The 72089-nt window shown below is 36.2% G+C and overlaps 1 protein-coding gene across 1 annotated transcript; it reads left to right on the forward strand.

Moving 5' to 3' along the window:
• Nucleotides 1-20177: 20177 nt before the first annotated feature.
• On the forward strand, nt 20178-46629 carry AQP1 (aquaporin 1 (Colton blood group)). Its single transcript, XM_053713745.1, has 4 exons — nt 20178-20606; nt 35088-35252; nt 42706-42786; nt 44169-46629. Exons 1-4 carry the CDS (start codon nt 20214-20216, stop codon nt 44343-44345), a joined length of 816 nt encoding a protein of 271 aa, XP_053569720.1. The 5' UTR covers nt 20178-20213; the 3' UTR covers nt 44346-46629.
• The last annotated feature ends 25460 nt before the right edge of the window (nt 46630-72089 follow it).

The following is a 72089-nucleotide window of genomic DNA, read 5'->3' on the forward strand; positions in this document are numbered from 1 at the left end:
CCATCCATCATACAAGTACCAAAATACAAGCAAACACTAAATTACCAAAAATAATAAAATATTACAATAATTTTAAACTAATTACACCTAATCTAAGCCCCCTACTAGCTATTAATATAGCTACAATATAACTAATAGTTACATTGTAGCTATTTTAGGATTTATATTTATTTTACAGGCAACTTTGTATTTATTTTAACTAGGTACAATAGTTATTAAATAGTTAATAACTATTTAATAACTACCTAGCTAAAATAAATACAAATTTACCTGTAAAATAAATCATAACCTAAGTTACAATTACACCTAACACTACACTATCATTAAATTAACTAAATAAATGAATCCTATATAAAACTAAAGACTTACCTGTAAAATAAACCCTAATATAGCTGCAATATAACTAATAGTTACATTGTAGCTATTTTAGCATTTATATTTATTGTACAGGCAACGTTGTATTTATTTTAACTAGGTTCAATAGCTATTAAATAGATATTGACTATTTAATAGCTACCTAGTTAAAATAATTACAAAATTACCTGTAAAATAAATCCTAATCTAAGTTACAATTAAACCTAACACTACACTATCATTAAATAAATTAACTACAAGTACCTACAATTAAATACAATTAAATAAACTAAACTAAAGTACAAAACCCCCCCCACTAAATTACAAAAAATAAAAAAATATTACTAGAATTTTAAACTAATTACACCTAACCTAAGCCCCCTAATAAAATAACAAAGCCCCCCAAAATAAAAAAAATGCCCTACCCTATACTAAATTACAAAAGTTAACAGCTCTATTACCTTACCAGCCCTTAAAAGGGCCTTTTGCGGGGGCATGCCCCAAAGAAAACAGCTCTTTTGCCTGTAAAAAAAACACAATACCCCCCCCCACATTACAACCCAACACCCACATACCCCTACTCTAACCCAAACCCCCCTTAAATAAACCTAACACTACCCCCCTGAAGATCTCCCTACCTTGAGTCGTGTTCACCAAGCCGGGCCGAAGTCTTCATCCGATGGGGCAGAAGAGGACATCCAGACCGGCAGAAGTCTTCATCCAAGCGGGGCAAGAAGAGGTCTTCCATCCATCAGAAAAGTACAAAAAAACAAACAAACACTAAATTACCAAAAATAATAACATATTACAATAATTTTAAACTAATTACACCTAATCTAAGCCCCCTACTAGCTATTAATATAGCTACAATATAACTAATAGTTACATTGTAGCTATTTTAGGATTTATATTTATTTTACAGGCAACTTTGTATTTACTTTAACTAGGTACAATAGCTATTAAATAGTTAATAACTATTTAATAACTACCTAGCTAAAATAAATACAAATTTACCTGCAAAATAAATCCTAACCTAAGTTACAATTACACCTAACACTACACTGTCATTAAATTAACTAAATAAATGAATCCTATATAAAACTAAAGACTTACCTGTAAAATAAACCCTAATATAGCTACAATATAACTAATGGTTATATTGTAGCTATTTTAGCATTTATATTTATTTTACAGGCAACTTTGTATTTATTTTAACTAGGTACAATAGCTATTAAATAGATATTTACTGTTTAATAGCTACCTAGTTAAAATAATTACAAAATTACCTGTAAAATAAATCCTAACCTTAGTTACAATTAAACCTAAGTACAAAAAAAAAACCAAACACTAAATTACAAAAAATAAAAAAAATTACAAGAATTTTAAACTAATTGCACCTAATCTAAGCCCCCTAATAAAATAACAAAGCCCCCCAAAATAAAAAAAATGCCCTACCCTATACTAAATTACAAAAGTAATCAGCTCTATTACCTTACCAGCCCTTAAAAGGGCCTTTTGCGGGGGCATGCCCCATAGAAAACAGCTCTTTTGCCTGTAAAAAAACACACAATACCCCCCCCCCACATTACAACCCACCACCCACATACCCCTACTCTAACCCAAACCCCCCTTAAATAAACCTAACACTACCCCCCTGAAGATCTCCCTACCGTGTCTTCACCCAGCGGGCCGAAGTCTTCATCCGATCGGGCAGAAGAGGACATCCAGACCGGCAGAAGTCTTCATCCAAGCGGGGCAAGAAGAGGTCTTCCATCCATCATAAGTCTTGATCCAGGTGGCATCTTCTCTGTTCATCCATCCGGAGCGGAGCGGCAGCATCCTGAAGACATCCCACGCAGAGCATCCTCTTCTTTCTTGATCCGACGACTAAGTGACTGTACCTTTAAGTGACGTCATCCAAGATGGCGTCCCTTGAATTCCGATTGGCTGATAGGATTCTATCAGCCAATCGGAATTAAAGTAGGAAAAATCTGATTGGCTGATTCAATCAGCCAATCAGATTCAAGTTCAATCCGATTTGCTGATCCAATCAGCCAATCAGATTGACCTCGCATTCTATTGGCTGATCGGAACAGCCAATAGAATGCGAGGTCAATCTGATTGGCTGATTTTTTTTTATTTTGGGGGGCTTTGTTATTTTATTAGGGGGCTTAGATTAGGTGTAATTAGTTTAAAATTCTTGTAATATTTTTTTATTTTTTGTAATTTAGTGTTTTTTTTTTTTTGTAATTTAGTGGGGGGTTTTTGTACTTTAGTTTATTTAATTGTAGATAATTGTAGGTACTTGTAGTTAATTTATTTAATGATAGTGTAGTGTTAGGTTTAATTGTAACTTAGGTTAGGATTTATTTTACAGGTAATTTTGTAATTATTTTAACTAGGTAGCTATTAATTAGTCAATAACTATTTAATAGCTATTGTACCTAGTTAAAATAAATACAAAGTTGCCTGTAAAATAAATATAAATGCTAAAATAGCTACAATGTAACTATTAGTTATATTGCAGCTATATTAGGGTTTATTTTACAGGTAAGTATTTAGTTTTAAATATGATTCATTTATTTAATTAATTAAATGATAGTGTAGTGTTAGGTGTAATTGTAACTTAGGTTAGGATTTATTTTACAGGTAAATTTGCATTTATTTTAGCTAGGTAGTTATTAAATAGTTATTAACTATTAAATAACTATTGTACCTAGTTAAAATAAATACAAAGTTGCCTGTAAAATAAAAATAAATCCTAAAATAGCTACAATGTAACTATTAGTTATATTGCAGCTATCTTAGGGTTTATTTTACAGGTAAGTCTTTAGTTTTAAATAGGATTCATTTATTTAACTATAGTAAACTTATTTCGTTTTATTTAAATTATATTTAAGTTAGGGGGTGTTAGTGTTAGGGTTAGACTTAGGTTTAGGGGTTAATAACCTTATTATAGTAGCGGCGAAGTTGGGGGCGGGAGATTAGGGGTTAATAATTGTAGGTAGGTGGCGGCGATGTTAGGGAGGGCAGATTAGGGGTTAATAAAATGTATTATAGTGTTTGCGAGGCGGGAGTGCGGCAGTTTAGGGGTTAATACATTTATTATAGTTGCGGCGATTTGCGGTCGGCAGATTAGGGGTTAATACTTGTAGTTAGATTGCGGCGACGTTGGGGGGGGGCAGATTAGGGGTTAATAACTATAATGTAGGGGTCGGCGGTGTTAGGGACACCAGATTAGGGGTTAATAGCTATAATGTAGGCGGCGGCGATATCGGGTCGGCAGATTAGGGGTTAATACTTGTAGTTAGATTGCGGCGACGTTGGGGGGGGCAGATTAGGGGTTAATAACTATAATGTAGGGGTCGGCGGTGTTAGGCACACCAGATTAGGGGTTAATAGCTATAATGTAGGCGGCGATATTGGGTCGGCAGATTAGGGGTTAATACTTGTAGTTAGATTGCGGCGACGTTGGGGGGGGCAGATTAGGGGTTAATAACTATAATGTAGGGGTCGGCGGTGTTAGGGACACCAGATTAGGGGTTAATAGCTATAATGTAGGCGGCGGTGATATCGGGTCGGCAGATTAGGGGTTAATAGAGGTGTTTTTTTCAGCCGAAACTCCCATTTTTTCCTATGGGGAAATGCCGAATTTTACCGAGCTAATTCGGATTTATTCGGAGATACGGCAGCTATTTCGGATTCATTCGGTAGATTCGGAAGTATTTTAATTAGGAAATCCGAATCGATCCGAATCTTCGAATTTACCGAATTTTCCGAATTTCCGAATTAATCCTAAACGAACCGCACATGTCTAGTGACGTGTGTGTGAGTCAGTGGATGCTGCATTATAACACTTATGTATACTTAGGGCTCGATGATTGAAAGCTCTCTGGGCTGGCGAGATTATTAATGAATGCTCGCCAGTCTTTCTATTTCCCTGGTTGAATGATCTAAAGCCACTTTTTACCCTGAAAAAAGGTGTCTCGCTAAGGGGCGTATACAGCATTTTCATATGAAATGTGCACAACAAAATTCGTATTTTAAACATGATACAAATCAAATATTTGAACCATTCACACAAAAATAAGCAGGGAAATATTGTATTGTTAAGGTGCATCAAAAATCGCAACAAAATTATTCACCAAAAATTGTATGTTAACCAAAAAGTAAAGATTATAATCCAATTAAATATGCACAGCGTAAATTGTAATTGTAGTACACTGGATGTGCAAAAATCACACAGAAATTTGAACTTATAAATATAAAATGCAAAGCGTAATTGTTGTTTTTTCGTATAATGGGCTAAACATGGGTGTTCCATGGGCGTATATGAAGATGTCTGTCTAATCCCAGCGTAATTCTATAAAGATTTTCGTACTGCAGATCTCACAGTTTTTTCTTGCCCACTAAAAGGTGGCGAGCTTTTCTCAAAATGATACGAATACTTATAACCCCAATAGAAAAACAAATGCATACTAAAATATAGGCGAATGTAAGATGCTCTATACAGAAAGCAGCATAATGTGGGTTATATTGGCTGCAGGATTTTAATTTTAAGTGTCCCTATCCAGCGAGCTTCATTACTTTTAATAGTAGCCATCTCGCCATTCGCAGGGACTGACCCATTTTTACGATCATTGCACTGGAGCAGCCCTGCAAAAGTCAGCGAGAAAACGTAGGTTTGAGCTGGCAAAGATTATATCATCCAGCCCTAAGTATAGTTAGAGCTATTTATATATGCAGCACTTGATATATTTCCAGTGAGGGCAATTACTGTTATTTTACTTTATAATAATGTGTGTGCTGAGATAAGAAATTATATTTATACAATAAAGAGGGCATATAGTCATTTTAGCAACTAACACCATTTGAAGTCGAAGTTGTGACTAAAGATGGGCGAATGTTTTGCCACATTCGAAAAATGAAACAATTTTTAACACGTTTGTTCGTTTCGATTTTCGAATGTTTGTACAACATTCTAACATTGGTTCAATGTAATAGTATTTCTAGTGCTATCTTTAAAGGGACATTCCGGTCAAAATTTAACTGCACATAGATGAATTACATCTTTGAATATAAACACATTTGCAATATACAGCTATTGGCAAAAATGCTTCCAGTAAAGGTTATCACTGTTTTAGTGTAAACAATTTTCTCTGTATGTGCACATAATGCGTAGTTCGATATTCTCAGTGCACCAGTATTTTTAAAACTGCAGCTGCTCAGACCACAAGTGGGGCTTGTATCATGTTAGCAATTAACAAATTGAGTCATTAACAGATGGTACAAGCACCTTAGGCTCTCTGAGCAACTGCTGTGTTTAAAATGCTGGTGCACGTGCATACTTAAATACACTTTTGAAACAGCTATAGCTTTCATTAGAAGCATTTCTGCTAATACATTTATATTACAAAAATGCTTCTATTCAAAATTGAAATGCATTCATGTGGATTTTAATTTTGGCTGGAATGTCCCTTTAAATCTAATATTCAATCTGAATTTTTCTAATAATTTGATTCAAATTATGCAATATTCGAAATAGAAAAATTTGAATCAATATATCTGTATCATTCGATTGTCCAAAACACATGTCCAAAAGACTATTAGTTCTACCAAACAAATTACCCTTTCAGCACATTGGCCCATCCCTAGTTGTGACACAGTTCTCTAATAGGCATAAACTAAGGGCTCGTTTCCATTGAGCCGTAAAAAATGGAGCCGTAAGTTACCGATGTGGCCGACAGCTAAAAGTAGTTTACGGCTCCACTTTAGTACTAGGTTTCCATTGAAATATTTTGCAGACTGCCTGCAGTCGCTCTTTTTCGTTTCGTTCGGATTTCTTGAAAATCAATTAGTTGCTATGGTAACCCAACCTTACACTAAAAAAAATTACATTTTACATCTGCGCTCCTTATCTGTGATCACCTCTAAAGAGAAACAAAAACAAAGATACACAGATTTATATTACATATGTTTAACTATAAGCAATACTATTTTTTATTATAAATATATTTTCCACTTTATTAATATATGTAATATGTATAGCTGCCCTAGGCATAGGTCTAGTTTTAATTCTTTAGATATGTGCTTGCATCTATGTTTTATAACATAAGTGCAACTATTGCTATACATGGGATAACAATAAATATTATATATTACAAATTTTTTTCTACACTGAAACACTTGCATTATTTACAAGTTTTAAAATTTCAATGGAAAATAAATCTCAAAAAGATAATTTTTCCTCTTTTACACCTAGTTGAGCTGGGTGTATTAACGGTTTGCTCTTTTATTGGAAACCTGGTAAAAGTTATCACTTAAAGGGACATGAAACCCAAATTTTTTCTTTCATGATTCAGATAGAGAATACAATTTTAAACAACTTTCTAATTTACTTCTCTTATCTAATTTGTTTAATTCTCTTGGTATCATTTGTAGAAGGAGCACCAATGCACTACTGGTTTCTAACTGAACTCATGGGTGAGCCAATTACAGTCGATATATATATGCAGCCACCAATCAACAGTTAGAACCTAGGTTCACTGCTGTTCCTGAGCTGTGCTAGATAAAGCTTTCAGCAAAGGATAACAAAAGAATGAAGCAAATTAAATAATAGAAGTAAATTGGAAAATTGTTTAAAATTCTCTATCTGAATCATGAAAGAAAAAATTTGGGTTTCATGTCCCTTTAACTACTTCTTATACTTTCTATGGGATGCGAAAATATTTTCGACAGCTGGACCCGGTATGCCGACATTAAGGTATTACGTGCCATCGGAAGTAGTCTATAAAAAAAAAATTCTTTCAACAGCATATTTAGCGGTTTGAGACCTTTTGAAAACCTAATTACGGCTCAATGGAAGCGAGCCCTCAGGCCTAGTTTCTCGTTGAGGTGGTAAAGTGTGTAAACTGGTGGTAAATTAAAACATTTCCCAAGAGTTTAATGGAGATAAATGTTTTTTATTACCTGTTTCCAAACTTTACCACCTCAATGGAAGCTAGGCCTAAGGCCGTTATTTGAAATTAAGCGAACCAGCTGGCTTGCGTTAAAACTTGCCTCAAAATCAGGAGGCAGTATTAAAAATAAAGCTGTTCGCCTGATGTGTGAAATGGTGTAGAAAAATATACGCGGCTGTAATATTCCACGCTTTAGGCAGCCATATTGGCTTTGAACGCTATTCAAAAAGCAAGCGAGAATACAATCGCCCTTGAATTCTCATTGGAAATCTTCGCCAACTACTTGCTGGTGAGCACCATTGTAAGCAATTGAGAAAATAGAGCCAGACAGGAGGGCAGGAAAAAAATACTATGTGCATAATACATCATTTTATTTTTGGTCCAGTTACATATTTTATTTTTTTATTTCTCTAGGCAGTCACCGGACCCCGTTAAGCTAAGTTACAGAAAAAAATATATAGTAAATTAGAAAACAAAAGCTTAAAATAATAAAACCTGTGAAAGAAAACCCCCAGAAACTACTTGCGTTTTTCAGGATGTGCTATCGTTCTTGTGAATATTGGCAGCGTATTTTCCATATCTGTAATTTCTTATTTAATTTTCTACAAAACCACTCTGCTTTGCTCAAGAGACTTAGGTACCGACGATTTAAAGGTCTCTGGGCTTATTTAAGAATGATCGCCAGTACTTCTATTTCGTGGTGGAATTATCTAAAGTCACTTTTACCCCCAAAACAGGGTGTCTCGCTATGGGGCGTATACTGTATTTTCGTATGGGAAGGAAATACATACATTACTAAAGTGCACAATAAAATCCTATTTTTTTTAAAAAAAATCATACAAAATGAATAATTGAATCATTCACAAAAAAATACTCAGGGAAACACTGTATTGTTAAAGAGCATCAAAAATCATAACAAAATTATTCACCAAAAACTGCATTTTATCAAAAACTTTAAAGTTGTAATTAAAATACACAAGACTAAATCATATTAAATATTCACAGCATAAATCGTAATTTACTCCAATTATCAATTTTTCTTCGCTCGCTTGCTATCTTGATTAAAACGCAGGAATATAAGTTTAGGACCCGGCATATTTTTGGTTCAGAACCTGAGTTACTAACCAGGGTGCTGTACCTAAAATTGCCCGACTCCTAAGCATACATTGGTACTTTTAATGTAAAGATACCAAGAGAATGGAAAAAAAATCATAATAGTAGTAATTTAGAATGTTGCTTAAAATTGCATGCTCTATCTGAATCATGAAAGAAAAAAATTGGGTTTAGTGTCCCTTTAAGTACATAATCGTAAAATGGACGTCCCATGGGTTTATAAGAAATAGTCTCTGAAATCCAAGCGTAATTATATAAACATTTCCGCCCTATAGATCTCAGTTTTTTCTTGCATAATAAAAGGTGTTGAGGTTGTGAAAAAAACACGCAAAATAAATATTACTCTAATAGAAAAACAAATGCATAAGAAAACAGAGGTGATTGAAAGATGTTATACGTAGCAAGCACTGCAATGTGATTTGTTTTTGATGCAGGATTTTATTTTTAAAGTGCGCCGCCTGTTCACTGCTAACTTCGCTCTACCCATCAAAGTTTCCCTTTCTGACTCCATTACTTTCTATAGGAGACTTCTTGCCACTCACAGGAACTGCCCCTTTTTTTAGATAATTCCCAGAGGACATCCCCTGCGAGGGTTGCATGAGAAACCCTATCTGATCCAGTAAAGTTTAGATAATGGGCGCCCTGAGACACCCTGGAAAGGCAAAACCCCAAAAACTTGCAGCTCAAGTAGAAATAAATAACCTCTGTGCTTCATCCAGTCAGATGCCTTACACTCCTAACCAGTGTTCCCTCTAAGGACAGTTTTGTGTGCAGCCCAGCAGTGAAACAGTTAACAAGAGAACCATACCTTGCCATCTGCATTGTACAGTGTTTGCTAATTGCAGGGTGTGGTTACTTAATTAACTGTTTCACTGCTGGGCCGCACACAAAACTGGCCTTAGAGAGAACACTGCTCCTAACATGTGCAGAATGGGCCCACATTTTTTTTTTTAATAAGCGAGGGCAGTGACATTTTAGCTCATACATAAAGTGCACTTCTTAGTCAAATGCAATGTTTTTTTTAAAGAAATGTTTGCAAAAAATGTATTTTTGCTAATGAGAGTGATGATATATGTAAAGAGGTTGGTACTGAATGTAGTTAGAGTAAATAATTATACATGTACTGTAAATGTTACTCATTGTAATGCTAGTTATGCCCATGAAATGACCACGCACTACCCACTTTTACACCCGGACATATGGATCATGTTAAAGAATGTGAGCTTAATTACAAGTCAAGTGATACTACTGGCAAGCTACTTTGTGTTTGAGAGTAAAATACAGCAAGCCGGTCATTGTATGCAAAATACAGGTGATAACTTTTAATTTACTTGTTAAAGCTGGTGCATACTTCTACACTACGGAGCCGATTTACTAATGTGCGGATGTAGCGTATCATGTCCGCCTCACGTCGATAAATGCCGACAGCGCATATATTTATCATTGCACAAACATTTCTAGTGAAATGCTTGTGCAATGCTGCCCCCTGCACATTCGTGGCCGCTAGCAGGGGGTGTCAATCAACCCGATTGTATCCGATCAGGCTGATTGCTGTCCGCCTCCTCTTACGACCGCAGCTTTTTAACTTCCGCTTCAGGCAGACCTGAAGCAGAGTGGGTCGGAAGCATCATTCGCAGATTTATAAATCAACCCCTATATATTATATATAGTATTTTTACACTTTGATAGAGTTGTTCAAGATGATTTAATGCTATTGACTTATTTTTTTAATGTCCAAAGTATCCAGCACCTGGGGGAGTGGAGCAGGTGTGCAATCTCTAAGGGTGAAGCACAATACCCCCAAAAATGCAGCAAGAAGGAGAGAACAGCCGCACCTATCATACATGACTAAAGACATGGGTCCGAAACGTTGTTGTTGCAGTCTGGCTTAATAAAGATCATTTGATGCTCTAAGGTGGTGCGGCTGTTCTCTCCTTTTTGCTGACTAATTTATTTAAAACCATCCAATTGGAATTGTCATTGATCCTATTGGTTGATTTTAAAAGTCAAATCAACGAATAGAAAAAAGTGACACACTCATCCTATTGCTTGATTTGAAGTCTGTAAACAATGATATTAGTGCTCCATACCACTTCAATGATATTAGTACTCCATACCGCTTGCATGCTTGAGCTCAGTTTGTTATCTGAGCATGTGTGTGTTATTTATATTGAATTTAATATGAAATATTACAGAGTAAACAGTGAATGTAAAAAAAAATAAGAGTATGTAAATAATATAACAGAGTTTATTTGTTTAATCCCTTTGCTACCGGGAATTTCAGAGAAAAACTTGCCCAAAGTAAAGGATAATTTTTAGAATTTTTGCTATCACTCCATTGAAACAGAAACAGAGCCTTTGTTTTTTTATTTGCCTATGAAAACTATATATATATATATATATATATATATATATATATATATATATATATATATATTTATATATATTTATAATTATTATTATTCTTTATTTATAAAGCGCCATCAGATTCCATAGCGCTGTCCAGGGTACAAAGATAAAAGTACAGTTACAGTACAATACAATATAAAAGACACCAGACAAAGTTTAACAAACAAATACAGGGGGAATTGAGGGCCCTGTTCCTGTGGGAACAATCTAGATTGGTAGGAGGGTGAGAAACAGGAGGTGGGGACTGCAAAGGTGAGAATGATGTTAGTGTGGAGTTAGATGAGGGCAGCTATTAGGCAAGTGGAATTAATTTGATACTGATTTGGAGATAGGCTTCCCTGAACAAGAAGGTCTTTAGGGAGCGTTTAAAGGAGGAAAGGTTAGGGGAGAGTCTGACATCTCTAGGAAGTGCATTCCAGATGGTTGGTGCCGCACGAGAGAAGTCCTGTAGTCTAGCATGGGAGGAGGTGATGGTAGAAGATGCAAGGAGCAGGTCATTGTTGGATCTTAGGGGGCAGGCTGGAGTATATTTGTTGATGAGTGAGGACAGGTGGGGGGGGCTGCATTGGGGAGGGCTTTGTAGGTCAGGATGAGAATTTTTAATTTAATTCTACTGTGAATGGGGAGCCAGTAAAGGGACTCCCAGAGAGGTGCAGCAGATACAGAGCATCGGGAAAGGTGTATTAGCCTAGCAGAGGCATTTAGGATGGATTTAAGAGGGGAGAGGCGGAAGAGAGGGAGGCCAGTTAGTAGGTTATTACAGTAGTCAAGTCTAGAAATGACCAGGGAGTGGATTAGCTGTTAAGTAGTTTCAGCACTCAGAAACGGACACATTTTGGAGATATTGTGTAGGTGGTTGCGACAGGATGAAGAGAGCAATTGGATGTGGGGTATGAAGGACAGATTGGAGTCAAGTGTAACTCCTAGGCAGCGGACTTGGGGTGATGGGGAGATAGTGGTGTCACCAACAGTGATTGAAAAGTTAGAAACCGCGGTAGAATTAGAGGGGGGGATTACAAGGAGCTCAGTATAGAATATTTAGATTTTTAGGTTGTGAGAGGCCATCCAAGAAGAAATGCCAGATAAGCAAATACTGATGTGAGAAAGGACAGAAGGAGAGATTGAAGGGGTGGAAAGGTAGATCTGAGTATCATCAGCATAGAGGTGATAGTTGAAGCCACTGATAAGTTTACCCAGTGAGGAAGTATAAATAGAGAAGAGTAGAGGACCCAAAACAGATCCTTAAGGTACTCCAACAGAGGCAATGGAGAGGAGAAGTCGCCAGCAAAGGAGACAGAAAATTACCTATTAGAGAGATAAGAGTGGATCCAGGAGAGGCTAGTGTCAGAAAGCCCAAGGGAGCTGAGAGTCCGTAGGAGAAGGGGATGGTCAATGGTGTCAAAGGCAGCAGACAGGTCAAGTAAGATAAGTATTGAGTAGTTGCAGTTGTTTTTAGCAGAAAGAAGATCATTAGTAACCTAGGTGAGGGCAGTCTCAGTTGAGTGTTGGAGATGGAAGCCAGATTGCAAGGGGTCAAGCAATGAGTTGGAGGACAAGAAGTGGGTTAGGCGATCAAAAATGAGTTTTTCCAGGACTTTTGAATGTAGCGGAAGCAGTGATATGGGCATTAGTTTGCAGGAGAATTGGGGTCAAGGGAGGATTTTTTGAGGATGCATGTTTGAAGGAAGATGGGAATAAACCGATAGTAAGGGATAGGTTGAATATGTAGTCTGAAAATGTAGTCTGCCAGGTCTTGAGCACTAAAAGCAGATGAAGGGGGTGGTGCAGGTGGATAAAGGAGATAGTTGAAAATGGAGAAGAGACGTTTATGGTTTGAGGAGTGAGTAGATATGAGAAGATAAGTAGGTTTGCTTGGCTAAGTGAAGGGCAGAGGAGTAAGAATAAAGAATTAACTTATAGTGGAGGAAATTGGGTTCAGAGCGGGATTTACTCCAGGCACGTTCAGCAGCACAGGAGCATTTTTGCAGGAGGTAGCGTGTTTGCTTAGAGTGCCAAGGTGGAGCTGATGATGTGGAGTTTTGCGTATTTGGGGAGGAGAAAAAGTTTCAAGTGCAGAGGAGAGAGTATTGTTATAGTGGCTTGTAGCACTGTCAGGGCAGGATATCGGGGAAGTGTTGGTGAGGTGTTTTTGAATAAGGTTGGAGAGTTGGAGAGGATCCAAGTGTGCAGATTTCTACAGGTGCGGGGGCAAGGGGGAGAAGTAGGTTTAGCCTGTATATTAAGATTAAAGGGGAGCAGATGATGGTCTGAGATCAATAGAGTGTCCGTTGCGGTGAGTAGGGAATAGGGTGGATTGCGAGAGACCAAAGGAGTTTGTGAGTGGGAAAAGCTTAGAGGCAGCAGGAGCAGATGGGTTATCAATGGATTATAAATATATATATTTAAAGAAGAAAACCCAAGGTATTGATCTAGAATAATTTTGGTATATTTGATGCCACTATTTGGCTTCAAAATAAAAAAGAATTGTTAAGTTTACGCAAACATTGGGTTTCTCACTGAAATGATATACACATAACTACTACAGTCATAAGACAAAGGGTTGTAAAAGCTTATCTGGGGTTCCCTTTGCTCAGAAACAGCAGACATGCATGGCTTTGAGATTAGTTTTTGGCAACTAGAAAACTGCTAATTGCAGCTGTACACCACACTTCTGAAATGACCAGCAGTGAAGGGGTTATTCAATTGGCTTTTAAGGTATCATTTTTGTTGTAGTGTAGAGATTACCCTCTAACCTGACACCTACCACCCCCTGATCACTCACAAATGCCTCCCCCCCCCACTGGCCACCTCCATCAAAGGTACTGGCAGATAGTCCGCCAGTATGCACTTTAGAGCTTTTTTTCTTTCTTTCTTTCTTTCTTTCTTTCTTTCTTTCTTTCTTTCTCTCTTTCTTTCTTTCTTTCTTTCTTTCTTTCTTTCTCGTTTTAAAAATGTAAATATGTATTTTATTTAATTATGTAGTATAGCAGCATAGGGTCCCCCCTCCAGACAGTTTTATTCCATAGTGTACACTACAGTCATATTCCTTCCCCTCCGGCCTCACATTATTGCTGTAGTGTAGGGAACCCTTCCCCTCCCCCACCTCCACTGGGCCGATCCACCCACCAACCTCCTTCCCTTCCACCGCTCCCACTAGAGATGCATATATTTTTTATTAGAGAGGCCAGCATTTGTGAACATTAGTGGGATTGGGGAAGTTGTAGACACTTCATTTTTTTGCCCCTTGAGCCAGCGCTGCAATTTCCACAAATAGTTTTCCCGGCTGCTTTTGCTTGTTTGTACTTTGCTCATTCTTAGCCCAGTTTCATTATGAATGTTGTTGGCGTGCTGTGGGGCTTGCCAAGTTGCGCTGCTAGCCTAAACCTGCCTGCCTATCTGTGCTCACTGCTCAATGACATGTGGAGCAGTGGAGTCACTCACTGCTGTGCTGTATCTTTAAACGGGAACCGGGAAATCATAAGGGGGATGCCTGGCACCTGACCGCATAACTGTCTGACACTGTCTCTAAAGTGAAGGAGCCACGTATGATGCCCACCAGACCGGTACGGTTACGGTACACTAAGTGCACACTGAAGAGGTAGGAGTGGAAGGCGGACAGGGGTCTGGGGGTGGGCAGAGAGCAGAGGTGCTTGGCCATAAGAAGCGGTAGGCACGCTGCCCGGGGCTGTGCACTGACAGACTTGGAACAGAGTTAGAGAGCAGAATTTTCATAGTTTGCGCGCCTAAACCTTTTCTTTAGTGATTTATTTTTAAAATGCTCCATTTATCTTTCATTTGATGCTCTGCTGAGTCAGGGAGCAGCTCTAGGCATGAGCTTTATAATTAATGCAGTGCAGTTTACATATTTTGTATATGTGTGTGTGTGTCTGAGTTTTTGTGTGTGTGTGTGTCTGAGTGTTTCTGTGTGTGTGCCTGAGTGTTTTTGTGTGTGTGTGTCTGAGTGTTTTTGTGTGTGTCTGAGTGTTTTTTGTGTGTGTGTTTCCGAGTGTTTGTGTGTGCATCTGAGTGTGTTTTTAAGTGTGTCTGAGTGTTTGTATGTGTGTGTGCCTGTGTTTTTGTGTTTGTGTGTGTCTGCTTTCTGGGGGGGTTGACACCATAACTTACCGCACTGGGTGACACCAACCCTAGTGACGCCACTGAGAGTTCTAGCAGTAGATTGGACAAAATACTGTTACAGAATCTCAGACAATGACTGACTCTTAGAGAATTGGATCCTAAGTGTCAAGCCGTGAATAACATTTGTCCCATTGATTTTCAATATGTTTATTAAGTACATGCAATATTGAATGTTATGAACCTGTCCACCTGTGTTTGCAGCGTGCTGTCTGCATGTACCATTGCACAAGGATTGTCTTGTGCAATGCTGACCCATGCTCTCAAGCAACCAACTGTATAAGAGCAAGCCCTGTCAATCACCCCAAACAAATGTGTTCGGGTGATTTATTTCTGCCACCTCAGAAGTTAGGGAGAGGTTAAAAAGCAGAAGTCACATGACCATTGCTGATTAGCTTTGAGTAAGCAGGCTTGCATGAGTGAGTCTGCCCTGCAAGGGATCCAAAGTGGCATCCATTGTTCAGTACAAGGAGACATATCTTTTCTGATAATACTAACTTCAGCAAGATAAATAAAATCTGAACAAAATGTGCTGAATGTTCTGTAAACGCGTTTTCACAAATAGGCTAGTATGTTGCCAAATAACATACAAAGTTTAGCTAAAATTATGCACTGGATAGTAGAAAACAAAAATCTGCCTACTGAACATTTGTTGTGAAATCAGAGATGGAGAATGTGCAGAATGTAAATTGCCGTTAAGGGTCAGATTACAAGTGGCGCACTATTTAGCGTTTTCGATGCACGCTAACTTGAGGACTTCAGATATTGTGACCGCATTAACTTCTTCATGAAGTACACTTCAATGGAGCACGCAAATTAAAATAATGATAATAACACTTGTCACTTGCATGCTAACCCGACACTGATTAGACCAGCTGTACTAACATTAAGATAGTTATGAATATTTAAATATTTTACATTCCAATGTTCTTCACATAGAAGAAAATGTTCTTTTTATTTTTTTATATATAAAAAACAGTCACAGCTGATAAGGCACTCACTGGAAAATTTGTAAAAGTTATCATTTAAGGCTCGATTACAAGTGGTCCGTAAATGTTTGGGTGCAAGCGATATCGGGTTTACGCGTTCGTTTGCGTGCAAGCTAAATTACATTCATATTACAAGTTGATAGTAAACAAGATTGCTTGAGCGCCGTTGAAGTTAACGCTTGTCAGATTAGCAGGTTCTCAAAGCTCTGGTTAAAAGTGTCACAGAACACATCAAAAATACATTACACAATACAGTTACAATCATAATAACAATATCTAATACACATTATTTAAAAAAATATTGCACAAAAAAGTTATAAAGGCTCAAAGATATGAGATCTCAGGTGACAAAGGGATTTAACACAAACATATACATGTCTAAAGATTGATATGTATGTATGTGTGTATATATATATATATATATATATATATATATATATACATATGTATTTATGCCTTTATATGTGTATATATTGAAGCCCTTTGCAGTTAAGTAGATGAAAACATGCAAATGCATATATATGCAATATTCATATTTAATAAAGTGTTATACTTTGTATTTACTGAAAATATTTCACATTCCAATGTTCTGCATATAACAGAATATGTTCCAAGTGTTTATAAATAGATATTCTTATACATATCTCTATATATCTATACCTATATATAATCATGTAAATATATAGGTATAGATATATATTGTACCACAATACCATTGGATATATGCAGAAATATGTATTTATGAATAAATAGATCATATTCTTGTATGTAAAGAACAATGGAATGGGAAATATTCATTTTTTCATGTTGGTAAGCACATATGAGAATATGGGATCAGATTTGTGCGTGAGTGGGGTTTTTTCTCAATTTTTTGCTCTATTGACTGCTATGGGGGAATAAGTTATGCACAAGATATTATAAGTTTGGCTTTTTGCTTGTCGGGATAGCACGAGAGCGATAACTTTTTACTTTTAACTCATAATACGGGTGCAACCAGACACGCGAAAAAAGTTTACTTCTAGTGCAATTCTATATACGATTAATTTAAAAAAATATATATATATACATCTATACCTATGAATATATATATATATATATATATATATATATATATATATATATATATATATATATATATATATATATATATATATGAAAAATGTATATAATCTGTGTGGGTCACTAATTGAAATTTGACTTACAATAGGGTTTAAAAAAAGATAGCAAAAAAAATATTAAAATTGTCTCATCAGTCCACTGGAGTTCAAAAAGGTGCAGCAGCAAAAGGGTTAAAAAGTAACTTGCAGTGTATCTTTATTAGAGGTTATTATGAAAGTCCCTGTAATATATCTCTTAGATTCTGGACCTGATTTTAAAACATGTAAAGTTTACCCTAACTTTAAAGGGACACTGTACCCAAAAAAATTATTTTGTGATTCAGATTGAGCATGAAATTTTAAGCAACTTTCTTATTGACTCCTATTATCAAATTTTCTTCATTCTCTTGGCATCTTTATTTGAAATGCAAGAATGTAAGTTTAGATGCCAGCCCATTTTTGGTGAACAACCTGGATTATCCTTGCTAATTGGTGGATAAATTCATCCACCAATAAAAAAAGTGCTGTCCAGAGGTCTGAACCCCCAAAAAAGCTTAGATGCCTCCTTTTTCAAATAAAGTTAGCAAGAGAACGAAGAAAAATTGATAATAGGAGTCAATTAGAAAGTTGCTTAAAATTGCACACTCTATCTGAATTACAAAATAAAAATTTTGGGTTCAGTGTCCCTTTAAGGTTGACATACTTTCTACCATTCTATACCCAAAATTGAAAGTTCTATGTTTAAATCATTGATGTTTTTTTTTGTTTTGTTTTTTTTTAAAGAAACTGTTTTCATTGATTCTTCAATTGACAGTGCAAAATAAAAAGCAAATAGTTCATCTCCCATAGCAATACCATACACTCCCTCTAGTTAAATTATAAAACAAAGTAAAGTAATTGCCATATGACTCAGTTGTAGATCTACATCAAAAAACTTTAGTTGGGGAGTGGTAATTTAAAGAGGATGTTAAAACGGTACTTTGTTTTTCTCACTATTGGTAAATTAGAAACAAATTTGAGGTTTTCTGCTGATGTAATCAATAACAAGTACTTATGTGGGGTGAAAACATAAAACATTTTTTTGTTACAGATTTTATTACCAAACTACTGGCTTTGTGGAAACGGAGCTAGTTCCTTGGCATGAATTGGTTTGGAAAAATATCATCTGTCAAGGCTCCACCTAGTGACATCTAAATAGGGGAAGGCCCCAGACATTTGGCATTCAAGTGGTTCCACTGGTTGGAACAAATTGTGGTAAATTAGTAAAAAAAAAGGAGAGGACCTCTATTCCATAACTGTCAGCATCCATAAATATACCCAGCACATTACTTGTGGGCAAAGGAATACTGTAAGATAATGGAAATATGATTTAATACTAGGTATGTAAAAACTATACATAGTTCAGTAAAACCAGAAATAACCAGGTGAAAATAAATAAACACTTAACCTTCTTAGGAAGAATTTGTTTAAATAAAAATATTCTTATAGTAAACGGTAGCTGTAAGGTTATTAAAGGGACATAAGGTTGCAAAAACATAATGTTCTATTACGTTAGAACATTTTATTGTGAAACACATTTCCTTTTTCCCTAAGATAAAGTTGTGCACCCAGGTGCAATGCATTGCTACACCCGAGAAGGGCACTCCTGTTGAGGCAATATGAGCAAGCATATGTACCTAACCCCCAATTACCAGGCTGCTGTGTTCTGCTCAAGAGCACTGCTCCTGTGTAAGTGACTTTCATCCCTTTACATGAGTATAATTCATGCTAAAAAAAGAAGAAATGATTTAAAAAATAAATTGCTCTAATGGAATAGAATGTTTTTTTATTTTTGTATTTAAAGGGACAGTCAAATCTAAAATTGTTATTGTTGAAAAGGAAAGATAATCTATTGACTTGTATTTTAGCCAATTAGTGCAGTGTCAGCTACAACTCCACAGGAGAGAGCACGATGTTATTTATATGGCACACATGAACAAGCAGTCTCCTGTTATAAAAAGCAAATAATAAAGCATGTGATAAGAGGCTGTCTTTAGTGACTTAGAAACAGGCAGAAACTGAGAGGTTTAAATGTTATAAAGTATATTAAAGGGACAGTCTACACCAGAATTGTTATTGTTTTAAAAGATAGATACTCCCTTTATTACCCATTCCCCAGTTTTGCATAATCAACACAGTTATAATAATATACTTTTAACTTCTGTGATTATTTTGTATCTAAGCCTCTGCAAACTGCCCCTTTATTTCAGTTCTTTTGACAGACTTGCAGTCTAGCCAATCAGTGCCTGCTCCCAGATAACTTCACGTGCACGAGCACAGTGTTATCTATATGAAATACGCGAACTAACACCCTCTAGTGGTGAAAAACTGTTAAAATGCATTCTGAAAAGAGGTGGCCTTCAAAGTCTAAGAAATTAGCATATGAACCTCCTAGGTTAAGCTTTCAACTAACAATACCAAGAGATCAAAGCAAAATTGGTGATAAAAGTAAATTGGAAAATTGTTTAAAATTACATGCTCTATCTGAATCATGAACGTTTATTTTGGCCTAGACTGTCCCTTTAATATAACAATGTTGGTTGTGCAAAGCTGGGGATTGGGTAGTAAAGGCGTTATCTATCTTATTAAACAATGACAATTTTGATGATGACTGTCCCTTTAATGTTTTGTTATTTTAAAAAAAGCTCCCTACATATATAAGAACAATATTTACATTGACCACCTGAAAATACCTGTCAAAATATTTCATCTTTAAATTTAAGATAGCAAAGATGCAAAAATCAGTACCTATACTATAATTTTAGTCTCATATATAAAAAACAATAATGACATTTAGCAATCAATGTAATAATTGTCACAAAATCATGGAGTACAGATAGTATAGGTATTGTGTAATGTTTGAATGCACATTTTGCTTGTTTTAACTTATAAATGAAATCTCTGCTCTGTAGGCAGAGTGTAAGGCTGGATACAGTTGGCAGGCTTGCAAGTGCCTTACAACAACAGCATCTATGTAAATGCTCTTCCCTGCTTTTGTGTAACTCCCCTTTCCTCTTCAAGACCACCCAAACCCTATAAATAACCCAACAGTTCAACTTTTTCACTCAGATTTTTTTCCCAGACCTTCAAGGAGAGAATTTCAATAAATAAAATTAAAAATGGCAAGTGAATTCCGGAAAAGTACTTTCTGGAGAGCAGTTATTGCTGAATTTATAGCTATGATTATTTTTGTTTTTATCAGTATTGGTGCTGCACTAGGTATCAGTTTCCCTATTAGCCAAAATGAAACTGTGACACCAGCGGCGCAAGATATTGTAAAGGTGTCGTTAGCTTTTGGGCTAGCGATTGCCACTATGGCTCAGAGTGTGGGTCACATCAGCGGTGCTCACCTGAATCCTGCGGTCACCCTTGGCTGTTTCCTGACTTGTCAGATCAGCATTTTTAAAGCATTGATGTACATCCTTGCTCAGTGCCTGGGTGCTGTAGTAGCCACGGCTATCCTCTCCGGTGTCACATCCAATATCGAAAAAAACTCACTTGGCCTTAATGGGGTAAGTTATTTTATATCATTTATTAATATTTCTACAGTAAGTTTATTCTTTGCACCAGTTAAATGCAACCATTTATATATTAATACAGGTACAAATTCTCAATTCTGGAATTCCATAATCCAAACTTATTCTGAAATCCAAACTTGTAAAATTGTCAGTTATAGTAAACTACCTTAGGTTACATGTATAAGCTGTATTATAGAATGTAAAATATTACCTAAATGACATAAGATATTGTTGTTTACACTTGGTCCCATCCCCTCTCCAAACTGTCCCATTTTACAGATGCAAATATTCTAATATCCAAACTATTCCAAAATCCAAGCAGTTTGGATAAAGGGTTTTCCATCTGTAATATTAATGTATCATATGCAGAATACACACCTTGAGGTATAATGACCACTATGTATACCTAGGTAAAGTAATGTGCATAACAGATTTGCAGAACTATTCCATATTCTATATGTCATTCTCTTCTCAATATAAGGAGAGATGTAAATTAGTTAACAGGGTTGAACTGAGAAAATTAGTATTATAAATATATTATGTAGCAATAACTTTTGTTATCATCCATAGTTTTTAAGTCTGCATCCTGACTGTAGAAATACAAAAGAAAATATTTGTGATTTCAATTATCATTTTTAACAATGTTTCAGTAAAATCACAAATCCACACTTTTTACTGTTAGTATTGCTACACATGATTTCAAACTTTTTAACACCTGGAATTTTCTAACTTAACTTGGCATCTCTCATATCAGTCACTGAATAACAAATATTAGGGTGTAGATTTGAAATGATTAATGTTCCTAAACTGATGTAATAAATACTTTGGTGAGAAAAATAATTTCAATTTCAATGGAATTCTTGGCTGTTGATTCACTAAACTTTGGAGAGGTATGTCAAACTTTTGTTTTTGTATTGTTAAAATGGCAAAGTGCTGTGTATATGGATGGCTCTATACAAAACAGGTATACAAACTGCTAAGTGAATTAGCTCTATAGGTAATTCTGATATTGTTCTTCATGGATGGTTTATTGAAATACTTGTAAATCTGGGATAAAGTAATAGAAATGTTTTGACTATTTGTTTAAAACTTATTTTCCAAACAATTTTAGGTAGCATATATGTATAAATATAAAACAAGTTTTATAGATATTTATATATGTTGTTGACTTCTTTCAATAAACAATTTGCTTACACACATCAGCAAGAATTCAATACACATCATATGGGGTTTGTTATGATTTAAATTTTGGACATGACACGAAAATAAATAGCACTTTAGTTGTTAAGCAGCTGAAAACTCAGTACATAAAATGCATCAATCATATGCCACCTGTTAGTGCGTAGTGACAGTTTTTGGGAAATGATTTATAGTTCAATTCTTTAGAAAGGCCAGATCTACTGAATCTACTTAAATCGTGTCCTGATTATTAAGAACATAAAATTAGAATCATATGACCATGATAGGTTACACAATGTGATATGCAGAGATGAGTCACGAGGGTTCGCATCATGAATAGGCAGATTCTATTCTAGTTGAAAAGCGTATCATGTCATTTTAAGATTTTAATGAAACATTTCGTATAAAAGGATATTGTAGTTAAATATTTGCTATGATACTTGTAGGCAGCAGCAATTTTATATGTTGAAATATTTTTGCATGAAAAAAGCAAAGAAAAATCTGTTTAAATCTAGAAATAAATGCAAATTTACTCCAAACATCACTGGCGTAGTTATATATTATTAGTGCAGGAGTCTAGAAGTTTATTTGTGCGTATAATAAAGGTAAGCGCACAGCTGAGACAAGTTTATTTTTAAATTAAAAATACAAATTCAAATACATATGAATATTATTAAGGGACATTCAGACAGAGCATGCTATTTAAATCAAGTCTCTAATTTATTTTAGATCAGATGTTCTTCGTTCTCTTGGTATCTTTTGTTAAAAAGCAGATATATAAGCTCAGAAGAGTGCACGTGTCTCTAGCACTATTTGGCAGCAGTTTTGCAAGAACACTAGATGGTAGCACTATTTCCTGCCAAGTAGTGCTCCGGACATCTACCTTGGTATCTCTTCAACAAAGAATAACATGGGAACAAAGCAAATTTAATAATAAAACTAAATTTTTTTTGGAAACTTTTTTTAAAATTATATTCTTTGTTTGAATCACAAAATAATTTTTTGGGGGTTTCATATCCCTTTAATATTGATATTAAAGTACATTTTTAAACATCAAAAAGCAATTTGTGTGTGCATCAAAAATGAATCCCTGCATTGCAAATAATCTGCATTGAAATAAAATGTATTAAAAGCATTTTAAAAAAATTGTTAGCAAGTTTTGCATTCCAGGTACACACATCTTGAAAACCCTCTTGAGTATTGTTCGTACCTCCATTACTGTGACCAATTAGGGAGCAGATTTAGATTTAGATGTGTAGCATGTAGAAGGGTCAGGATATTGAAACTACAGAATAAATTCCAGCCTTTCTGAGGTAGTAGAAAAAAACTACAATTTTCAGACTTAAATGAAGGTCAAAATAAATAATGAAAGTTCTTTGCAACGTTCTTTGCTATTAATAATTAAACCTTTTAAGGGGAATTACATGACATGAAACAGCCAAATATTATTCAGACAGAACATACAATTTAAAAGAACTTTTCATTTTACTTCTATTACATAATGTGCTTCATTCTCCTGGTATTCTTTGTTGAAGGAGCAGCAGTGCGCTACTGGGAGCTAGCTGCACACATCAGGTGAGCCAATGACAAGAGGCATGTATGTGCAGCCACCTATCAGCAGCTAGATGCCAGTAAAACATTGCTGCTCCTGAGCCTACCTAGGTAAACCTTTTAACAAAGGATACAAAGAGAATTAAGCAAATCACATCATAGAAGTAAATTGAAAAGTTTAAAAATTGCAAACTCTGAAAATCTGAATCATAAAAGTTTAATTTTGATTTTACTGCCCCTTTAAAGGGACAATTTGCTGTAAATCTGGCTTCCCCTTAATGTGTTATACATAACTTGTTATATCAGCAGCAGAGTATAAAGTGTGTGATAAACTGCTCCTTTGGGTTAATTTTTCTATACGCAATAGCTGGTGTTGTCCTTTGACACCACAATCCATTAAAATGGATTGATTTTACAGGGAAATCAAATCTCCTTATTGTATCACTCTCTATACATGCACATGCTTAGAGACAGCAATAAAACATTTTATTACTTATCTCTCCTCCTACCACTGGGAGTGTAATGTCTTCAGCTGACTATGTTTACACAGTTTTTTTTTATATCCAATGCAGGTAAAAGCAGCTATTTCAAATTTCAGAATAAACATAAATTAGCTATTTGTAAACACTTTAACACATGCCAGTATGTAAAATGGATCACTGGGAACAAATTAAAGTGTAGAATATTTTACAGCTGTCCCTTTAAGGGGTCGATTTATCAAACCCTTTCCCAAGAGAACCTGCAGTTCATATTTAACAAACAGTGGTCATCAGACCACTGCTTCTCTATCCTTTTGCCACCTCTTAGGTGGCGAATTTTAATCTCCCTAGTCTTGCCTGACCGGGGAGATTGATAGCTCCTGCCTGCGCATGATTGGCTGTGCGCGGGCAGGGGGCCGTCATGGGAATTCAACCCGCCAGAGACGAGTTGCAACGGACAGGGGCGCGTATGTGCACCCCTGTCCGCCGCAGCTTGATAAATCGACCCCTAAGTATATCCAGTGTGAGAGCAGTTTAGTCATTTAATGGCCCAGGTAATTAGAATTTCTTACACAGGGGATACCCACAAAATCTAATGTACTCTCAGCCCTTGAGCATTAAATAGTCTAGTTAAGTCTCATCAATAAGATAAAATAATTCACTCAGTAAGAACAAAAAGAAAACCTTATCTTTCAATATGTGTTTTTATAATAAAAGTTAACTACTGACAATAAAACTGTCAGGGAAAGGATGTGCTTTCCTATAGAGTGGTGTTAGCAATGAAAAGGGTGCAATGCACATCCTTTATACAGCAACATAAACAGTCTCAAGGTTACTTACGCTCAGCAAGAATGAACTACTGATGTCAGATAGCAGCACCATAATGATCATTAACTTATATAGACTAAACTGTGCAATAAGAATATGCTGTCATGTGTTAGGGAATGCTCTTATTACACTATTACTTGCATATTACTCTACTGCTGTTAAACACAGAGGTCACTGTTCATTAATATGTGCAGAGAAGGTTCCCAGATAGGGAACCTGTACGCCCAAGCTTGCAGGAAGTGAGGCAGCATCTGCATTTATATTCGCTTGTGCAGCCCCTCCCTTGCTCTTGCACAACCCATTGTGAACACAGAAATGTTTTTTATGCACCACATCTGTAATGTTACAGGGCTATTGAAGTCAAAAGTAAAGTTTCATAATTCAGACAGAGCATACAATTTTAAACAATGTTTCATTTTACTTCTATTATCAGATTTGGTTTGTTCAATTTGTATCCTTTGTTGATGAGTACAGGTGGGTTGGCTGATAGGAGTTTCGGGTGTGCATATGTCTGTAGGAGTCTAAAGCAACAGTGTTTGCAACTATTTATACCATTGCTAAAAACACTGTTGCAAACACTGCTTACAAATGGTTTATAACACATGCACTCTCCTGAGTTCAAATAGGATTTACTCTTTAACAAAGGACATCAAGAGAAAAAAGCAAATCTGGTAATAAAAGTTATTTGTAACGTTTCTTAAAATTCTATCTAATTCGTGAAGGTTTAATTTTGACTTTACTGCCTATTTAAGTAAAAAACAGCTATTTTGCAATGCAGTTTAGCACACGAATATAAAGCATTCAGTGTGCAATATGTACAAGTGCCTTAACCAGAACGTGTATAAGTAGATCACACCTATAATTAGACTGACCATATTGCCGCTTTAAGAAGGGACACATATGAAAAATACATATGTCAGGGTTCTTATAAAAAACATTTCTTTAAACAGCCCTGAAAAAAGCCCTGCCATATGTATTTTTCATATGTGTCCCTTTTTAAAGCGGCAATATGGTCACCCTACCTATAATCCACAAAAAAAATCATAAATCCCATTTAAATAAATTCTATATCAGGGCATGCCCTGGCTGATAGATACTACACAAATCAAGCAGGAAAAAAGCTTCTATGAGATTTTGAAGAGATTTTACTTTAGGGACAGGATACTGTAACATTAAATGTGTCCCATTTTACGTGCTGGAGTGTATTTAAAAATGTTCATTTTCTATTTCTCTAAGTATTGGCATTTGTGTATACAGAGAAAGAGATAAGATAAGAAGACCTTTGTGTATAGATAGAGATAAGATAAGAGGTCCTGAAAACTCAGTCCATTTAAATGGGTAGTGGTTTCAATGAGCAAAAAAAAAAAATCATATACAAATATACGCATAAAGGAGCAATTTCTCATACATTTTATACTCTGCAGCTGGTACAAAAAGTCATTGGAAACTTTAAGGGAAAACCAATTTTAGAGTATACCGTCCCTTTAACTTTTCTAACTTACCAAATTAAAGAACTCCGTCATTATGTAACTGTACACACACTTATGTTGTCCTAAGTTTCTCTTTACATAGCCCTTGCATTATTACCCAGGGGACAGTCATAATGAATAGTCTAATTATAGTAATGTCTGTAACATTACTTTATTTTTAAGAAACACTAATGTTCTTGCATTAAAACAGGGCGTAGTTCAAAGCCAATGGCTATCAATAGTGTGCCGCAGTAACACACTGATCTTTTAATCACTTACAAAACCTCTTTGGTAACTGTAACACGCATTCGCCTCATCTGTACATACTCATAGTGACACATACTATGAAAACATTGTGAGAAAGAGCAGCAATTTGTCTGAATATTTTTCTGTTGCATTTATAAGCTATTTTTAAAAATTATACTGAAAATATCAAATGAATAGGAAATGATATAAAGAAATTAATGTGCAGGTAATACTCATACTGCTGTATACATAACCGCTGGCTAATAGGGGCAGGGCCCACACATTTATTGCTCATTAACAAATGCAAACAAGCAAATTTGTTCACATTAACATTATTTAACATATCAAATCTTTATAAAAAATATAAATATGTGTCTAGTGTTCTTTTCATATCTATTTAACATCTCCTGTATTTGTACATACAGCTATAGCACGCTTTGGGCACATAATAGTCATCAAGCAAAATTTCTTTATTTGCTGTGAGATGTTGCTGGCATAATATTACTACTTCAGTATATGGAAACAATTATTTTAATTAAAGGGACAGTAAACACTTTGAGATTGTGTTATGTCCTGGCACTGGGGACACGGAACTAGGTCTCACTATAGTATGGAAATCTGGAAACTGACGCACAACAATGCAGTAGCATAATAATTGTTTATTATGCTTAAGTGCAATAACATACACTAAACAATAATTACAGTAGAATAAAAAAGCAGTGATTAAACTTATAAACGCATTACTTATCTTTAGGTTTCAAATAAGTTATAAATATCATGCAACAGCCCTGAGAATCATCATTCAGTGAAACATAGAAATCTAATTCCACATGTGCTGTATCAGACTTCTCTCCAAGATGTTATCCAGCAGACACTCCCGTCCACCTTAGCAATTCTTAAACTTTTAGTGTAGAAGGAGTGTCAAGCGTTTAAGCAAAATAAGGCCTAGTTTCCATTGAAGTGTTAAAGTTTGGAAACTGGTGGTGCCATAAAAAGTCTCTATAGAATTTAATGGAGATAAATGTTTTTTTACCAAAAGTTTCCAAACTTTACCACCTCAAAGGAAACTAGACCATAGAGTTTTCTTATAACAAGCAAATATTCTTACACTAGCCTTTCACTATCTGTCTCTTGGAATGTCACATCCCACTCTTTCTAGATAAGAGCAACTGCTATGAGAACAGAAGAGAAAGGCATATATGTGTAAAAGGCATATGATATCTATCTATCTATCTATCTATCTATCTATATACAGTATATATATATATATATATATATATATATATATATATACAGTATATATATATATATATATATATATATATATATATATATATATATATATATATATATTCATACGGTATATGTGGGTTCTAAAAGCAAAGTTTTAATATAAACTGCTAATACATTAACTATATGATTAATTATTTGTGTATGGAATCATGAAAAGTTTTGAATACCTTACAGATTGTAATATAAAATGCTTAATTATGCACAGTAAAATTACTTTGCAATATACTTTCATTTATTTTTCCCCTTTTCCTTCTAATTTAAATCTGAAAATTGTGAATATTTTCTGGCCCTGAAAACAGAAAGAATACATGACAGCTTCACAATTATGCACAGTAAAATTACTTTGCAATATACTTTCATTTATTTTTCCCCTTTTCCTTCTAATTTAAATCTGAAAATTGTGAATATTTTCTGGCCCTGAAAACAGAAAGAATACATGACAGCTTCACAAGCCTAACCCTGCCACACATCTGTCCTTAATTTGCAATTTGTTATGTTATCTTTTCTGCTGGTACCAAACAATTCATATTTTGGTAACATGGCAAGAGTGGTAAGTCCTGTCTGTGGTGTCATAAAACCAGAGAATTTATCCCTTATATGACTTTTAACAATGTCATACACTTTTGAGCAATAGATGTCAGTAGTGCATGCACAATGCACAACTGCTGCCATATAGTGATGCAGACACGTGCACGCTCCTGAGTCTAGTTACTTACATTTAAACAAATTACATTTGGAAATAGAGATACTGTAAAGTTTTTTTTATTTTTTATTGTACAGTCTATATGAATCATAAAAAATGTAGGGTTTAATATTACTATAACGAAATAAAAAAAACATTTTTTGTTTTTTATTTTAAATCAATTTGGTTATACCTACTAAATAATAATATTGTATACTGTGTCAGTTATTTATGACCACACTATCTTGCAGGGCTATATTGTTTTATATCTTCATAAACCATAATAGAGAAAGAAGTGGTACTTGCTTTAATTAAGTTAATTAAAGGTATATGTCAACACAATAATGTAACAATAGAATGCTCTAATTAAGCACACAGTTAATTTACTGCTGCTGAGACAGTCCTGAATAAGACACAGCCAGAGAATGGCAGTTACATGTGTATGTAGTTCTTGATTGGCTTGTTGGCTTTGTCCTGCTCAAGAATGGCAGTGCATTGCAGTTCTCAAGTCAGACTTTAGCTATGTATGGTTGACAAAAATAATATGCTTTAAAGCATAGGATCATTTTATTATTGTGTTACTACATCCCTTTAAAAGTATTTAATGGATCATTAATCTCCTGCAACTGAAAAGTTTTTTTCACTGTAAGAGCAATAAAATTGTGGAACTCATTACCAAAGGAGGTAGTAAATGCCAATACCTTAGATACATTTAAAAATGGTTTGGATACTTTTCTGGCTAGAAACATAATTCAGGGATAGGATTCCTTGTGTTAAATGGGTCACCTTTTTAATGGGATTAATTTAAGCTCAACTGGAGCTTTTTTTGTAAGAATATTAGATTTGTATAGGTTGAACTCCATGGACTTTTTTTCAACCTCATCTACTGTGTTACTATGTTACTAGTGTATTGATTACATCAGGTCGACTAAATAGAATATTAGTTTTAATTTCAATGGGAATTTATTGCTTTCTTTATGAAAAAGTATTATTGCTACTCATTCAGTTTAGCAAACAAAACTATAATTAGGATGAGGAGATTATGACTAAACTTTGTGAATGACCAGCTTTGTAGCCCATAATTACATGATGGAATAATATGGTATGAATAAAAGTGCTATCTAAAAATATAGACTGATTTACTCAAAGGTATTGGATTAATTTGAAAGCCAAAATGTTGAATTTTTCAGGCATTGGATCAACAAACAAATACTTGAATCTTTTATGCAGAATTTAACTAAAATGAATCAGCAAAGGATCTACATTTGCAAATCTAGATTTATGCAACTCCACATTAATGCAAAATTTATTTTATTTCTTTAAACCCAAACTGCTTTAAATTGTAGGAATGTCACACCATTAATTGGTTTATTACAGGATATTTATGGGATAAATTGCGAGTAACCGTACCTATAGCTATGGATACGTTTTAAAGGTTAGCAGAAGAATGCAGGCTGCGATTTCAGTCAGTGAATAGCAGCCTTGGTATTAGCTTTTCCCTAGCTGCCCGCTGTGCCAAGGCATTTATTTCTTAGTGATTTCGGGGAATACGCCTTCCACAGGGGATGAAAGACTGGCTTATCCTGATTCTGTCCTCGTGCGTGTAATAAACAAGAGGACTGAGTGGTTAGAACTTTAAGTGCACTGTTCCCTGAGAAATCATGAGATACTAATTTTATATACAAAGCTGTAATGACAAAACAAGCACTGTTACCATATCTACAGTGGAATAGCTGATCACATTATATATAAAAAAAGCCATTCATGAATCAAAAAAAGCGCCCCAAAAAAATGTGATAATATTTCATGGATTTTTTTTTTTTTTTTAGTCATTTGTAGCTAAACTCTGGGAAACTTTTCTAGTGTATACACGGATTTAAATGGATAATGTAATAACGTGAAGAGACAATAAGAATACTAAATTATAAATAATAGCCTCTACCAACACAAAGCCTTAATGGATAAAAAAGGCTTGATTATTAATGAGTTTAGAATATACAGCCAGTTAGCATAATGGGAACCATGGTGATGAAATTCTTTAAACGCTATCTGACAGCCACATAAATGTGCTTATGGAGTGTGAAGTCGCTGAAACAATAAATTAGCTGCATAATTATGGCACAGCAAGGGAAATCTGTATTGGTACAACTTGTGTATTCCATGCCTTTAGTAGTGACCTAAACGCTTTACGTTTTGTTTTTCTTTTTTAACACAAAAGATGTTTTTTTTTTGTTTGTGTTCATTTATAACAGATATTGAAATTTGCTTTACAGTCAAATAGTGCATCAGTTAACTAGACGTGCTTGTTTTCATGCAATTCCTGTTTACATGAAACAATATTTAAATAATTTTATTGGAAAACCTCTTCACATCTATCTATATCTATCTATCTATCTATCTATCTATCTATCTATCTATCTATCTATCTATCTATCTATCTATCTATCTATCTATCTATCTATCTATCTATCTATCTATCTATCTCATCTATCTATCTATCTATCTATCTATCTATCTATCTATCTATCATCTATCTATCTATCTATCTATCTATCATATATCTATCATCTGTCTATCTATCTATCTATCTATCTATCTATCTATCTATCTATTTATTGGGAAACCTCTTCATATCTATCTATCTATCTATCTATCTATCTATCTATCATCTATCTATCTATCTATCTATCTATCTATCTATCATCTATCTATCTATATCTATCCATCTATCTATCTGTCTACATGTCTCTATCTATCTATCTATCTATCTAACTATCTCTATCTATCTGTCTATCTATCATCTATCTATATGTCTGTCTGACTGTCTCTATCTATCTATCTATCTATCTATCTGTCTGTCTGTCTATCTCTGTCTATTTATATATTTCTATCTGTTTATCTGTCTGTCTGTCTTTCATGTATTTCTTCCTTTCTCTCTCTTTCATGTATTTCTTCCTTTCTCTCTCTTTGACACTAAAATGTTGTTGGATCAGAATTCTGTCTTAGCCCCTTGCCAGCAATAGTATCAACCAAACCCACTAACTCTTAAAGGGATACTAAACCCAAATTAGAAAGTTGCTTAAAATACTCTGATCTGTATCATGAAAGAAAAAAATGGGTTTAGTATCCGTTTAAGCAGACTCATGACCCCATAACACTGCTATACTTAAAGGGACTTGGAATTCAAAATTAAACTTTCATAATTCAGACAGAGCATATAATTACATTTCTTTTGCTTCACTTATAATTGAATTTGCTTAATTCTCTTCATATAATTTGTAAAAATGCAGATCCTTTCCATAAGAGCATACTGAGGTAGGGTCAAGAGCGTGCATGTGTCTTGTGCAGTATAAGATTATTAGAAAGACGACTGTGATGTAGTGCTAAAGATATCGGCATACACCTGGGTTTATAACAATAATAGAGTTGAACTCTTTTTCTTGGCATCATTTGTCAAAACATAGCTGCTTTGTTTGAACACTTACCTAGGTAGGTTTAGTTTTTTTAAACAATTTTTGTAACGTTATGCATAGAGAAAAACAGGCACATTTAAAAGGACAGTAAACATGTTTAGTTATGTGTAATAAAACAACTTTGCAATATACTTTCATTATTTTATGTTATTTAGCTCAGAATATTATGGATTTTTTTAATTCTCAGAGCTGGGACTGCACCCTGCTGACTTATCAGGGCTAACCCTGCTACATATTTTATCCTGCAGAACAATTCAATTTATACTAATATTATGTTGCCTGTATTCTCAAGACTGGATGGGCTCCAAATATGGCAACAGGTGGGAGGAGTTTGTCTATTGAAAAATAAGTACAGTAAAAAAAAGGATGTTAATTTGTTAACAGAAATGCCTTGTAATTACAAGGTGTTTACTGTCCCTTTCATAATAAAAGTAAATTGGGAAGTTCTTGTTAAATTGTAGAATCATTTTAAATCATGAAGTTTAATTCTGAAAATGTTAAAGACAAATCTCAGTTTATAGTCACAGTTACATGGAAATAAACTGACTATAATTTATGCTGAAAGTGAAAACTACAGATAGAAATAGATCATTAACAAACAATTATTTAATGAATGAAACCTGTATTATAATAAATATAATAAAGTGCGTGAGTCTATCACCAGGCAAATAGTATTTAAAAACTCCTTATAACATTGTACATTTTTGGGGTGTATTCTCTTTTTTCTTTTCTATCTGATCTCCAGATATTTTCAATGGAAACTTAAAGGGACATTTTTCTTTCATGATTTAGATAGAACATACAATTTTAAACAACTTTCCAACTTACTTCTATTATCAAATTTCCTTAATTGTCTTGTTATCCTTTGTTGAAAAGCAGGACGTTAACTTCAGGAGTGTCTGCAACACTCTATGGCAGCAATTTTGCAACAATGTTATACATTAGCAAGAGCACTGGCAGAACTATTTCCTGTCATGTAGTGCTCCAAAAATGTGTACGTTACCTATCTAGATATCTCTTCAACAAAGAATAACAATAGAACAAAGCAAATTTTATACTAGAAGTTAATTGGAAACTTTTTTTTAAATGATCTTTTTTTGGTTTCATGTCCCTTTAAATAAATTCTTGACAAATGTATTTTAAATACAGGAGCCAGTTTCATATACAACACAGTGTCTAGGAGCCAGACAAGGTTGTTTGCATATGTGTTTATGTACAATAAAGGAGCCAGGGAAAAATCAAATAAGCTGTTGCTGCCTGAGATTTGTCCAGCCCGACCTAAACCATATTGGCATTTCTCTGTTTTACTGCACAAACCTCTTGATTTCTGTCACCAGTCTGAGAGACGTCTGCTCTAATTCTCATGACATATCTCACAGTTTCTAATATCTCACAGTTTCTAATATCTCACAGTTTCTATTCTCTGTTCTCATTTTCCTTCACTCTCTCTTTTTTCCCTTTTGAAGAATACGTTGGATAGAGTGTAATGTGCTGCCTACCCATAGAATATAACAGATTTTCCTGTCCTCTAATCAGATAGAGCTTCTACTATAAACCATATGAATAGAAAGAGGAAGCTGAAGTATATACAGTATTTCCTTGTCGTTATGAGTAGTAGAGTTTAACACCATAAAAACTGTATGCTAATCCAATAATAATATACTGATGCCAAATTCTGATAGGTCATATCTTTCAATATCTGAACTAGCTGCATTATGGTTAACTAGGACTACTGACATTAATGTAGCAGTCTTTGGAAAAAAAAGTCATAGCTTCTTCATCACTAATCTCATTCTACATTTTATAGATATAGTAAAGTCATAATTAAACAATTTTCCAATGTATTTTTATTATTATGTTTGTTCATTCTCTTGGTATCCTTTTATTTGAGTATACTGTCCCATTAAGCTCTTCAGAGCAAGGTTCACCTTATTTTTGATCAATATATATTGCTATGGGGAGTTCTCTCTTCAAGTAAACTATTTTAACAGATTAAATATATTTTAAATCAGAACTGGTTACGTTAAAGCTGTATATTTTGAGTTTAAAAGGATTCCTATAATACATTAGATATATGTTAAATGGCTCTCTCTTCCAACAAGAAATAATATTTCAATTTGACTTTAATATTGCATATATATTGTATTTATATGAATAAGTGTCATGTAATGCTTTACCATTCAGTTGCATAGTCAGCGCCATGGTATATGGTTGTGCTACACAAATAAACAGTTCTAACAATAAAACGAATGCCTGTATACAGACTGAAGTCAAATTAATGGGTCAATAAATAGCTTATTGTCCACATACTGTATGCTGCAAGCAACACTATGGGGCTGATTTATGAAAGTGCGAGCAGACATGATACGATGCAGTGTTTCATGTCCGCCGCACATCGATAAATGCTGACAGCATACGCTGTCGGCATTTATCATTGCACAAGCAGTTCTTGTGAACACCCCTGGGTGTCAATCAGCCCGATCATATAGGATCGGGCAGATTGATGTCCGCAGCCTCAGAGCAGGCGGAGCAGTTAAGGAGCAGCGATCTTTAGACCGCTGCTTCATAACTGCTGTTTCTGGCGAGCCTGAAGGCTTGCGCGGAAACAGGGGCTTGATAATTCGGCCCCTATGAGTTCTTCAGGGCTATCTGAGGTAGTAGACACTTCATAGTGAATTTCAGTAATTCAAGTTTAAATTACATGAAGTTACATGTCATTTTAAGAGACTTTTAGATTCACTATCAAATTTACTATGTTCTTTTGGCATCCTTTGTTGAAAATCATACCTAGGTAAGCTCAAGAGCAGCAATGCAGTACAGGGAGTTCGGCTGGGGATTGGCGGCTTCTCATACACCTCTTGTAACCCAGATGGGCCCAGCTAGTTCCCAGTATGCACCGCTGCCGGGAGCTTACTTTTACTATGTGTTTATACCCTCTGCTGGTTCCGGACTCACCAGCCTCTCCATCTTCACCAGTGTTCCTTTGTCATTCTGTGCAGTTGAGTAACAAGTTAATGGAAAGAGGCGGCAGATTTAGCGAATCAGCTGCTTATATTAAGATAGGACTGATGAATATGGAGTTACTGCAGGCAATAGGCACAACAGGAACTTCCAGCCTCTCTGGGTTAGTGGATACAGCGTGGAAAATAAAACCAGCAAATATAAATAATTTACATTTTCTTAATTTTATTTAACAATGTTATGGGGTCATTTCCTTTTAAATTCCTGTGGTGGCTTTATTATTGTCTCAGATTGATTATATCTATTTCTTTCAGCTATCTGATGGCTTGACATCGGGGCAAGGGCTCGGAGTTGAAATTATTGTCACGTTCCAGCTGGTGCTTTGTGTTGTTGCTGTGACAGACAGGAGGAGGACAGATGTCTCAGGATCAGTACCTCTTGCAATTGGTCTCTCAGTTGCCCTGGGACATCTTATCGCGGTAAGTTGAATCAGTCTAATTTCCCCATGTGTGTGCCCTGGTATTTAACTGTCAAGCAGCCCACAGTACAGGTTGTGAAAATTCACACAAATGTCTGGCAGGGAGAGGTCACTATGACTGCTGGTTGTACTCTGTAAAAATTATGAATGACCAGCGGATGACCTTGGGGCAGTAAGTCAGGTCATGATTATATGCAGATTAGAGGCCCTAAACTCCTCTGTCTGCCATATGCACATCAGAGCACAGAAGGCCCATATCTACATCAACTGTAGATCAGACCCAAACAACAGCGTCTAATCTGTCTAAACTATGTGCATATCAAACCTCAGAACATATCCAAATGGTCCAGAAGCATCTCTATATGCCCCTTATCAGACATCAACCCAAATGGCTCTGCAGCCCCTCGTTATGCCCCTTACACCTATCAGACCTCAGATAAGAACCCTGCTTCCCGTCTGTCAAAACTATACACATGTTAGGCATTGGCACTGCAGCTGCTTTATATGCCCCACCCCTTATCAGATCTAAGAACAGACCCATATTGCCCTGTGGCCTTTGTTTATGCCCCTTAACCTTATCACACCTCAGATAAGACTCCTGCTGTCTGTCAAAACTATACACAGTGCAGACAATGGTCCGACAGTCCTTATATTTTCCTATATATACCTCAGATCAGGCCCATATGGCCCTGCAACTCCTCTAGAAGGCTCATAACCACATCCAACCTCAACTTAGACACATATGGCCCTGCAACTCCTCCAGAAGGCTCATAACTACATCCAATCTTAGACTCATATGGCCCTGCAACTCCTCTAGAAGGCTTATAACTACATCCAACCTAAACTTAGACTCATATGGCCCTGCAACTCCTCTAGAAGGCTTATAACCACATCCAACCTCAACTTAGACTCATATGGCCCTGCAACTCCTCTAGAAGGCTCATAACTACATCCAACTTCAACTTAGACTCATATGGCCCTGCAACTCCTCTAGAAGGCTTTTAACTACATCCAATCTCAACTTAGACTCATATAGCCCTGCAACTCCTCTAGAAGGCTAATAACCACATCTAACCTCAACTTAGACTCATATGGCCCTGCAACTCCTCTAGAAGGCTCATAACCACATCCAACCTCAACTTAGACTCATAAGGCCCTGCAACTCCTCTAGAAGGCTCATAACTACATCCAACCTCAACTTAGACCCCTATGGCCCTGCAACTCCTCTAGAAGGCTCATAGCTACATCCAACCTCAATTTAGACTCATATGACCCTGCAACTCATCTATTATTATTATTATCGGTTATTTATAGAGCGGCAACAGATTCCGCAGCGCTAAAAAGGCTTATAACTACATCCAACCTCAACTTAGACTCATATGGCCCTGCAACTCCTCTACAAGGTTCATAACTACATCCAACCTCATCTTAGACTCATATGGCCCTGCAACTCCTCTAGAAGGCTTATAACTACCTCCAATCTCAGATCAGACCCCTAAAACCCCAGATCAGAACTAAACATGTCAGACTTCAGATCAGACTCAAAGACCCTGCAGCCTCTCTGTCAGTTGCACATGCACTGTAGGTAAGAGCTATAGCTACAGTCTTATATACAACTCAGAACCCTGGCTCTACAGCCTGAGAGCTACCTGCCAATGTCAGATACCAAATCAGATACTCTGACCCTGTCAACCACATAATCCCTTGGCCCTGCTGCAGTCTTTCTGTGAGCCTCAGATCAGAGGTCTAGCTCTGTAGTCCATTATTAACCCTTTCCTTTGTCTCTGTGGTTGCCATTTCCCCTGCTTGCACTGTGTTGTCTCCAGCTTACTGTACTAGGCTTGTGAGGGGAAGAAGTGAGACAAGGAGAAGTGCAGCTTCCGCATTGCCTGAGCACCCTATAGCAGACAGCCTACTGTAGCTGACTCATCGCCATCCATATTAAATTGTTTGTGACTAGAGGTCACAATTTAAGGCTGGAGAAAAAGAGATTAATTACCCAGCAATGTAAATTTTTTTTACTGTAAGAGCAATCAAATTGTGGAACTTATTACCTAAGGAGGTAGTAAATGCCAATACCTTAGATACATTTAAAAATGATTTAGATACCTTTTTTGCTAGAAACAGAATTCAGGTATATGATTGCTTATGTTAAATGGGTCACCCTTTTTAATGGGATTAATTTAAAGGGACACTAAACCCAAATTTTCTTCTTTCATGATTCCGATAGAGCATGCAATTTTAGGCAACTTTATAATTTACTCCTATTATCATTTTCTTTGTTCTCTTGCTATCTTTATTTAAAAAACAGGAATGTGATGCATAGGAGCTGGCCCATTTTTGGTTGAGAACCTGGGTTATGCTTGCTTATTGGTGGGTAAATGTAAGCCTCCAATAAGCAAGAGCTATCCATGGTGCTGAACCTAAAATGGGCTGGCTGCTAAGATTTACATTCCTGCTTTTACAATAAAGATAGCAAGAGAATTAAGAAAAATTGACAATAGGAGTAAATTAAAAAGTTGCTTAAAATGTCATGCTCTATCTGAATCATGAAAGAAAAAATTTGGGTTCAGTGTCCCTTTAAGCTCAACTGGAGCTTTTATTGTAAGTTTATTAAGATTTGTATAGGTTGAACTCGATGGACTTCTATCTTTTTTCAACCTCATCTACTATGTTACTATGCTACATTAGAAAAAGTGCTTTAATATACTGCAAATTTACCTTGTTTGCCTAATAGTTAGCTTACGCGTTTGTCTGTATGCATTTGAGTCTAATTTGATTTCAAACAAAATTTGTGACTGCGTTCAATAAGACACACTACACAGGCACACACTTGTACATACATACAAATACTCTCATGCGCACATATATACACATTCGCACACATACACAAGCACACTCACGTGCACTAACACATACATACATACAAACATACAAACACAGATGGCGCACGCAGACACATATACATACTCGCACACACATACACACTCGCACACACACACACTCGCACACACACACACTCACACACACACATACACACTCGCACACACACACACACTCACACACACATACACACTCGCACACACATACACACTCACACACATACACACTCGCACACACACACACTCGCACACACATACACACTCGCTTACACACATACACACTCGCTCACACACATACACACTCTCACACACACACATACACACTCTCACACACACACATACACACTCGCACACACATACACACTCGCACACACATAAACACTTGCACACACACACACATACTCGCACACATACATACACACTCGCACACACACATACACACTTGCACACACACATACACACTCGCACACACATAAACACTTGCACACACACACACATACTCGCACACATACATACACACTCGCACACACACATACACACTTGCACACACACACACATACTCGCACACATACATACACACTCGCACACACACATACACACTTGCACACACACATACACAGTCGCGCACACACACACACACACTCACGCACACACACATACATATTTGTACACACAATTAATTTGTTACATTTTGTATTGCTGAGAATCAAAGGGGTTAAAAAAAATTAATTCACTAAGGGACTTACAGAGTGTAACATACTCACTTCAATATAATTGACTTTCCTGTCCAGTAATCAGATGGGAGTGTTACAATAAACCATATGAATAGAAACAGGAAGCTGAAGTGTAAATAGTATTTCCCTGAAATTATTATTTATTCACTATGGGAGTTGTGCTGATGACTGCTGAGAATTATAGTAATATCTCATGATAACCATTATTTCTGGTCACAAAGTGCAAGTGGTTAAAGGGACATTGTAGGGAAGCATTTAGATGCTCTGATTCATGCAATTTTAGCCCTACTGACCCTGCAAGTCTATGGGCTAGATTACAAGTGGAACGCTAAATTTGCGGGAGCATGATAGTTAACCAGCCATTAGAAGCTCACGGTAGCAATTAGCACTTATGTGAACGTGAGTTCGCGTTTGCATTTTGATACCAGTGCACATTATTGTGCACTGGTATTACAAAGTGGAGCACTAATATCGCTTTCATGCAAGCGATAATTAGCGCTCCACTTGTAACCTGGCACTATGTGTTTAACTTCACAAAGGGATTAAACACAGTTAAAGCACTGTTTGGGAGCCACAAAGTACAACTATAGACAGTTGAAGGATTAGACAAGTTGTTGCATTCTTGGTGAATCCAGCAGACTAATCCAAATACTGAGAGAACTTCTCAGTGCTATAAATCTTTCAAACTCCAATCATTTTCTCTGTGGCATATTCACTAAGATCTGCTCATTAGAATCCTTATGAAGCTTAAAGGGACACTGTACCCACATTTTTTCTTTTGTGATTCAGATAGAGCATGCAATTTTAAGCAACTTTCTAATTTACTTCTATTATCAATTTTTCTTCGTTCTCTTGATATCTTTATTTGAAAAAGAAGGTATCTAAGTTGAGGAGTCAGCAAATTTGTGGTTCAGAACCATGGACAGCAATTGTTTATTGGTGCTGCCCAATCAGCAAGAACAACCCAGGTTGTTCACCAAAAATGGGCCGGCATCTAAACTTAAATTCTTGCTTTTCAAATAAACATACCAAGAGAATGAAGAAAATTTGATAATAGGAGTACATTAGAAAGTTGCTTCAAATTGCATGCTCTATCTGAATCACAAAAGAAAAAATATGGGTACAGTGTCCCTTTAAGTCACTTTTTTGTTATACGAATGTGCAATTCAGCATTTGTTTACTGCGATATTCGGCTCTTTTAGGCACCAAAATACACAAATATCTGGTTTTGCACTGATGTGTGTAGCACTTTTGTACAATTATATCCGCTGCGAAAAAGAGACGAATGCTGCAGACCACAGTCATTTTCGGCATTTGTTTAGTAAACTAATGCCAAATTACACCTACATTATTTTTTAGTCCAAGATTATTAACCAAAATGCAGCCCCACGCTTTTGTAAATAAAGTTTCTGGATTAATAAAAAAATATATATTTTTACTCATGTAGGTGCGCCATCCATAGGGCCCAGTGATATAAACCTCACAATTTCAGATGTGTTTTTTCACACCGACCCTCGCAGCTGCTGCCCTGGTAGAATTATCGTAAAAAAAGGAAGTCCCTTGCGAATGGAGAGATGACTCCTATTGAAAGTAATAGATCTTGCAGGAAATGACACTTTGATCCGTGGAGCGAAGTTAGCAGTGAACAGGGGGCGCACGTTTAAAATGAAATCCTGCAGCCAATAAAAAAATGCTGTTTTCTGCATGTAGCATCTTACAATCGCCTATATTTTCGTATGCATACGTTTTTATAATAGGGTGATAAGTATTTTAGTATTAAGTTTGCGGAAAAAAACCCTCTGAGATCTGTAGTGCAAAAATCTTTACACAATTACGCTGGGATTAGAGAGACAATTTCAAATACACCCATGGAATGCAAGTAAGCTTTGTATTTTGTACAAATTACTGATTTTTTGCACATCCTATGTACTTAAATTATGATTTGTGCTGTGCATATTTAATACGATTTATTACTGTGCAATTTTCATACAAATGTTGTGTTTTTTATAAAATACGATTTTTTGTGAAGACTTTTGTTACGATTTTTGATGCACCTTAACAAAACAATTTTTTTCTGCATATTTTTGTTTAAATGTTTCAGCTATTCATTTTTACAATTTTATAAAATGCAAATTTTGTTGTGCACTTGTGTAATGTATGCCACTCCCTCCCATACAGAAAAGTGCGTTATACGCCCCTTAGCAAGACAAAAAGTGGCTTTAGATAATTCCACCAGGGAAGTAGAAGGACTGACGAGCATCTTTAATAATCTCGCCAGCCCAGAGACCTTCAGATAATCGGGCCCTTAATGAATAAATGCTACTGTGTGTGTGTTTTTTTCAGTGAACTTGTCTGGAGAAGTTCTTGACACCATCTAATATGGGAACAAACAGGCGTTAGGCTGATGAGTGATGTTAGCAGCTCTGTTAAACAGAGAGCTTTGTCTATGTAACCAGCAGGAGCAGTTAGCGTTCACTGTGGCTAATACAGTTGCTTCTTGTGGGTTTCAACAATGCTGTGTTAGTCTCTGTTTATCTACAAAGTGGTTATGTTGTCTGAAGAAATCACTGCCAGACATTTAACAGGAAATTACATTTAAAAACAGAGTTAATTTGTTCTTTATTCAAAAAGCATTTTGTGTACAAATAACTACCATTTTCCAGTGTAACTTTGCATAATATGGTAAATACAACATGAGTTATTGAAAATATATTGCACAGACCCTCTGCGCTATAATTTAATTTGACATATCCTTCTACATGCAAAATACAATGTTGTATAAATTAAAATGAGGAAAAAAACACAAACAGCATTCAGGGATGAGAAACAGCTGCAGCAAATTATGTATTAGATACAGCCCAAATGCCAGCTTGCAAATTGCTAAAATAATCTGGGGTTGTATGACTGTGGCATTCTGACTTCTTTACTTTAAAGGTACACAGTTAAGTTATCCTGGACTGATACATCTGGGGTGGGGTGATGCTCTTGCAGAATTGATTTTTATTCCAATAGTCTTAAAGAGACTTTCTAATAGATAAATGACATTGTAGCATGCCAAATGTGCATTAGTGAGTCTAAATAACTGTGTTAAACCTCTGTAAAAGTTTTAAAACACAAAAATAAAGCCCCACTCAACATATACAGTTACTATTCTGACTTAATATTATTAAAGTTTAAAAAGAGCAAGTGGTATTACATGTTTAAATTCAGTTTAACACTATCATCATGGGTATGAAACTATGGTCAAAACACCAAGACCATATATCACATGTACACCTAGCTTTGAGAGGCCCTAAGATATTGTTATGACACTCTTGCTACAATATAGTGATTGATTTCACATGTAAGGTTATTATTATCATTATTATTATCGATTATGTGTAGAGCGCCAGCAGATTCTGCAGCTCTATAAACATAGGCGGTGTACAAGTTAGCAATTATAGGGACCAAATGGGTAGAGGACCCTACCTAGAGTTGCACTATTTAGCTCTTGAGAAGGGGATCTGCGAGCAGTTGGGCTCGTAGGCTTACATTCTAAGGGGGTTCCACAAGATGGGGGCCAGTCTGGAAAAGTCCTGTAAACGGGAATGTGAGGAGGTAACAAGAGAGGAGGAGAATAGGAGGTTGTGAGCAGAGCGAAGGGGACAGGAAGGAGAGTATCTGGAGACAAGGTCTGAGATATAGGGGGGGGGGGGAGCAGGTCAGTTGAGGGCTCTGTATGTCAGAGTCAGAATTTTTTTGTGTTTAATTTATGTACTCAATGGTGCTTATTATAGTATCATTTTGCAAGTCATATTGTGATATTTGTTCTGACAGCTGTTTCTATATATCTGTTTAGATTGACTATACTGGTTGTGGAATGAACCCAGCTAGGTCGTTTGGTTCTGCTGTACTAACAAGAAATTTTACAAATCACTGGGTAAGTATGAAATTAATCTGTCTCTCTCTGGCTGTTGGCCTATGACTGTTATGGATGCTGCTTAAAGGGACACAAAACCCTTTTTTTTCCTTTCATGATTCAGATAGAGAATACAATTTTAAACAATTAATTCTCCAATCTACTTCTAATATCTAATTTGCTTAATTCTCTTGGTATTCTTTGTTGAAGAAACAGCAATTTACATGGGTTAACTGTTATCATGAGGCATATATGTATTGTTCTGCCAGCTGCTGAGCCTACCTCAGTATGTTTTTCAACAAAGGATAGCAAGAGAAAAACAAACACAAATTAGAAGTAATAGAAGTAAATGGTGAAGTTATTTAAAATTGCATGCTATTTCTAATTCATGAAAGAAAAAAAAATGGTTTTCATGTCCCTTTAAGAGGGTATGGAAACTAATCTTTCTTGATCCAGATAGAGTGTTATGCTTTTAAAAACCTTCCAACTTCCTACTGTTATCAAATGTAATTATTTCTCTTGGCATTCGGAAACATTCCATTTGCATTTGTCTTGAGCACTATATTACTGTAGTGGTTGCAACTATGTTTGTAATAATGGTATATGCATAGAACTCAAGACATGCGCATGCTTATGAGCCTACACAGATATGCCTTCATAGAAATGCACTAAGTTTGTGAATGATACTAAGAGAGTAAATGGCCAATTAGATGGAATACTGAAAAGTGTAAGGTTAGACAATTTGGAAGTATAAATATGGAGGCTACCTATTATTTAAATGGGTCACGTCTTAGCAAAACAGAGGAGAAAAAGGATTTAGGCATACTTATAAATATCAAGCTAAGAATGAGTGTGCAAGGCAGTGTTTTCTGAGGCTTATAAGATGTATTAAAAGAAGCATAGATCCAAAGGAAGAAGGCATAATTCTGTCGTATAAATCCCAGGTAAGACCTCAACTTGAGTATGGAGTGCAGTTATGGGAACCAATTTTAAAAAAGACATTGCAGAATTGGAAAAAGTTCCAAGAAGGGCCACAAAACTAATATAGGAAATTGAGAAATTTTACTATAAATAGACATTACCCAAACTGGGTTGGTTCAGTCAAGAAAAAAGGTGATTGAGAGGTGATATGATTACTTTAAATAAATATATTTAAGGCCCATATACAGAGTTGGTAGAAGCTCTGTTTAATCCAATGCAGTTCTTTGTGACTAGAGGTCATGATTTAAGGGTTGAGGAAAGGAGATTTAATCTGCAAGCACAATCTATCTAAGCCAGTATCAAGTAAGGGCACAAAACAGGTAAATTCCTGGGTATATATTTTTGATCACATTATATTATCGCCTTGCTTGTCAGATAATTAATGGACTCATTGATTAGCTTTGTATTTTATTTCCTTTTAGATCTTTTGGGTAGGTCCCATGATTGGAGGAGCCGCTGCCGCCCTTATTTATGACTTTATCTTGGCTCCAAGGAGCAGTAGCATAAAAGATCGCATGAAAGTTTGGACCAATGGTCAAGTAGACGAATATGACCTGGATGGAGATGAACACCCTAGGGTGGAGATGAAACCAAAATGAAGACAACAAAATTCTTAAAAGCACATTAAGAGATGTCAGTATTATGGACTTCAGAAAAAAATATTTCCAAAATTAAATTGTTTTTACAGTATTTTTTATTTTTTCCCTATATGTTACTCTTTTGCCTCTGCATTGTTAGGTTTAAAAGTCATCTCTATATCACCATAATGTTTTATTACCATATTTAGAAACCAGTTGAAGAACCAAAAGACCCATCAAGCTGTTTTACCAAGATATCATCTAATGGAAGGATTCCCCCCCCCCCTTGATTTAATCACCTTTTCTGTTATGATTAATTTCTCCCCAAATATGTTTTATTAACAAAATGTAATCATATTTTTTTTTTAAAAAACTAGGCTTAAACAGTCCAACATGTAAATACATTACATCAATAATTTTGCCTGAGAATACATTTATATAGAAAAACATATAATATATGTGTTGTCAGGGACATTCTTATGTGGAAACAAATATTTTAATCTTGTCTGGACTGGTTAAAATGGATTGTCACTTTGGAGGAAGTAATTAAAAAGAAGCCAAAAATAAACTTAAATAGAACAGAAATTCTTATACTAACAGGAAAAATGCATCCTGTATTTTCTTTGTTTGGGTGATCCACTTACATTTTACAAAACAAAAAGGTTATTTCAGGGCAAACAAAGAGGATTTATATAATGTTCTGTTTGAAAAGATCTCTGAGCTAAATCAAATAGATATATTTTTTATTCATCTTATTTCACATATATGGGAGTTAAAGGGTCATTTTACTTGATAATTGTCCTTTTTCTTTAAAAAGATAATATTTGAAACCATCAAAGTGTTTTGAAAATTGATTGTTTCAACTTTTTTTTTTTCTGGGATTTCTCTCTATCAGCCAGAAAGTAATACATACCTAAGTATTTATTAAATAATTCTAAAATGTTCCAATGCAGTTTACTTATACATATATATACTGTATATATATATATATATATATATATATATATATATATATACATACATCCCTTTAGTTTAATTGACCAGTTGGACAGAAAAGTTATTTACCAGATTCCAAGAAAGACTTTGAGCATAATATACAGCTAATTGACTAATTAACCTTGGCCGCCCTTTGATCTCAATATACAGCACATATTGCAAGTGGATCCCATATAATGCCACCTAATCATTGATCAGTAACTGTCTAAAAAGAAAAGTACCTGCTTGGGGAAATAAAATATGTTGAAAACAAGTTTAACACTAAATACAGCAGAATTGAATAACTGACAAATACATAAAATAAAAGACAATGGGGCCTATTTATGAAAGGCCTGTCGGACATGATACGACATTGCGGATCATGTCCGACAGACCTCGCTGAATGCAGAGAGCAATACGCTCTCTGCATTCAGCATTGCCCCAACAGCTCTTGTGAACTGCTTGGGCAACGCCGCCCCCTGCAGATTCGTGGCCAATCTGCCGCTAGCAGAGGGGTGTCAATCAACTTGAATTGCGGCAATGCCTGTCCGCCTCCTCAGAGCAGGCGGACAGGTTATGGAGCAGCGGTCTTTAGAAACTTAACTTGTGTTTCTGGCGTGTCTGAAGGCTCGCCAGAAACACGAGCCCTCAAGCTCCATACGGAGCTTGATAAATGGGCCGAAAAGCAATAACACTTACTTTAAATTTTAAATTTGAAATGAGCAGTAGATTTTATTTCTGGCAAATTTCAAAGTTAATCCAATTTTCCCTTCCCTTGTGTCATGTGACAAGCATCAGCCAATCACAAATTGCATATATGTATATACTGTGCACCTTTGCACATGCTCAGTACGAGCTAGAGCCCCAGAGAGTGTGCATATAAAAAGTACATGCACATTTTGATAATATATGTATATTGGAGAACCTTTTTTAAAATTTCATGCTTTATATGAATCATGACATTTAAATTTTGACTTTAATGGCCCTTTAATTAAGATATTTACTGATGAATGCAGATGTATTTAGCTTCTTTTAAAAAGATACCATGTTGTCCTAAACCTTTGAGCTTATATATATTTATACAGATTTTTTTCTATAATAAGAAATATTGCTCAGGACTTATGCAGAATTATTAGAACCAAATAAATAACAGATTTTTAGTAGAATAACATTTGGAAAATAAATTACTTACACATAAAATCCTTTAATATATAAATTAACATAACATAAAATTGTTATATATATTGTTGCTTGGCTATATTGTTCATTATTATGTTTTGTAAATAAATTCCTGAATGATTTATAAATAAAAATTTAGGTTGTACTAACACATGTGCTACTTGTATATTTTCATTTTGCATTGATAAGTGTTACTTTTAGGTTGAATACACTCCTAAAGAAGAACTTATAGAAGCTGTGTTGTTTAACACCCATTTCTTGTTTAAAGGGACAGTATAGTCAAATAAAACTTACATTATTCAGATAGGGCATGTAATTTTAAACAACTATCCAATTTACTTTTATCATCAATTTTGCTTTGTTCTCTTGGTATTCTTAGTTGAAAACTGAACCTAGATATGCTAAATACTAAGTCCTTGAAGGCCGCCTCTTATCTGAATGCATTTTGAGATTTTTCACAACTAGAGGGTGCTAGTTCATGTGTGCTGTATGTGGAGTTACCTAGGATTCAGCACTGATTGGATAAAATGCAAGTCTGTCAAAAAAACAGAAATAAGGGGGCAGTTTGCAGAGGCTTAGATACAAGGTAATCACAGAGTTAAAAAGTGTATTAATATAACCGTGTTGGTTATACAAAACTGGGGAGTGGGTAATACAGGGATTAACTATCATTTTAAACAATAAAAATTCTGGTGTAGACTGTCCCTTTAAAAAGCAAAAAAAATCAAAGTTTTCCAATTATTTATATTTGCATTGCATAACAATGTGCTGCAGCCATAGGACCCAGGGCCTTGACATACACACAAAGTACTGTGAAAACTCTTTTAATACTGTGTAGCACTTATGAAAAACAGCCTTTTAAAGAGACATTAAAGTGAATGTCAATTTTGATGCTAAAGTGCCCAGTTTGTAACAATTCGATTAAAAACAGGGGCACTTTAATTCATCAAAATTTGCATTTCACTCCTGTTGAGAAAAAAACTTTCCTTTTAAACTTCACAGCAGCTCCAGCTTTCTCTGGTCGTTGGAAGCCAATTCTGATGTCAGAAATGATGGATAGGTCATCCTCCAATCACAGCTTCCCCCCCCGGGGGATTCAGTGTCTGATTCAATGCCGTGATTGGAGAGAAGCCGGATACCTTATTTAAGACCCAGGAATAGGCTTTGCGTCGGGCGGAGGAAGCTGGAGCTGCGGTGAAGATTAAAAGGTACGTTTTTTTTTTCTCAACAGCAGTGAAATGTAAATTTTGATGAATTAAAGTGCCCCTGTTTTTAATCGAATTATTAAAAACCGGGCACTTTAGCATCAAAATTGACATTCACTTTAAACACTTCGGGGCCGATTTCTGAAAGTGCGAGTGGACATGATACGATGTAGCGTATCATGTCCGCTGCACATCGTCTCCTTAGGCGATTGCCTTCACTCTTACATACCACTGACAGCGTGTTGGTGAAGAAGACTGCCATGGGCAGATGTCATCTTTAGCATCTTACCCTGTGGTACATGTCTATGTTCTTCTGTCTGTGTAAGTGTCTAACTAATTATAAGAAATGTAAGGTCTGTGTGCGTATTATAAGCGCTGACTGAAGATGGTGGGAAGATGAGTTTATGACATTATATAGCATTGTTTTCCTTACAATTTTTGAGCTGTGTTTAATATATATATTTTTTTTTTTAAAGAGCTTTATTGATGTGAAAATCAAGATACAATCAGGAGATAAAAATATGGTTACACTCCAATGCAGTAACATTCATGGCTACAGACAAAATAACCCAGCTATCTTTCACATCTAGAATTTTTGATTCCGCCCGTCAGATCTCCTCCTAGGGCGGAAAAGTCAATTTTTCTTTATAAAACAAATTATCCTATGTCCGGTACATGAAAGTCTAAGTGAGAAAGAAGGAGGTAAAAGAGGGGGGTAGAAAGAGAGAGGTAAAAAGGGGAGAGAGAAAAAAAAAAAATGTGATAAAGCTGATGAGTATAAGGGAGCTAGATTGTTTTATGCCACAAGGCCAACATCATCTCGTGAGTCCCCAATTTGTGTGTTTTCAGGTAGTGGAACCTTTCCATGAGAAGTGTTTTGTCTACTTGTGCTCGCCATTCTTCAATGGTAGGAATGACTTTCGATTACCATTGTCTAGGTATTAATAGCCTGGCTCCATTTATCATTATTAACATAAGTGCTAGATGGGCCTCGCTTTGTGTTTTAGGCAGATTCAGAAATAAAAGTATTTCTGGGGATTTTGGGACCATAACGTTGAGGATAGTATTAATTTCCTCCACCACTTTCGGCCAGAAGGCCCCTAGGGTAGGGCAGTGCCACCAGATGTGGAGCAGAGAGCCATCTTCTCCACACCCCCTCCAACAGGTGGGGCTGAGAGTAGGGAATAGCTTATGTAACCTCGTGGGAGTAAGGTACCATCTACCCAGGAGCTTAAAATGGGATTCTTGAAAGTACGCTGATACTGAGGATCTTCTGATGAGGCTTAAGGCCTTCATCCAGTCCCTGTAGTCATAAACTGAATCAAATTCTCTGTGCCATTGGATGGTATATGTGGGAAGGATGTCTGCCTCAGGAACGAGCAAAATTTTGTAAATCAGTGAAGTCAGGTGTCTTGGTTCTTGTACTGAGGTGCACAGAGCCTCAAAGGGCGTTAAGTTTCTCCCCATTTCTTGTCTATTTTTATGGGTTTTGATATAATGGATTAGTTGGTTATAGTGTAGCCAATAGTTAAACATGCTAGTGTGAATTTCTCTTAGTCTGTCATAAGACAGAATGTTCCCATTTTCTGTTATTCCCCTTATCGAGCCCTCCCTGAGGTTATAAGGTTTGGACTTGCGGAAACTCAGATTATGGTAGGGGAGGTCGGGATTTTCTATGATCGGTGTTAGAGGAGAATACCTTGTGGATATGTGTGTTGTATTAGCTAGGATACTGTCCCACACACGAAAAGTCTCTGTTAGTAAGTGGTAGTCCCGAATAGTCTTAGGTCTTTTAATGTGATGTACCCATGCCAATGTGCCTACATTATTTAGTTTGAGTATTTTTCTGTCTAATTGTATCCATGCCTTCTGTTCTGCGTTATGTGACCAGGCGGCTATCCTCTGTAGTAAGACAGCGTTTCTATACTTTTGTAAGTCAGGGAGTCCTAACCCTCCTCTTTCTCTCGGTAAATACATGGTACGCCTAGGAAGCCGGGGTTTGACTTTCGCCCATACATATTGTTCAATTAACCTTTGGAGTTGGTTATGTAACCAGTCGGGAGGGTGACTGGGACTGTTTGAAAAATATATAATATCCTTGGTAGGACGTTCATTTTAATAACTCCCACCCTACCCAGCCATGAGAGGGGCTTTCTAATCCAAGAGGAAAGATCCGTCGTAATGTTATGTTTAAGGGTCTCATAGTTATGTTTAAATAGATCCGAAGGGTCGGGGGTGAGATGAATTCCCAAGTATTTAAATTTTTCCTTGGCAATTCTGATGTTGTATGTGTTTAATATTATTTTATACATTTCATCCATTAAAGGACCACTCAATGCAGTATAATTGCATAATTATCAAGTGCATAATACAAAGACAATGCAATAACACCTACTCTGAATTTCAAATAAGCAGTACATTTTTTTCGGACAAATTAATTTTTTCTCCCATTTTCCAGTCCCCTTCATCATGTGACAGACAGCAGCCAATCACAGACTAGTATACGTATACCCTGTGAGCTTGTGCACATGCTCAGTAGGATCTTGTTCCCCAGAAAGTGTTTATATAAAATACTATGCAAAATTTGATAATGTAAGTAAATTGGAAAGTGTCTTAAAACTGATGCTCTATCTGAATTATAAAAAGTTTTTTTATACTTGAGTGTCCCTTTAAGCCACTGTTGTTTTTGAAGGTTTAATGATCTTACAATATTCATTGATACACCTGAATATTTTACGCATATTGTTATGGTGTTTGACTAATTATGGAGGTACAACAGGATATGGAGTAAGGTTTTGTTTTTGAAGACTTTACTAAAAGTTTGGCGATCACAGTAAATGAAGTTCATGATGATTTGATAAAAGATGCCGAATTCAATTTGGATAGTCTTTTAATAAAAATGGACACTAGGAAAAAAAGATATCAGATTGGAATCGGATATACTGTAAATACTTTTTCTCATTTATCATCAGAAATTCTTATAAAATAAATAAAAAGAAACAGAGAATTGCACTAATACAATAAATGCAGCAATACAACATGATCTGAAATGATTCAATCAGGATCTAGATGTCAAACTATATGATAGACAATTAAAGCAGAGTATGCTTTCTTTTCCGAAGAAACGGTGGGCTTTTAAATTTCAAAAGATCAACAGGGATAAGATGAACTATAATTCTGACATTTTTTATAGCTAGTCACATAGGCTGTTAAGATCTAAGCCGGATAAGAATAAGAAATTAAAGGGACACTGAACGCAAATTTTTTCTTTCATGATTCAGATAGAGCATGCAATTTTAACCCCTTAATAACTGGTACGTCAGTTGTCTAACAGAGTGCTGGAAGTGATCACAATCACTTCCAGCAGCTCTGAGGGTATTGCAGTGATGCCTCGATATGGAGGCATGCTGCAATACCCCTTTACAAGCCTCCGATGCAGAGAGAGCCACTCTGTGGCCCTCTCTGCACCGGTAGTTATGGTGCCGATGGTGCCTTTGTCTGGTGGGAGGAGGGAGCGTGTGTGCGCGCGTGCACGATGCGCGCGTGCACGTGCACGGGTGTGCGTGTGCACGTGGGCGCGCGTGTGCACGTGGACGCGCGTGCACATGCGCATGCGCACATTAGCCACACTGACACCAATGAAAAAGGAAGGGGAAAAAAAGTTTTTTTTTTTACATTTAAAAGGATCGGGGAGGGGGTGGGGGTATTGTGGGGGGGGGGCTGCTACACTACAGAAATAATTAAGCATACAAATAAAAGTTATAAATAACATTAAAATAGTTTGGTTTGTGGGGCCAAACTGGGTACTGGCAGACAGCTGCCAGTACCCAAGATGGCGGTAATTAGGTAGGGGAGAGGGTTAGAGAGCTGGAGGGGGGGATCAGGGAGGTTGGTGCTAAGGCAGGGGTCCATCACAACTAAAATATTTTATAATTTTTATTTAAAAAAAAACAAACTTTTATTTAGTACTGGCAGAAACTTTTATTTAGTACTGGCAGACTTTCTTTATCGCATTTGGTGGTGAAATGGTGGCATGAAATATACCAAAATGGGCCTAGATCAATACTTTGGGATGTCTTCTAAAACAAAATATATACATGTCAAGGGATATTCAGGTATTCCTGACAGATATCAGGGTTCCAAAGTAACTAGCGCTAATTTTGAAAAAAAGTGGTTTGGAAATAGCAAAGTGCTACTTGTATTTATTGCCCCATAAATTGCAAAAAAAGCAAAGAACATGTAAACATTGGGTATTTCTAAACTAAAAAAAATATAAGCTATTTAGCATGGGTGTTTTTTGGTGATTGTAGATGTGTAACAGATTTTAGGCGTCAAAGTTAGAAAAAGTGTGTTTTTTTCCATTTTTTCCTCATATTTTATCATTTTTTTTTTAGTAAATTAGAAGATATGATGAAAATAATGGTATCTTTAGAAAGTCCATTTAATGACGAGAAAAACGGTATATAATATGTGTGGGTACAGTAAACGAGTAAGAGGAAAATTACAGCTAAACACAAACACAGCAGAAATGTAAAAATAGCCATTGTCATTAAGGGTAAGAAAATTGAAAAATGGTCCGGTCATTAAGGGGTTAAGCAACTTTCTAATTTACTCCTATTATCAATTTTTCTTCATTCTCTTGCTAACTTTATTTGAAAAGAAGGCATCTATGCTTTTTATTTGGTTCAGACCTCTGGAAAGCACTTTTTTATTGGTGGATGAATTTATCCACCAATCAGCAAGGACAACCCAGGTTGTTCACCAAAAATGGGCCGGCATCTCAACTTACATTCTTGCATTTCAAATAAAGATACCAAGAGAATGAAGACAATTTGATAATAGGAGTAAATTAGAAAGTTGCTTAAAATGTCATGCTCTATCTGAATCACAAAAGAAAAAATGTGGGTTCAGTGTCCCTTTAAGATTTAAGAAATCAAACACAGTAGACGTGTCATTTAGTGACACTTAATATGATTCTGTATCTTCAGATAAGTACTGTACTGTTGGTTTAGATCTAGAAACGGATGTCAGCTATGCACACAGCCTCTGTTAGCTGTAATGACCAATCAAAAAAGACACACTTGCATTGTGCCCCATCTTGAAAGTAAAAAGAGAAAAGTACAAAGAGTGGGCGGAATATTATCAGAAAGGGAATCACTATATCAGACATCAACAGAAATGAGTACAAAAATGTAATTAATCTTTCTGATTACATACTTGATAATAAGTAATTTAAGGGTGTAGATGTTTCTACCTCATGCTATTTATATTTTATTGTAACCATATTAGATGTGAATAAATTCATAACGTCTCTGAATCTGAGATTTATATTGGCTTGAGAGTTACAAATGATACTAATGGTTGTACTCACAAGCCGGATTTTCGGGAATGGTATTCCATTAAAGATATGGAGCAACTACATGAGATGGGTGGTACTTGTTGATGCAAATTTTACTCAATTTAAAACCAAAAGTACTTTTATCCTGTGCTGATCCAATGTGCTGGAGGTTTTTCAGCAGACCACTGAGACCCAATAAACTAGAATAAGTCAGCATTTACATCAGGACTTATAGAATTTATAGGATGATTTGACATCGGCAGAAAGATCTGCCCTTAGGAGATTGCAAAACAACAAGGATATTGTTATATGTGACTCAAATAAAGGACTAATGTGGTCTTTTTAAATCAACAAGACTACATTGTGGGGGCCTTATGACAACTTTCTGATAAACAAACTTATTTGATATTGTCTTGTAATCCAGCTATTTGAGTATACGACTATTTTGAGGGACATAGTGGAATATGCTTTAAATAATGGTACTATTAAGCCACATATGGTACCTGATACCTGTTACTGCTACATTCCATTACTTTCTAAAAATACATAAAAGTCTCCATCAACCCCATAGTATTTAGGCATTGGGTCACTTAATGAGCCATTGTCAAATTTATACTACTATTCCACATGATAAGGGTATTATGGCTGTTGAACACTTTCTGAATCATTATTCCAATTATGAAGCAAGTACGATCACATTTTCAAATTAAATTAAATTTTCCTTGTTTATATATATATATATATATATATATATATATATAATATTGTCTTTGTAAATATTTTGTTATAAAATGTTTAATTACTCTTTGGTATACAGGGAGTGCAGAATTATTAGGCAAGTTGTATTTTTGAGGATTAATTTTATTATTGAACAACAACCATGTTCTCAATGAACCCAAAAAACTCATTAATATCAAAGCTGAATAGTTTTGGAAGTAGTTTTTAGTTTGTTTTTAGTTATAGCTATTTTAGGGGGATATCTGTGTGTGCAGGTGACTATTACTGTGCATAATTATTAGGCAACTTAACAAAAAACAAATATATACCAATTTCAATTATTTATTTTTACCAGTGAAACCAATATAACATCTCAACATTCACAAATATACATTTCTGACATTCAAAAACAAAACAAAAACAAATCAGTGACCAATATAGCCACCTTTCTTTGCATGGACTCTCAAAAGCCTGCCATCCATGGATTATGTCAGTGTTTTGATCTGTTCACCATCAACATTGCGTGCAGCAGCAGCCACAGCCTCCCAGACAATGTTCAGAGAGGTGTACTGTTTTCCCTCCTTGTAAATCTCACATTTGATGATGGACCACAGGTTCTCAATGGGGTTCAGATCAGGTGAACAAGGAGGCCATGTCATTAGATTTTCTTCTTTTATACCCTTTCTTGCCAGCCACGCTGTGGAGTACTTGGACGCGAGTGATGGAGCATTGTCCTGCATGAAAATCATGTTTTTCTTGAAGGATGCAGACTTCTTCCTGTACCACTGCTTGAAGAAGGTGTCTTCCAGAAACTGGCAGTAGGACTGGGAGTTGAGCTTGACTCCATCCTCAACCCGAAAAGGCCCCACAAGCTCATCTTTGATGATACCAGCCCAAACCAGTACTCCACCTCCACCTTGCTGGCGTCTGAGTCGGACTGGAGCTCTCTGCCCTTTACCAATCCAGCCACGGGCCCATCCATCTGGCCCATCAAGACTCACTCTCATTTCATCAGTCCATAAAACCTTAGAAAAATCAGTCTTGAGATATTTCTTGGCCCAGTCTTGACGTTTCAGCTTGTGTGTCTTGTTCAGTGGTGGTCGTCTTTCAGCCTTTCTTACCTTGGCCATGTCTCTGAGTATTGCACACCTTGTGCTTTTTGGCCAGTGATGTTGCAGCTCTGAAATATAGCCAAACTGGTGGCAAGTGGCATCTTGGCAGCTGCACGCTTGACTTTTATCAGTTCATGGGCAGTTATTTTGCGCCTTGGTTTTTCCACACGCTTCTTGCGACCCTGTTGACTATTTTGAATGAAACGCTTGATTGTTCGATGATCACGCTTCAGAAGCTTTGCAATTTTAAGAGTGCTGCATTCCTCTGCAAGATATCTCACTATTTTTGACTTTTCTGAGCCTGTCAAGTCCTTCTTTTGACCCATTTTGCCAAAGGAAAGGAAGTTGCCTAATAATTATGCACACCTGATATAGGGTGTTGATGTCATTAGACCACACCCCTTCTCATTACAGAGATGCACATCACCTAATATGCTTAATTGGTAGTAGGCTTTCGAGCCTATACAGCTTGGAGTAAGACAACATGCATAAAGAGGATGATGTGGTCAAAATACTAATTTGCCTAATAATTCTGCACTCCCTGTAATGTTAGTTAAGATATAATTATTAACAGTATTATAAGGAATACATATTATTTGATTGGTTATAATCACTATACTATAAGTACAATAAGTACTCTCGTGATCAAGTACCCCTGCGTCATGAAGCGGGTCGGATGTTGAGGGGGGTTTAAGCTCTCCAGAGTACTCTTTGTTTTATTTTGGATACCCCTGTGCCTTATTGCGACTGTATTCGGAGTGCTGAGGTTCTATTATCAAATTTGCTTTGTTCCCATGGTATACTTTGTTGAAGAGGTACCTAGGTAAGTGTCTTGGAGCAATACATGCAGGAAATAGTGCTGCCATCTAATGCTCTTGCAAATGCATAACATTCTTGCAACACTGCTGCCATAAAGTGCTTTTCATCAAAAGATTCCAAAAGAATGAATAAAAATTGATAATAGAAGTAAATGAGAAAGTTGCTTAAAATTGCATGTTCTATCCGAAACATGAAAAAAATAATTTTGGGTTTCATATCCCTTTAATAAAAAAGCAGCTCATTAAAAAAAGGCTGTATGGCCTAGTCTTTAAGAAAATAGACTGCTTTAGCAATATAGAGCAGTTTTTTTAAATCATTATTTTAATCTTGATGAATTAGTATTTACTGTTATTCAGATTAGAATGATCTCTCCCCAAGCAATATTAGACCTAGATAGTATTGATACATTACCCATGGTTTCCTGGAGAGCTATGTTACATATGCTGATGGGTAAAAAGCATTGTTCACATGCTACTCATAGCTGTCCAGTAAAAACATGGCTGAGATTTTCCTGTGACAGTCCTGCATTTGGGGCTCCTTTTCCTTTGCTACAATTGCCTCAGGAATCTGCTCTGATATGTGGGCTTGGCATGGATGTCCACAAAGGGAATCAGACACAAGCCCTCTAACACACAACACACCAATGTAACCCACACCGCCACTTTTTTAACCCCTTTTAACCCTTTGAGTGCTAACGACGGCTCTGAGCCGTTGCAAATTGTCCCAGTCAGGTGCTGATGACGGCTCAGAGCCGTCGCTAGCACTCACCCAACTTGAGGGCAATCTGGGAGCTCCCATCGACTCCCACCCCGGCGATCGGGCCTCTGTAGTGACAGGCATTGCCGGGGCTTCACATTTTGCGTGGTGATGTCACGCGCAATGACATGATTGACGTCACCATGCAACTTTATTTAAAAAATACAATAGACATTATAGGGAAATGGAGCATGCTTCATAGAAGCCTGTATCTCAGGCATCTAAGCAGCTACAGACCCCCAAGACCCACTGTTAGAAAGGTAATCGTCTAACCTTTCAAATGATATACGTATTGGGGATCTGAAAAAAAATAAAAAAGTTAAAAAAATATATATTTAAAAAAAATAAAAAAATAAAAAAACCTCAAATCCAGCTTAGCACCCAGGTGGAAAAGTGCTTAGCACTCAAAGAGTTAACTGCTTTTACCAGTTATATTTAGGAGAAAAAAAAATAAAGATGCTTATTTTTTTATTTTTTTTGTGTAAAACCAAAACACACCACTTTCTATTGCTGCCAATTGAGAAACATTTAGAAAATTAACCAGAGATCTGATCACAGTTTAATTTTCTGAGCACTAATTGTTACTGCAAACTCACGGTAGCAATAAACAGCCACTTGTAATGGCTGGTAAATTATCGTGCTCCCGCAAACGGGTATAAATTAGCTCTCCACTTGTAATCTAGCCCTATATAAGTAATGTGACAAATCATGGAAAGTAGTAATCAGATTAGCCAATATTGAAAATGAAAGATTAACTGCAAAAGATTCTAAGACAAACACAAAAATATTTTTCAATTTATAAATGGTAATAAAATCTAAGAAAGAAAACACGGGTAAATTAACATGTAAAATGGATAGCTTAATTAACAGTGAACAGGGGGAGGTTGTGATGCTAAACTAGTTCTTTTTTCAGTATACACAAGAGAGGAGCCAATGAGAGAAATACTGAAAGAAACTAGAACATACACGACCGTACCAATAACTGGGTTATCTGTAGATGATATCAGAAAAATGTATATTATTAAGGTAAATAAAACTCTAGGTCCATGTGGAATACACCCAAGGGGTTCAAAGGGAACTTTCATGGCCAAAGCTCTACTCTTAAAGTGAAAGTCAATGCTAGCATTTGTGAAACGCTAAGATTGACCATAGGAACAAATAAAGGGGACTTTCAGTCATGAAGTATAAAATACTTCATGCAGAAATCTCCTTTATTTGTTTCAAGTGTTCGCCATGCTGAGCTTCTCAGGCAGCCCACGGCAGAACGCTGTTTTGCTAAGAGGTGACATTTTCACTTCTTAGCCAATAGCCGTGTGGGAAATCCAGCTTGGGGCCTTGTGGCGCCGGATTTTCTGCATGCTATTCGCTAAGTGGTAGAAATGTCACCTCTTAGTAAAACAGCGTTGTGCTGTTGCTGCTTGAGGCGCTCAGTGCGGCAAACGCTTGAAACAAATAAAGGAGCTTTCAGCATGAACTATTTTATATTTTGTGATGAGAGCAGGAAGTGACGTCACCAGATCGGGGGCGGGGCTTAGGTCCGCTTGTTTGTGTCACAGTTAGTTAGTGAGATCAACCATACCAGATGTATATTTACATGCTCTGTAATAAAATAGAGTTGTACCATCTTTGCTGTGTCCTGCATGTGTCCTGCATCTCATGACATATTTCATGAATGAAAGTCCCCTTTTTTGTTCTAATGGTCAATCCTAGTGTTTCACAAATGCTAGCATTGACTTTTACTTTAAGTTTTCAGGACTCATCCTCTGGCATAACACCCCAGGACTAGCGTAAATGACTTTACGCAACTAACAAGGGGAATCAAAACATTTAAACAATGAGGAGAGATTATCACATTGGGTCTGTTTACTTTAAAATACAGGCACTTGAGAGGTTATATTTTATATAAATGTATTTGTATTAACATGTCTGATACAGTACAACCAGGATATTAGAAGGATATTAGAAGTAAACCCTTCAGTACAATGTGAACTTACTTTAAACTTGCGCGATTGAAGCTGGTAAATAAAAACAAGGTTAAAAAAAAGCTGTCTTTACATAGTGCAATGTTTAAAAAACACACTACAGGTATTGTAAAGCAAATACTTGCAGCTGTCTTCTGTGGGTTATTAATATCCCGTACACTAAAGCTTGCTCCTAAAAAACGCAACAAATGTAAAAAAACATGTCTATTTATATAATGAACTTAGTTAAAAAAGACAATGGCCTCTATTTATCAAGCTGTCAACCGCAAATACGCTGGAATTCCGCAGCGTATTTGTGGCGAGCCTGATTCGCCTTAGTTATCAAACCCTACAGACCAGCAAAAGTAGAATATAGTGACGTAACATATGATCCTCCGGACTCAGACTGACACAGATTGATGCTTACGTCACTACAGATGTTCCGAACGCAAGTTCGGCACAATCTGACTACTTTTGGAAGTTATCAAATACCTACCAGGTACGCTCGCCACTTTTCCGGCCCAGCGTACCTGATTTTCAATCAGCGGCCATGGAGGCGGCGGACACCATCGGAATCAATGGGAGTCTGAAAGCAGTGAAAGCTCATGTTCGCTGCTGCCCGATATCCCTTTGATTCCTATGGTAAATGTCTACACCTAACACCCTTACATGTACCCGAGTCTAAACACCCCTAATCTGCCCCCCCTACACTGCCGCCACCTACATTAAATTTATTAACCCCTAAACCGCCGCTCCCAGAGCCCGCCGCAACTAAATAAAGGGTTTAATTAATTTAATTATGGTGTAGTGTTAGGTGTAATTGTAACTTAGGTTAGGTTTTATTTTACAGTTACCTTTGTATTTATTTTAGATAGGTAGCTATTAAATAGTTAATAACTATTTCATAACTATTGTACCTAGTTAAAATAAATACAAACTTGCTTGTAAAATAAAAATAAACCCTAAGCTAGATACAATGTAACTATTAGTTGTATTGTAGCTATCTTAGGGTTTATTTTATAGGTAAGTATTTAGTTTTAAATAGGAATAATTTAGTTAATTATAGGAATATTTATTTAGATTTATTTAAATTATATTTAAGTTATTGGGTGTTAGGTTTAGGGTTAGACTTAGGTTTAGGTGTTAATATGTTTATTATAGTGGCGGCGGTGTAGGGGGGGGCAGATTAGGGGTTAATAAATATAATGTAGGTGGTGGTGAGCTCCAGGAGCGGCGGTTTAGGGGTTAAACAATTTATTTAGTTGCGGCGGGGTCCGGGAGCAGCAGGATAGGGGTTAATAACTTTATGTAGGTGGCGGCGGTATAGGGGGCGGCAGATTAGGGGTAAATATGTATAATGTAGGTGGCGGTGGGTTCTGGGTGCGGTGGTTTAGGGATTAATACATTTATTAGAGTTGTGGCGGGGTCCGTGAGCAGCGGTTTAGGGGTTAATAACTTTACTTAGTTGCGGCGGGGTTCGAGAGCGGCGGTTTAGGGGGTAAAACAGTTTAGAATAGTGTGGGTGCTTAGTGACAGGGAAGCAAGAAAGCTGTGAAAAAGAGCAGCGAGATCGATGACTGTTAGTTAACAACAGTCCGCTGCTCATCGCTCTGTACTTGGTGCGTGGGTTTATGACAGCCTTTTTGATCATTTTGGAAAACGTATTCAGGTCCGCGGCAGCGATGTTAGACGAACTTAGGCAAGCGTATTGGTGCCGTCTAATACAGGTAAGTTGACGGCTTGTTAAATAGAGGCCAGTATATTATTTACATTTAGTTTGTATATATATATCATTGTAACCTTGTAAAATTTGTGACCAGCTAAGCAGAATGTGGCCCTATTGTGTGACTAAGATCCCAATTTTAATATAAAAGCATAGGTATTTTCTGCAGTCATTTTTTCAGCATTTAAAAATGTTTTGTTTATTTGTAAGTGGATGTGCACCAATACCCCTTGTTTCTATCTATCATCTATCTATCCATCTATCTATCTATCTATCTATCTATCTATCTCTCTGTCTATCATTTAAAAACCGGGCACTTTAGCATCAAAATTTAAATTCACTTTAAATATGTTTTTATATGTGGTAACAATATTTGGAAGATATTTTCCCAAAACAATACATGCATCATTCAAACCCCTAAATTTACCTTACTAGTTCCAACAGACACCTGTAGTCACACAGAACAAGACATACCTAGCATATACTTATTTAACTTACCCAACACAAATGCATACAAGTGCTCACTTACTGTTGCACATATAGAAAACAAAACAATTCAAACTTTTTTTCATGATCTCCTGGATGATGTAGATAAATGAAATAGAATTTGAAAGAGTGAAATGAAGAGAAAGAGAGACAGAAATAGGGATGGAAAAAGAGAGAGAGAGATATGCAGCATTTCTGTATATATAAGTACCAATACAGCAGTCAAATATATAGTTAAAAAATACTCTTTATTGAGGTTTGTAAAAGCAATGTTTGTGACCTGCACCTAAGCTATTAGACATTTCTACAAGAGTTAAAAGTATTCAAGGTTACAAATGATTGGAAATGAGCATCAAAAACTATTCAACCAATGACAATGTATAATGTACTAGGAGAAACCAAATGCACCCATTACAACTCAGGGTAGATAATAAAACAAGACCAACTGACCCCCAAGTTCCCAAGAAAAAAAAAATCTGTTATACATTTTTGTAGTCATCCTGTTATGCTCTCTCTTTCAATACTGTATATATATATAGCTTCCTTTTACTGCCCCATCTAGGTAGTGTAACCACTGTTCCTTTAACTTTGAACTTGAGAACTATGCTTCCAACGCTGTCTCTAGAAGCATTCAATGCATTCGCTATATTTTTGTATCCTGTTCCTTGTTTGTGAAAGACGATGATCTCTTCTCTTAACTTTTTGGACCATTATTATTATTATTATTATTATTATTATCTGTTATTTGTAGAGAGCCAACAGATTCCACATTCTTTTGACTTATCCATATTTCTAACATGCAGTCAAACATGATAGTCAACCAACCCCTAGCCAGTTCAGGCATTTCATGTGTTCTAGTTCAGGCACACCCGGTGCAACTAATGAAGCCCTTGATCAGTTGCATTAGATGTGCTTGAGACAACACCTGTTTGCATATTTGTGTTGTTGTGAGGGCTTATATTCAGGGGTTGAATAATTTTGAGACTGCAGTATTCATTAAAAGTATGTAAAAAAACAACATTTGTTTGTGCGGCATGTGAAAAAAACATTAGTTTGTGCAGTATGTGAAAAAAATATTAATTTGTACGGCATGAGAAAAAAACAGTAGTTTGTGCGGGATGTGAAAAAAACAGTAGTTTCCAGAGACTCCCTATGATTCAGGAGGTTAAAAGGGTGTGTCATGATTGGTGGGAGGAGTCAAGGATCGATCATAGGTGAGGTTGCAGGCATTTCTAGTTAGTCCATGGGTGTGCCTGGGTGATTTGTGGGTGTGACCAGTCAGTATGTGGGTGGGGCTAGTTTATTCCCTTAAAACTGGGACAATTTATGGCAGGAAATAGGCTACACCCCCAACACGTGGCAATCCCATAGGATGTGGGACAAAATCTCTCAGAAATTTCTTTTAAAAAAATTGGGATTCTCTAATTTTTATCCCTGCAAAAATATATCTATCAATGCTGCATATAAACAAGAATGTACAAGGAAATCCCAGCTGTAATCTTATTTAATTGCCAGCTGAACAAATTAAAGCTATATATAGCATTAAAAAAAATCACCAACATTTCACTTTCACTCAAAGTGGAAATAGCAGATCCCACCTAGTTTAGTCATCACATCATCCAATTCCTCAAAACTTCATTCAGAAGCTCTGATGGAGGATACTGGTCAATTTGTAAAAGATGGAGAGGAAAGTTTTGATGACTCAAGGTTTGGCTTAACATAAACGCAGAGGGTTGATATTTGTTGATCATTGTAACCTAGAAACACAAGAGCATGAAGACTTTTATATAGTTCATAGTCATTGTTTGGCTCAAAAAAACAGTGACAGATGAGTTAAGACATGCAATAAGACAGTGTGACACGCTATTTGAAGTCTGTTCTCTAGATCACATTACAAAAGAATAAAAGCATTGATGAAATGGGCAAATAAAAATTTATAGAGGAATATCTTTGTCTGTTATACCGTAAGCTCAGATATCAGCAAAAAAAGTTTAAATATATCATATATATTTAGAGAATCTCTGTTATCACTCCATTTAAACTGAGTCTTTTTTTTTAACCTATGAAAATAATAATAATATATATATATGCTTATATACAGTATATATATATATATATATATATATATATATACACAGTATCTCACAAAAGTGAGTACACCCCTCACATTTTTGTAAATATTTTATTATATCTTTTCATGTGACAACACTGAAGAAATGGCACTTTGCCATAGTAGTGAGTCTAAAGCCTGTATAACAGTGTAAATTTGCTGTCCCCTCAAAATAACTCAACACCCAGCCATTAATGTCTAAACTGTTGGCAACAAAAGTGAGTACACCCCTAAGTGGAAATGTCCAAATTGGGCCCAATTAGCCATTTTCCCTCCCCGGTGTCATGTGACTCGTTAGCGTTACAAGGTCTCAGGTATGAATGGAGAGCAGGTGTGTTGAATTTGGTGTTATCTTTCTCACACTCTCTCATACTGATCACTGGAAGTTCAACATGGCACCTCATGGCAAAGAACTCTCTGAGGATCTGAAAAAAAGAATTGTTGCTCTTCAGAAAGATGGCCAAGGCTATAAGAAGATTGCCAAGATCCTGAAACTGAGCTGCAGCATGGTGGGCAAGACCATACAGCGGTTTCACAGGACAGGTTCCACTCAGAACAGGCCTCGCCATGGTCGACCAAAGAATTTGAGAGCACGTGCTCAGCGTCATATCCAGAGGTTGTCTTTGGGAAATAGACATATGAGTGCTCCCAGCATTGCTGCAGAGGTTGAAGGGGTGGGGGTCAGACTGTCAGTGCTCAGACCATACGCCGCACACTGCATCAAATTGGTCTGCATGGCTGTTGTCCCAGAAGGAAGCCTCTTTTAAAGATGATGAACAAGAAAGCCTGAAAACAGTTGATCGATTCAAATTTCTGAATTACCCTAGCAACAAAACTAAACTAATCCAAATGCATTTGTAACGAATATATCCGAATTAGTTCGGATTTATTCGTTACATTCGAATGGCCATGGACTAATCACAATTACACTAGTATTGTACAGTATATTAGGTTATATCACTCTGCTAGCTCTGTGCAGGGCACATTATGTAGCTGGTACCTGTGAGGTTGGTACTTAGGTGGGATGTGCTGTGTATTACACTAGTATTATGTACTGTATATTAGGTTATATACCTCTGCTAGCTCTGTGCATATTGTGTAGCTGGTACCTGTGAGGTTGGTACTTACGTTGATTCAGATGGGTTACACCTAATATACAGTACGTAATACTAGTCTAATACACAGCACATCCCACCTAACACATACCGAACTTCTGAATTTACGAATCAAATCTGAACCGAATACATCCAAATTTATTCGAATTCCAAATGAATCCGAAACTAATACATTTGAATCGATCTGAAAACGAAATTCAAAAAAATCCCAATCAGTCAGAAACATGTCTAATATATATAATATTTTTTTTGGTGTAAAATGAGCTCTAAGTAGTTGACAGTATCAACTATTTATTTATTTACAGAATTAAGATATTATTAGTAAGTTACTAAAAAAAGTTAAAAAAATATATAAAAAGATTAATTATCACAACCTGTAGCTTTCTAAATGTATAAAAAAATAAATCTCAAAATCTGTTACTCTCTTATTCCGCTAGGACCTAAATGTATATATTTGTTAAGGTCTTTATCTGCAGCTATGCCTAAAATGATACAATGGGGTAACTCTCGTTTGATATAGCAGAACTGCCCACATTCTCAAAGCTGACCCCCTATATATAGTTCCTACTGTGGGGCTGAAATTTTTTATATAGTAAATCTAAACCGTTAGTTTTTTAATTTTACATAAGAGCAAATGCCCTACTGTAAAACTTATAAGCAATACAATTACTGTAAGGAGATACCATTTTGAATCATTTAACATTTAATTGATATTGCACACGTGTACTAATTTCTGTTGTATGCTGTGTGTAGCAGGGTTAGTCTTGATAAATTATCATGGTGCATTTCAGGTTCTGAAGCAAAGATATATTACAAAAAAAGTTGGTAAAATATAAATAAAAATATATAATAATAAAGTTGTTTCAAAATAAACTAAAAAAATAGTTTATATTATACTTTCAAGGGGCCCCATCCGATATGCAGCGTCGCCTGCAAAAGCCGGCAATGCCGGTTTTTGCGCGGGTTTGGTATCCTATATACAGCACTGTATATAAATGCGGCACGTATATTTCACCCGTCGGACGTAGTTTTTTTCCCCATAGACTAACATATAAAACCCCCGCAATTTGGTATCCAATATCCAGCGCAAGGCCTTACGTGGCGAAAATGGAGAAAACTTACTCAATTTTCACTTCGCCATAAAATGCAGCCGTAGCAGGCCTTGCGCTGAATATGCAAAAAAAAACCCCTAACACCTAACGCATGCGCAATGTCTATCTACCTGTCAACCGCAATTCCCCACCGCAATACCTAATAAACTATATTAACCCCTAAACCGCCGCTCCTGGAGCCCACCGCCACCTACATTATATGTATTAACCCCTAAACCGCCGCTCCCGGACCCCGCCGCCACCTACATTAAATTTATTAACCCCTAATCTTACCCCCCTACACCGCCGCCACAGACATTAAATTTATTAACCCCTAATCTGACCCCCCTACACCGCCGCCACCTACATTAAATGTATTACCCCGTAAACCTAAGTCTAACCCTAACACCCCCCTAACTTAATTATTATTTAAATAAATATAAATAATATTACTATTATTAACTAAATTATTCCTATTTAAAACTAAATACTTACCTATAAAATAAACCCTAAGATAGCTACAATATAATTAATAATTACATTGTAGCTATTTTAGGGTTTATATTTATTTTACAGGCAACTTTGCATTTATTTTAACTAGGTACAATAGCTATTTAATAGCTACCTAGTTAAAATAATTACAAAATTACCTGTAAAATAAATCCTAACCTAAGTTACAAATACACCTAACACTACACTATCAATAAATTAATTAAATAAATTAACTACAATTATCTAAAATAAAATACAATTAAATAAACTAAACTATATTACAAAAAAAACAAACACTAAATTACAAAAAATAAAAAAATATTACAAGAAGTTTAATCTAATTACACCTAATCTAAGCCCCCTAATAAAATAAAAAAGTCCCCCAAAATAATAAAATGCCCTACCCTATACTAAATTACAAAAAGCCCTTAAAAGGGCCTTTTGCGGGGCATTGCCCCAAAGTAATCAACTCTTTTACCTGTAAAAAAAAGAACAATACCCCCCCAACATTACAACCCACACACCCCTACTCTAAAACCCACCCGATCCCCCCTTAAAAAAACCTAACACTACCCCATTGAAGATCACCCTACCTTGAGCCATCTTCACCCAGCCGGGCACCAGTGGTCAAGAGGACATCCGGACCGGCAGAAGTCTTCATCCTATCTGGGCAGAAGAGGACATCCGGACCGGCAGACATCTTCATCGGCTCCATCTTGAAGACCTCCGGCGTGGAACATCCTTCTAGGCCGACGACTACCCGACGAATGGCTGGTCCTTTAAATGACGTCATCCAAGATGGCGTCCTTTGAATTCCGATTGGCTGATAGGATTCTATCAGCCAATCGGAATTAAGGTAGGAAAAACAAGATTGGTTTATTTAATCAGCCAATCGTATTGAAGTTCAATCCGATTGGCTGATTGGATCAGCCAATAGAATGCAAGGTCAATTCTATTGGCTGATTAAATCAACCAATTTGATTTTTCCTACCTTAATTCCGATTGGCTGATAGAATCCTATCAGCCAATCGGAATTCGAGGGACGCCATCTTGGATGACGTCATTTAAAGGACCAGCCATTCGTCGGGTAGTCGTTGTTCTAGAAGGATGTTCCACGCCGGAGGTCTTCAAGATGGAGCCATTCCTCGTTGGATGGATGAAGATAGAAGATGCCACTTGGATGAAGATGTCTGCCGGTCCCGATGTCCTCTTCTGCCCGGAGAGGATGAAGACTTCTGCCGGTCCGGATGTCCTCTTCTGCCCCATCGGATGACCACTGGTGCCCGGCTGGGTGAAGACTGCTCAAGGTAGGGTGATCTTCAATGGGGTAGTGTTAGGTTTTTTTAAGGGGGGATCGGGTGGGTTTTAGAGTAGGGGTGTGTGGGTGGTGGGTTGTAATGTTGGGGGGGGAATTGTTCTTTTTACAGGTAAAAGAGCTGATTACTTTGGGGCAATGCCCCACAAAAGGCCCTTTTAAGGGCTATTTGTAATTTAGTATAGGGTAGGGCATTTTATTATTTTGGGGGGCTTTTTTATTTTATTAGGGGGCTTAGAGTAGGTGTAATTAGATTAAACTTCTTTTAATATTTTTTTATTTTTTGTAATTTAGTGTTTGTTTTTTTTGTAATATAGTTTAGTTTATTTAATTGTATTTTATTTTAGATAATTGTAGTTAATTTATTTAATTAATTTATTGATAGTGTAGTGTTAGGTGTATTTGTAACTTAGGTTAGGATGTGTTTTACAGGTAATTTTGTAATTATTTTAACTAGGTAGCTATTAACTATTAATAGCTATTGTACCTAGTTAAAATAAATACAAAGATGCCTGTAAAATAAATATAAACCCTAAAATAGCTACAATGTAATTATTAATTTTATTGTAGCTATCTTAGGGTTTATTTTATAGGTAAGTATTTAGTTTTAAATAGGAATAATTTAGTTAATAATAGTAATATTATTTATATTTATTTAAATAATAATTAAGTTAGGGGGGTGTTAGGGTTAGGTTTAGGGGGTAATACATTTATTGTAGGTGGCGGCGGTGTAGGGGGTTCAGATTAGAGGTTAATATATTTAATGTAGGTTGCGGCGGTGTAGGGGGGTCAGATTAGGGGTTAATAAATTTAATGTAGGTGGCGGCGGGGTCCGGGAGCGGCGGTTTAGGGGTTAAACACTTTATTTAGGTGCGGCGGGTCCGGGAGCGGCGGTTTAGGGGTTAATACATATAATGTAGATGGCAGTGGGCTCCGGAAGCGGCAGTTTAGGGGTTAATACTAGGATAGGTTTATTGCGGTGTGGGCTATGGCGGTTTAGGGGTTAATAATTAGGCTTATTGCGTTGTGGGGGGTTGTTGGTCTAGGGGTTAATACATTTATTATTAGGAGTGAGAGGGGGGATTGCGGATATAGGGGTATACGTATCGGGCTGATTTTTGGGAGGCGTGTTAGACAGTTACGGGAGATTTAATATTTTAGTTCGTTTTTTTAGGCGCAGGCAGTTTCTAAAGTGCCGTAAGTAGTTACGCTCATTTCTGGACATCGCTAGTTTGTCCGACTTACGGCACTTTAGCAACTGTCGGCGGGCATATGTAATACCCCGATGTGTGAGGTGAAACTACGGGAGGCGCGGGTTCCCTCGCTTGCGCCGAAAACTACGCCGTTTATCAGATTGCGCCCATTGTAGGGTTACTATAGCTACATCTGCTGAAGTTTACACACACTAATAAAACATAATGCGCAAGTATTTGTCACGGTCTGGTGGACCCTAAGGTCAGTGAGAGGGATTTGGAGACCTGGGAATAAGGATCCTTAATGTGGATAGTTGTGATGCTGTAGCTGATAATTGCTGAGAGTTAGTGAAGGATTCAGGAACTGGAAATTAAGCATTAATATGGGTAATACAAAAATATCTATTCAGAGTCCATAGAAAACACTGTGATGGTTTAATGATAGAATATTGAGCAAATATGGTAGCAGAATTTAGATGCTGAAATACTTGGCAGATTCTTAGGAAACTGAAATATATTGCAGAGTTCAGAGTAAACTTTACAGCATAGATGAAGTCTGTAGCAGATAATTTAGTGGGTGCAGCAATAATTCTTAGGTTGCAGTAAACAAAACAACAGGTCATAGATACAGCAGTAGGATGCTCTGTATAAGGTAAATACAGAAGAGGTTACACAACTTTAAGATGATTGCGCACAAACTGAGGATAAAAGAGCAAATACAACTGGAGAGCTGAATACTGGGACTGAATGTAGCAGAGGGTATTATTATTATTATCAGGTATTTGTAGAGCGCCAACAGGTATCAGTGGAACAGAAAAGTCTTGAAACACTGAGGAAGACAGACACGTGTGTGCTGCAGAAGCAATGCTCGTGCCCGGAAGCCAGGCTGAAGATTACATCGGTAAACCAGCTGTAGCAAAGATCAGGTAAAGGAGATGAATTAACCAGACAGGTACCAGCAATAGAAGTCAACGCCCAAAGCAAGCTGATTGACAGCAGAGACCAGTGACATTCTTAAAGAAACAGAAGCAGCAGACAAGCAGTCATGACAGTATGTACATACAGTAAAAAACACTTAAAGGGAAAATAAACACCAAAAATGTTATTGTTTTAAAAGATAAATAATCCTTTTATTTACCATTCCCCAGTTTTGCATAACCAACACGGTTATATTAATACACTTTTTACCTCTGTAATTATCTTGTATCTAAGCTTCTGCAGACTGCCTCCTTATTTCAGATCTTTTGACTGACTTGCATTTTAGCTAATCAGTACCCTCTCATAGGTAACTCCTTGGATGTGAGCACAATGTTATCTATATGGCACACATGAACTAATGCCCTCTAGCTGTGAAAAGCTGTCAAATGCATTCAGATAAGAATCGACCTCCAAGGGCTTAGAAATTAGCATATGAGCCTACCTAGGTTTAGCTTTCAACTAAGAATACCAAGAGAACAAAGCAAATTGGATCATAGAAGTAAATTGGAAATTACATGCCCCATCTGAATCATGAAAGTTTAATTTGGACTTTGTTGTCCCTTTAACAACAGCAATGTAGGCATGGCTATAGTTTATTTACATTAAAATGCTAGTTTTACAAAAAGTAAACAATCATCACCTAATACAAATTATACTTTCATTTTCAATTAAACATAAAAATATTTGAGTCTTCCATGTTGATCTTGAACTGTCAAAACTCAAATGTCTGTGGGCCAAAAGACAAAGTTGAAAATATATAGTATAGAACTTGTATGAAGAAAAATATTTCTCGAGTTTAAATTGACAACGTAATGTCTGTATGGTTTCATCTAGGCATGTGCATATGTTTTGTTACGAATGCAAATTTGTTACCAAAGCACAAATATTTGTTTTCACAAAAGAATATCTGAATGAATGCACCATAAAATTTAAAGGGACACTGTACCCAAAAAAATTATTTCGTGATTCAGATTGAGCATGAAATTTTAAGCAACTTTCTAATTTACTTCTATTATCACATTTTCTTCATTCTCTTGGTATCTTTATTTGAAATGCAAGAATGTAAGTTTAGATGCCGGCCCATTTTTGGTGAACAACCTGGGTTGTCCTTGCTGATTGGTGGATAAATTCATCCACCAATAAAAAAAGTGCTGTCCAGAGTACTGAAACCAAAAAAAAGCTTAGCTGCCTTCTTTTTCAAATAATGATAGCAAGAGAACGAAGAAAAATTGATAATAGGAGTAAAATAGAAAATTGCTTAAAATTGCATGCTCTTTCTGAATTACAAAAGAAAAAAATTGGGTTCAGTGTCCCTTTAAAGACAAATAAATACTTTAGAAATGCATCAATATTAATTTGTTTCCTTTAAAATAAACTTAGGGGTTAAAAATGCCTCTAGCGCAGCTGGAAAGCCGCACTAATCCCCACCTTTCTTTACAGAGACCTGGGGCGCGGTAATAGGAGGCCTAGCGCTGCAGATCCCAGGGCCTGCGCTAAAGGTGAAGGTCATTTAGCGTAGGCCCTTTGATCCACTACACTAAGCCTCCTATTACAGCGCCCTAGGGCTCTGTGAAGAAAGGTCAGGATTGCGCATCTCAAGCGCACTAGAGTTAAGTTGTAACACTACAGTGAACTTTTTCACCTGTAGCAAAGAAACATTTACATTTGTTTAACAAAAACTAATGTAAATATTCAACGAATATTCAGTATTCATTTTGTTTGAAACTGAACAAATATCGAATAGTACAGCAGACGAATATTCAGAAAACTAAAATGTCGTAATATTCATTTGAACCAACGTCCGTTTACATCTCTATCTAAATAAAACTAATTCAAAATCATGTGTCTCTCCAACACTGGAGTTTTAGTTCTCAGCCAGTGAGCGTTAGTAGCAAGTACATAGCTAATACTGTATATGTTCTAGTTTAAATTTAAACAGCTTATCTTTTCAGGCAAAACATATTTTCCACATGTAAAAAAGTTAATTGATGTAAGAACTTACCTGATAAATTAATTTCTTTCATATTGGCAAGAGTCCATGAGCTAGTGACGTATGGGATATACAATCCTACCAGGAGGGGCAAAGTTTCCCAAACCTCAAAAATGCCTATAAATACACCCCTCACCATCACCACACCCACAATTCAATTTACGAATAGCCATGTAGTCGGTGATAAAGAAAGGAGTAAAAAGCATCAACAAAGGAATTTGGAAATAATTGTGCTTTATACAAAAAATCATAACCACCATAAAAAGGGTTAGTCTCATGGACTCTTGCCAATATGAAATAAATTAATTTATCAGGTAAGTTCTTACATAAATTATGTTTTCTTTCATGTAATTGGCAAGAGTCCATGAGCTAGTGATGTATGGGATAGTAATATCCAAGATGTGGAACTCCACAGAAGAGTCACTAGAGAGGGAGGGATAAAATAATAACAGCCATTTTCCGCTGAAAAAAATAAATCCCCAACCCAAAATATAGGTTTATTCTCATAATCAAAAGAAAAAACTCAAACATAAGCAGAGGAACCAAACTGAAACAGCTGCCTGAAAAACTTTTCTGCAAAAAACTGCTTCTGAAGAAGCAAATACATCAAAAAGGTAGAATTTAGTAAATGTATGCAAATAACACCAAGTTGCTGCTTTGCAAATCTGATCAACTGAAGCTTCATTCTTAAAAACCCACGAATTTAAGACTGATCTAGTAGAATGAGCTGTAATTTTCTGAGGCGGGGCCTGACCAGACTCCAAATAAGCCAGATGAATCAAAAGCTTTCACCAAGATGCCAAGGAAATGGCAGAAGCATTCTAACCTTTCCTAGAACCAGAAAAGATAACAAATAGACTAGAAGTCTTCCTGAAATCTTTAGTAGCTTCAACATAATATTTCAAAACTCTTACCACAAAGAATGTAAGGATCTCTCCAAAGAATTCTTAGGATTAGGACACAAAAAAGGGACAACAATTTCTCTATTAATGTTGTTAGAATTCACAACCTTATGAAGAAATTTAAATGAAGTCCGCAAAACTGCCTTATCCTGATGGAAAATCAGAAAAGGAGATTCACAAGAAAAAATCAGAAAAGGAGATTCCAAGAAAGTAGTTTAATGTCCAAAGAATGCATAGGCTCAAATGGAGGAGCTTGTAAAGCCTTCAAAACTAAATTAAGACTCCAAGGAGGAGAAATTGATTTAATG

The sequence above is a fragment of the Bombina bombina genome, chromosome 5 (assembly GCF_027579735.1).
Source record: "Bombina bombina isolate aBomBom1 chromosome 5, aBomBom1.pri, whole genome shotgun sequence".
Classification (NCBI taxonomy): domain Eukaryota; kingdom Metazoa; phylum Chordata; class Amphibia; order Anura; family Bombinatoridae; genus Bombina; species Bombina bombina.

What these genes read in the sequence shown, in the direction of transcription:
- AQP1 (XM_053713745.1), top strand. Translation starts at nt 20,214, where the DNA reads ATGGCAAGTGAATTCCGGAAAAGTACTTTCTGGAGAGCAGTTATTGCT. An exon ending in CCCTGGGACATCTTATCGCG is followed by an intron (nt 35,253 to 42,705) that starts GTAAGTTGAATC and finishes ATATCTGTTTAG; the next exon opens with ATTGACTATACTGGTTGTGG. An exon ending in GAAATTTTACAAATCACTGG is followed by an intron (nt 42,787 to 44,168) that starts GTAAGTATGAAA and finishes ATTTCCTTTTAG; the next exon opens with ATCTTTTGGGTAGGTCCCAT.